The sequence below is a fragment of the Podarcis filfolensis genome (assembly GCF_964270895.1).
Source record: "Podarcis filfolensis genome assembly, chromosome: 17".
Lineage (NCBI taxonomy): Eukaryota > Metazoa > Chordata > Lepidosauria > Squamata > Lacertidae > Podarcis > Podarcis filfolensis.
This window is the reverse complement of record NC_139621.1, coordinates 37,525,176-37,587,503: the sequence shown is the minus strand read 5'-3', so window position 1 is coordinate 37,587,503 and position 62,328 is coordinate 37,525,176. Positions and strand designations below refer to the sequence as shown.

The 62,328-nt window shown below is 48.2% G+C and overlaps 1 protein-coding gene across 5 annotated transcripts; it reads left to right on the top strand.

The window, feature by feature from the left end:
• Nucleotides 1-33,901: 33,901 nt before the first annotated feature.
• Nucleotides 33,902-61,634, top strand: ZNF384 (zinc finger protein 384). Of its 5 annotated transcripts, none has more exons than XM_083593331.1 (10): nt 33,904-34,281; nt 37,927-37,997; nt 38,087-38,327; nt 39,771-40,101; nt 43,612-43,734; nt 52,368-52,592; nt 53,155-53,337; nt 54,174-54,252; nt 57,265-57,423; nt 57,618-61,634. In XM_083593331.1, exons 1-10 carry the CDS (start codon nt 33,984-33,986, stop codon nt 58,011-58,013), a joined length of 2,106 nt encoding a protein of 701 aa, XP_083449457.1. In that variant the 5' UTR covers nt 33,904-33,983; the 3' UTR covers nt 58,014-61,634. The 5 variants fall into 5 exon arrangements, with proteins under 5 accessions (XP_083449459.1, XP_083449457.1, XP_083449461.1 ...); XM_083593334.1 differs by lacking the exon at nt 33,904-34,281 and adding an exon at nt 36,146-37,439; XM_083593333.1 differs by lacking the exon at nt 53,155-53,337 and having other exon boundaries at nt 33,902-34,281.
• The last annotated feature ends 694 nt before the right edge of the window (nt 61,635-62,328 follow it).

The window sequence follows — 62,328 nt, the reverse complement described above, 5'->3', positions numbered from 1 at the left end:
TCACCATGGCCTCCAGGTCAGTACCCGACCAAACATCTTGTAATGACTTATTCAATGACTTATAAAATGTATATACCGCTTATTCAACAGAAGACCTCTAAGCAGTTTACAAAGTTACAAAAAATATAAATATATAAATTTAAAAATACAGATGGAAACAAACAACAAGTTAACGTGTTCGTGTGTATGCGTATCAGCAATTTCAAAATAATTATACATGCAGTCAGTTCTGTTTTGTTAACATGAGAAAACAATTTCAAGGGAATTTGATGCATGAATAATTATTTTTGTGAAATGCTGTGGAGGGTTCCTTTCCCTCCAGGTTATTTAATTCAAATCATTTCCTTAATAAAATGTTCAATGCACCGATCGAACACCAGCCTGGCTTCATCATAGCATTTTGCCGTTTGAATGAATCTTTGGACAAATGCAAAGTTATTCCAGCTGAACAAGTTGGTTGTTTTTAATAGGGTGGGCACAATGGGAACGCCAGCAATAAAGACCAATTGACCTGTTGGTTTATTGTTGTTGGCTTATGCACTTGCGGAAACAGAGCACAAATCCACATCGCTATCACCCTCATAGCTAAATTTATGGCATGAGATGTGTGCTTCCAGAAGAAGTGTTTATTATACAATCAGTAAGCCCTGTTAACTCATGTTCCACAGAGGGTGAGGCCCACAAAATATATTCATCAGCATCTGCCAAAGAGCGAGCCAGCAGTAAATCACACTCTTCAAAGTTGGTCTTAACTCTTTATTAGCAAAAACATGATCTCCACAAACTTGGTTGAGTGTCAGGCTGAATGAGCGCAGCAGCTCATTCCCGGTGGTCCCACTCCATGAAAATCAGTTGCTGAGTGTGCTGGTCCCGGGGGGTTACCATCCGAGGTCAAGGGTGTGGTATGGAGGCCGTCCGTCAAGGCTGAAGCGGGGTCCAAGGCAAGGAGTTGGCTGGGGTCAGGAACTCTGGCAAAAGAGCAGGACAGGGTGCCGGCAGGAACAGGTTACCAACAATGTTACTCCCACAACCTGGGACTGGGCTGGCTGGCTTTTATCTGCCCCAAGGCATAGGGCGGCCCTGGTCCACAGGTGACTCGCCTCTCCTGGCCTGGAGGCGAGCACTCCTCCTGCGAGAACTTAGTTCCCTCCACCTCTCTGCCCTGAGCCTCTGCAGCTCAGGAGAGGCTGGAGGGTTACTGGACCCAGAGGCAACCTCACCTTCCCCTGACGGGGCTGAGAGTGGAGCACCTGCAGGCAATGGGTCCTCGATCACCTCCGGAGCCAGAGCGGATTCAGCTGGTGTCTACTCCTGAGGATCTGGCACAGGTGAGGGCCCTTCAGGTTCAAGCCTCTGCCCCAGCTCAGCCGGTCCTGGAGGCGGGGAATCCTGTGCAGGCTGGGATTCCTCAGGTTCAGCCTCTGAATCCGATTCCCAGGCCATCACACCGAGACTGAAAGTCCCCACAGCCGTCTAAGTCCCCTCCTCTCCATGGTTTTTTCCCAAGCAATCAGAGGCTGTGCCTTCATGTAGCCAACCTCTCCTCCATTGTTTTCATGCCTCTTCTGGTTCTGGGAGAAGAGGGAAGGAGAGCTTGTTGCAGCTGGAGGGGGAGACACCTATGAATCTCTGCCAGCCTGACTCATCTCGGGTGTCAGGGAACTGCCATCGGCTCAGGGGGGAGAGGGGAAAAGCCGGATGGATTACAGAGAGCCCCCAAAGATCGTGGGAAGCAGCACTTCCTCAGCGGAGGAAGGTAGCCACGCCTCTAGTGGAGAGGAGATGCAGGGCTCAGAGGAGGCGAGGCGGTGCCAGGACACCTTGCCTGAGCAAAGCGGGGAGGAGAGAGGTCCCCCATTACCCACGCCTTCCTTGCACAGTAGGCTTCCGTGCAGAGAGGGAAGGTGCAGACTGGGCATCAAGAAACTACTCTGCTGGGGAAGGTTTAAGGACCTCCCACTCTCAGATTCTGCCAGTGAATGAGTGAGCCACGGAATAGAGGCGCTCTGCATTCCAAAGGTTTTTATCACAGATAAGAAAGCTTTGTTTTAAAGCATATTGAAGCATATTGCCTGTTTGCTCTCAAGCAACCAACTTATACCTCTAACATCTGCCTCTTGACCTCTCTCCTCTCCTGCTTCAGCTTCTGCCTCTGATTCTGCACTTCCTCCTGCCACAGACTCTCCCAGCTCACTAAGCCCTGTTACCTCTTCAGCTTCCGACACCTCCTTCTCCCAGTCTTCTCTCTCTGACCACGCATCCTCATCCCACCACCATTCCCTAGCCTCTGAGCCTTCTTCCCTTGGTGGTTCCTCAGCTGGTACCTCTTACCATTCCTCCGCATCCAACCAGTTCCTGACATCATCTTTACACATCTATCTTGCCTCTCCTCCCAAAGGACATCAGGACAGCAATGCAGAAACCTCATGTTCCACTGACCTGCGTGATGCAGGTGCCTTGCACTTTTGCAGTTTTGGACTTTGGGGGGAAGCGTGGATTTAGAAGCATAATTTCTCTGCAGGTCTGGAAGTAAAATTGGAATTGGAGGAGATGAAGGTGGACAGCATGCTATAGGTGCCCTTTCTTCCACTTGTCACCTGTCTGCATTTCCAGTCGCAGAGCCATTTCCTCCTGAAGAGCACAATATTATGATTTTTTGTAAAGAAAAAGAAAGGGGAGGAGGTTGGGGCTGCTTAGTGGTCTGAATTGACCTATGGTGGAATAATGCGACTCATTTTCCTTTAATGGAGCATGCACACTGATTCAGAACTGTTAAGTGCACACACCAGTGCTCAAATGGTGGTGAGAAGTCCCTGCTTCAAAATGTCTGGAAATCTTGAGGGCTTGGAAGAAAGTAGAGCCTACTGGTCCTGTTTGCTGTGTGGATGCAAAACTTAGGAAGCTGTGCACACCCTGAAGTGCTAAACCCCTTGCAGCAGGGACTGCGAGTGCCAATTCTGCTTTTACCTTACAGCTAAAGACCAATTATTTGGTAGTGCTAGGAACACTCTAGCAGGAAGCACCCATGTTCCAACATGCAGAACACTTCAGTTTGCCATATGGTAACAAGAACAATTAATCTGATGAAAATATAGATGGAGAAACGCTGCCAAATTTATACTTCCCAGCTCATTCCATCATACGACGTTTTGCATGGGCTCTTGCTACAAGGATACATCTCAACAGAATACCTTGTTCCTATTTTATGCTGAGGATCTTATCACCTACCGAAAGAGCCTTCAAAGCATTTGCTGATTTGAACGTCTTCAGTGCACTTTTGTCAGGTGATCCCACACACAATCTTAGTGTTCATTAAGCAGCCATTGATTATCTTTTCAAACAGTGCCTGTTCAAAGACAGCGCAATTTGGAACGTTAGAACGCCGTTTGTTACTATTTGAGGCATTTCTTCTTCTGTCGGTGAACTGTGTCTGTGTGCCAGCAAGTGCGTCGCCACGTGCAACAATTACATCTTCCCATTTTGCAAGATTGCACGTGGCTCTTTCTCACCATAGCTGTGAGAAATAGCTGGAGAAACCATATATAGTGGTACCTCGGGTTACATATGCTTCAGGTTGCATACGTTTCAGGTTACACACTCTGCTAACCCAGAAATAGTGCTTCAGGTTAAGAACTTTGCTTCAGGATAAGAACAGAAATCGGGCTCCAGCAGCACGGCGGCAGCGGGAGGCCCCATTAGCTAAAGTGGTGCTTCAGGTTAAGAACAGTTTCAGGTTAAGAACGGACCTCTGGAACGAATTAAGTACTTAACCTGAGGTACCACTGTACATAGGATACCTAAAGCACAGTGTGATGTGTTTCTTGATCGCTCCGCTGCAGAGAACCTGGAAGTGCCAAACACATTGAGAGCGAAGCATGGAGTTCTTTTACTATCTGAGGTAAAGATGGGGAAGCATTTTGATTCAGTTTGCATTTTAATGCAGACGAACCAAATTTGTGCGTCTCTGAATTTTGCAATGCAGAACTCCAACCCAAAAACCGTGCATAAAAAACTGTGGATATTTGGGGAAGTGTGCACAGAAATGCATATGTTTGTTAAATAGTATGCAAAACTGCATTGCATCAGGGAGGAGTGCTTAAGAATTGAAGACGGACGGATGGAGGAGGAGGAGGAGTTGGAGTAGATCAGATCCTGACGGCCACAGGGGAAGTCACTGGCGGAGCGTGAAAGGCAACAAAAAGCAAACTTTTTGAGTTTCTGGTCCATGGTCTCTCCCAGCTTCAGAGCCACTGCTATATCTCCTTACCAAGGGCGCAAGGGAGCCTAGGTATGCCTGTGGTTAGATCTAACCTTTTCTCTCCATGTGGGCAGTGCCAGGTGAGATAACATGTTCTCACGCAGTAGCCATGTCTCTCGTCGTCTCTGCCCTTGACCACACTCTCCATGCAGTAAGAGAAGCTCTGAGAAGGAAGCTTGCTGAAGATGTATAGGCTGTCCCCATGAGTTGCAGCCCTGGGTTCAGCAGACTCCTCCCCCCACCCTGTGCGTGCCTCCAAACATTCCCCCAAAGTATGGGCAGGGTGTGGGACAAAGCTGGCTGGGCAGGTAACAGTGAAACAGGACTACCGGGTGCAATTCTGCCCCCCACCCCCAGTCCCTCCACAAAGTGCAACTTGCGTGGAGAGAAACAGCTGAACAGGGTCTTCAAAAGGAAAGTGAAATGTCATTGAGACCAGTGTTGGTAGGGCTCAACTCCTTTCGAACAGCCCATGAAGAAAGCAGGAGGACCAGTGGCAAGAGATTGCAGGAATAATAACAATAATAATTAATAATAATTTATTATTTGTACCCCGCCCATCTGGCTGGGTTTCCCCAGCCACTCTGGGCGGCTTCCACAGAGACCAAAAATACACTAAAATGTCACACATTAAAAACTTCCCTGAACAGGGCTGCCTTCAGATGTCTTCTGAATGTCAGGTAGTTGTTTATCACTTTGACATCTGATGGGAGGATGTTCCACAGGGCGGGTGCCACTACTGAGAAGGCCCTCTGCCTGGTTCCCTGTAGCTTTGCTTCTTGCAATGAGGGAACCACCAGAAGGCCCTCAGCGCTGGACCTCAGCGTCCGGGCAGAACGATGGGGGTGGAGACGCTCCTTCAGGTATACTGGGCCGAGGCTGTTTAGGGCTTTAAAGGTCAACACCAACACTTTGAATTGTGCTCGGAAATGTACTGGGAGCCAATGTAGGTCTTTCAAGACTGGTGTTATGTGGTCTCGGCGGCCACCCCCAGTCACCAGACTAGCTGCCGCATTCTGGATTAGTTGTAGTTTCCGGGTCACCTTCAAAGGTAGCCCCACGTAGAGCGCATTGCAGTAGTCCAAGCGAGAGATAACAGGAAGACGTTCTGTGCACCCGGCAAAGGTGGAAGGGACAGAGCAGAAGAAGGAGGTTAAGGATTACGAGTCGTGGTTAGAAGCCAAGCCCTACTTGCCAGTTTTCAAAACAAATCTGTAGGATGCAATAAGCATGGACACCAATGATGCCGTGGTACGAATGACATCATTCCAGTGTTAAGTTTGAGCATCCAGTCCTTTGGGTATTTGTACCATTAGCGCTGCGCTGCTGAATATCCTGGGAAGAGGCTGATGAGGGCCTTGTGTTCTCTGCCGGCAATTTCCAACGGCGAGAAATTGCACGGTCCTTATAAGGCCTCGGCATGCGCTGGGGAACAAGCGCGGTGTTAAAGATGCTAAGCACAGCTGCATGTAAATGAAACACAATAAAACACAGTGAATATGGACGTGGTGAATAATTCAGACAACAAGCTAGCTATAGAAATCAATCTCATTATAAATTGCATCGGAGGGGGAATGGAAACACCGTCGTGCTTAAAGGATATGAAGGCGGTAAAGTTAAACACTCGAGTGTTAGAAACGGCAACAATTGAAGCGGCTTTTTCAACTTTCCTCCTGCCCTCTTTGGCACTTAGGAGGCACTTTAATTATTTTACCACGTTCCCTTTCTCCAAAGAACCTTCTCTCATTTAGAGCTCGAGATGAAGAGAGCTGAATGAATGGTTGGCTCCTCGATATTCTTTCTTCCGCTCGTCATTGTATACCTGGCCTCAGGCCTTATTTATCACACACCATGCAATGCCTGCGCTGAATACAAAATTATCCTTTGCCTCTTTTCTTAAACAAAATTTGTTTCCAAGTGCCAAGCCCTGTAGTGTCTGGGCATTTCACAGCATCTCCTTAGATCGTGGCATCTGGAGAAGAAGGGAGACCCTCATCTTACCAGAATGCTTTTGCTATGAGTCGAGTCCCATCGGTTTGCCACCAGCAGACACTGCAGGGAGAGTTTTGGTCATGTTCCTGGTGTCTCTCTGTGGGAATCTCTGAACCAGGAGCCTCTGAAGATTCATGAAACCACTGCCAGTACATTGTAGGAACTGGCAAGTTCCCCTGAATGTGGTTGTTGGGATTTTGACAAGACAAGCCTCTTCAATGTATATTGTGGTACAGTGGTACCTCTACTTATGGACGCAATCCGTTCAGGGGTGCCGTTCGCACTCCAAAAAGTCCATAAGTAGAGCGCCGCTTCTGCACATGCACGTGATGCAATAGAGTGCTCCTGCACATGCGCGAAGCACGCAGAACGCTTCTGCGTGTGCACACGTGGCAAAACCCAGAAGTATACACTTCCAGGTTTGCCTCGTTCGCAACCCAAAAATCCACAACATGAACCTAATGCAACTACAGTGGTACCTTGGGTTAACTACTTAATTCGTTCCAGAGGTCCATTCTTAACCTGAAACTGTTCTTAACCTGAAGCACCACTTTAGCTAATGGGGCCTCCTGCTGCCGCCGTGCCGCCGGAGCACAATTTCTGTTCTTGTCCTGAAGCAAAGTTCTTAACCTGAAGCACTATTTCTGGGTTAGCAGAGTCTGTAACCTGAAGCGTATGTAACCTGAAGTGTATATAACCCGAGGTACCACTGTAGAGGTATGACTGTATTTAGGTCCTTCAGGCAGGCAGAGTGTCCATATTAACTGTTTGGATTTGTTCTTATATGCAGGGCCGGCACTACTATTGGACAGAGTGAGGTGGCCGCCTCAGGTGGCAGCTCTTGGAGAGCAGTGGCAAGATGTTGGGCAGTTTGTCCTACAAGCCCTTCCCTCACCCCCTGAATTAGTCTGCTGCCCCTCAAGTACATACCCTCCAAGTGTCCTGATTTTCCAGTGACAGTCCTGGAATTATTGAAGCCATCCTGGCTTCTGATTTGATCCCAGAATGCCCCCGTTTTGCCCACCAGTGCTGAGTTCGGGGAGGAGGATCTGCTGGTGCTTGTCCCGGGTGATGGCGGTGGCAGCGGCAGCTGCAAGGGAACATCGCATTGCCTGCCCATGGCTGCTGCTGCTAGACTCCTCCCTTGGGCAGCTTGTGGCAAATGGTGGAGAGCTGGCAAGGAGGAAGAGGAGAAGCTGTGGCTGTTGAGGCCCAGCCCCGCATGATGTGCCAGCTCTGAGGGGCAGGCAGAGGGCAGGAAGAGATAGTGAGTGGAGTGGAGCACAAGGAGTACTGTATTGGTTTTAAAACTGCTTTGTGCATCCACGTCTAATTTTGCCCCTTTCTAAAGTTTATTTATTGGTGTGCGTGTTTCTTTTTGTAACTCTACAACTAAATAAATTGGAATTGGAATTAAGGGGTTTTCTCAAGACGGTGGAGGGCGATTGTGCCATTGGTGAGGTGGGACTCGCCCTTCTCCTGATAGGAAATGCTCTATGGAGGGGAGGGAGACAAAAAAAATGGAGCGGGTTGAGGAGGGTCAGTTGGAAGGGAGTGAGATATGTCCCTATTTTCATCTGAGGAATGTTGCAGGGTATGCAAGTAGAGCAGAAGATGCCAGTGCCGGAAGAAGAGGCAGCTGCCAAACTGGCTGGCATTTGTGCACAGAGCGGGAAGCGCCATCTTGTCTGCCTCAGGCAGCAAAATATCTTGAGCCGGTCCTGTTTATATGCATCTGTCCTTGGCAAATGTAATGCCAGTGGGCAGACTGGCAGTAGAAACCAGGCCAGGCTGGATCTTACAAATCAGTCCAAAGAGACACTGGTATAGTCAAATCGAGTCCATAGCTACTGCTGAAAAACTATATTAGAGGGCCAATTTAGAAAAGACTCATTTTCAACTACATGGCGAAAAACATATTATATATTTATGATGACAGCAGTGTTCCAATGCCTCCTGTGAAATATGCCACAATTTGGAATTTTTCATAACTTCTCAGCTTTGAGAGAATATCATAAGGCCTCCAGGACAATATCTGGATACACTATCTATAAACAAGACACATCTTTTAAAAAATTGTTGCTGACCCTCAAGACCAATAATGGTAATTGTTTTTTTTCTAGCAGTTGTGAATGAAACGATCCAAATTTGTGTTTGTGTGCGTGTGCGTGTGTTAATTTTCATTCAACTGTATTATTATTTTCTTTATTTATTTACTCTTGTATGTCACTGAAGTACATATTGTTAATTAAATAAATAATTTTAAAAACATTTAAAAGAGAGAAAGAAAGACACACTGTTAGAGCCTTTCCAAGTGTAACTGATGCACAGTCCATTTTTGCCATTTGGGGTCTATACCGTGGGTGTTGTCTTTGTCCATGGAGTTTTATTGGCAGGGATACTGGAGTGGCTTGCCAGTTCCTGCTCCAGGTGGATCACGTTTGGTCAAAACTCTCCACTATGACCTGTCCATCTTGGGTGCCCGCACAGCATAGTTCATAGCTTCTCTGAGTTGTTCAAGCCCCTTCGCCAGATCCTGAAGCTGAGACTCCAATACTTTGGCCACCTCATGAGAAGAGAGGACTCCCTGGAAAAGACCCTGATGTTGGGAAAGATGGAGGGCACAAGGAGAAGGGGACGACAGAGGACGACATGGTGGGACAGTGTTCTCGAAGCTACCAGCATGAGTTTGACCCAACTGCGGGAGGCAGTGGAAGACAGGAGTGCCTGGCGTGCTCTGGTCCAGGGGGTCACGAAGAGTCGGACACGACTAAACGACTAAACAACAACAACCCCAGGTGTATTGTTTCTTAATGGCCCTAGCTTGACCAGGTCGTTTTCCATAGGGTAGCCCAGGAATTCCTCTGCAGCTGGTATTCCTCCCTTCACACCCCAAATACTCAAAATCCCACTCTTTATTAATTTCTAGGGTTTAGGGAGGAGACCCTCCCTTCTAAATCTAGAACAGTATTATGGGCTATACCAGAGCATGCTTTGGTATATTCAGTCCCTTTAAAAAAAAATCTGACCGTGCTGCATCTTTTGAACAGAAGGAACTGAGAACTAGGAGTCAACATCAACGTCATTGAAACCTCCAGGGGTACCAGTACACAGATCATGAGACTCCTGATTCAGATGTTGGCCTGTCCTAAGCTTGACAGTGATGGAGCCCAGAAGGCCTATTCTTCCGTCATTTCTTTCTGTTGCTTCCCTCCCTCCCTCCGGCTCTGAGGAGGCTCTGATGTGGCCCAAATAACTAGAGGGGAGAGATCAGGTCAGAAGCCCTGCTGTGGAAGGAACCGGAGCAGCCTGCCTGAGTCATCCTTTCTGTAGCAGCGGAAATCTCTGCTCAGCATCCTGCTCGGATCCTGCCCCCAACTTCTGCAGAGTCCTGATGCTGGAAAAGAAATGTCACCTCCAAGGTTGATCTATCAAGCACGGGAATAAATTACATTACATGAAGAGTGGGGGAAAGTGATGAGTACTCATGAATATTCAGGAGGCAATTCAAACAAGCCCAATTAATAAGGAAATTAATTACCGAAGTGATTGGGGCTGCCAGTTCCTTTTATTTAAATGCACCAACAATTGCCTCTGCATGATCCATCTCACTCGTGGGGTGGGTGGGGGGTTGCTGCAGGAGAAACGAAGCCCCATAATCACATTTCTGTTTGAGTTGTCAGAGGTAGGGCAGCGGTGGCGCCTGGCAAGGTGAGGTCTCTTGCAGCAAATTTGGGGGTACCATTAAAGGGAAGCAAAAATATTTGTGTGTGTGTGTGTGTGTGTGTGTGTGTTTGTTGTTGTTTTTTTTGACACCACAGTGGCCACCATTTGAAATTACTGCTTCAGGCATGAAGATGTTTTGGTCCATGTCTGGGTTGTGACCCGATCTGTACTATGTGAGGCTGCGCTCCCCTGCATCAGACTTGCTCCATCAAAGGTCTTATACAGGGAATGGAAGTGTGGGTGGGTGGGAGTGTAGAACCATGTATCCTTCAGAGCACCTCTTTTTGTCAACTCTCTGGAGCAGATGAAGAAGAAGAGTTTGGATTTGATATCCCGCTTTATCACTACCCGAAGGAGCCTCAAAGCGGCTCACATTCTCCTTTCCCTTCCTCCCCCACCACAAACACTCTGTGAGGTGAGTGGGGCTGAGAGACTTCAGAGAAGTGTGACTGGCCCAAGGTCACCCAGCAGCTGCATGCGGAGGAGCGGAGACTCGAACCCGGTTCCCCAGATTATGAGACTACCATTCTTAACCACTACACCACACTGGCTCTCAGGGACCTTTGTCCCTGCAAACATAAACAATGACTAGGGATGATGGGAGTTGTGGCTCTGTAACATCTGTGGACCAGAGGTTCCCCACACCTGCCCTGGAGCCTTTAAAAGAAATATTACAAGAAATAAGATGCCAATTGGAACAAGAGAGAGAAAACACAAAACGGACAAACAGTAGATATGCAAACCTGGGAGGTGGGGGCATGAACATCCTTTATCCCATGCCTTGGTAAGCTTGAGCCGGCCGACAGAAATTAGGGTGGAGGAGTGCTCAGTGTTCCGGTGTCCTTTTTATAGCTTAAAAAAAAAAAACTCCCCTGCTTTCGAAAACTGTGGGAGTGTTTAGGATTGTAAAGGTAAAGGGACCCCTGACCGTTAGGTCCAGTCACGGACGACTCTGGGGTTGCGGCGCTCATATCGCTCTATAGGCCGAGGGAGCTGGCGTACAGCTTCCGGGTCATGTGGCCAGCATGACTAAGCCGCTTCTGGCGAACCAGAGCAGCGCACGGAAATGCCGTTTACCTTCCTGCCAGAGCGGTACCTATTTATCTACTTGCAATTTGATGCGCTTTCAAACTGCTAGGTTGGCAGGAGAAGGAACCGAGCAACTGGAGCTCACCCTGTCGCGGGGATTCGAACCGCTGACCTTCTGATCAGCAAGTCCTACCTAGGCTCTGTGGTTTAGACCACAGCGCCACCCGTGTCCCCTGTTTAGGATAGTAGGAAAGGATATATTGAATAAGCATTATCCTTCTTCCACTCACACTAGTAAGTGATGTAGCAGAGCAGATTCCCCTCAATATAGCTGGATGAATGGTGGGAGGAGTCTCAATCTGCACCGGATCCTTTGCCTGTGGCATCATCTGAACCAAGTCTGGGGCCTGATCCTGAAGAGTCCTAGTCTGCACAGGTTCCCTACAACAAACACCAGCTGGGCCGAGTCCGGGGCCTGAGCCTGCCCTGGCTCCAGATGCGGGGATTACCTTGTTGCCTTCAGCTGGGCCATCACTTACAGCTGCTCCACTACCGGTTTGGTCAGGGGAGGCTGAGGCAGCTCCTGGGTCTAGTAACCCACCGACGTCTCCTGAGCTGCTGAGTACTCGCAGGAGGAGTGCTCGCCTTTGGGCGAGACAGGGAGGTGAGTCACTGAGGGATCAGGACTGGCCGTTACCCCAACAAAGATAAAAGGCTGTTGGACCCCGCCCCAGGTTGCGGGAGCAACATTGCTGTATGCTAGATCCTGCACATGTCCTTGCCTTGGCCCTGTCGGATTGTCTCCCAGTGGAACCTTCGGATTCTGGACCGGACCTGGACTGCGTTTCACAGGTTACCCCCGGGCCCAGCACACTGCCGTCCAGGTGATTGGAGGCTTCTGCCACTGTGGGCATTCCCATCCAGCTAGCTTACCTTGTGGACTGCGAGTGGCGTCTAGGCCTATCCTGGAGCGCATGGCATAAGTATGGCACTCTCATCGCCATTGCTCCTTGACCGGGACCTCCTTTGCGTGGGTAGTATGGGGTCATCCTTGGTGCACAACATTTCATGGAGGCACTTCCAAGGATGCTGTGGAAGTGGGAGCTGACGTTGCTACATTGGGTTTGTTTCCTCAGTTATTGTTTTGCTTTCTCCTTTGATGCTGAGAGTGCGCAGGATTGTAAATGCATGGTGCCAGCGTTAGCTCTGGCATAGCGACTGCTGGCTCAGCCAAACATAGATAGATAGATAGATAGATAGATTCTTTATTGTCATTACACACGTGCAACATTGCACAAGTGCAACGAAATTGGATGCCATCCCTTAAAAACAACAAAAGCAAAACAACAACAACAACCCACAAACCACATTCCAGCCACACCCACACCCCCACCCATCAATCTCCCAAGTCACACTATCGAGTTACAGCATTCAAAAGGGCCACAGCTCTCGGGTAGAAACTGTTTTTCAGTCTATTTGTCCTTGACTTGATGTTTCTATATCTCCTGCCAGACGGCAGTAGTGCAAACAGACTGTATCCCGGGTGAGATGAATCCTGCAGGATGTTGTTTGCTTTCCTAAGACAACGGGAACCGTACAATTCTTCCAAGGATGGGAGAGGTTGACCAATAATCCTTTGTGCTGTGGTTATGACCTTCTGGAGCACCTTCCTCTCCCTAGCTGTACAACTGGAGAACCAAGCACAAATACAGTATGTAAGAATGCTCTCTATGGAGCCTCGGTAGAAGGACACCAGCAGTCTCTCACTCAGATTGTTCTTCTTTAAAAGTCTGAGGAAATAAATTCTCTGCTGGGCCTTCTTCACCAGAGCAGTGGTATTTGCGCTCCAAGTCATGCCCTGATCGATAGTTACTCCCAAAAACCTGAATTCCGCCACCCTCTCCACCCGTTCCCCATTGATATACAAGGGCTGAATGTCCGCCTTTTTTTTCCTGTAATCCACCACTAATTCCTTGGTCTTAGCCGTATTAAGAGCCAGATTGTTCTCTCCACACCAAACACAGAGCCGCTCCACCTCGTCCCGATAGGCGGACTCATCCCCTCCTGAAATGAGCCCTACCACCGTAGTGTCATCAGCAAACTTGATGATTTTGTTGCTGGAATAGATGGCTGTACAGTCATACGTATAGAGAGCATAGAGCAGGGGACTCAACACACAACCCTGTGGTGAGCCGGTGTTAAGGCTAAGGGCTGTGGACATATGTGACCCTACTCTAACCCTCTGAGAACGTTCTGACAAAAAATCCAAAACCCAGAGACAGGTGGAGTTGGAGAGTCCAATCGCCTCTAGCTTGGACACCAGTCTATGGGGGAGAATAGTGTTAAAAGCTGAGCTAAAATCCACAAACAGCAGCCTCACATAACTCCCCGGCTGCTCCAGATGGGACAGAGCAGCATGGAGAGTGGTGGTGATAGCGTCCTCTGTGGATCTATTTGCCCTGTATGCAAACTGGTAGTTGTCAAAAGTTGATGGAAGACAGGAAATAATATGACGGCGCACCAAACATAGGACCAGCCTGTCTCTTATAGATAAGGAATGCTGTGTTGAAGGCAAGGAAGTGGGGGGAAAGCTGCAGTTTGATTCTTATTATCATACAGAAAAAATATGGATAGCTTGAAGTTTTTGTTCTCTAGAAGATACAGGGCTGTTAAGCAGGGTGAGGAGACTGCCTTGGGAGACGTATTTTGGGGTGTCATTAAAAGGCAGTAAATGGTCGACCATTTACTTTATTGCATTTTTACCACCCTTGGAGGTGTCTCCTGCATCTTCTCACTCAAGAACAAGAATGTCAAGGAGTGCCTGTGATTTCATGTTTGGAACATTAATCTTTTTCCTATTTTAGTGGGGAAAGAAAGCAAAACCAAAAACCACTTCCCTCTTAGAAGAAGGCTTTTATCCACATGAAGCTTTCCATGAAGTATGGTCTTTCCTTCAGAAATGTAGAATTGTAGAGTTGGAAGGGAGCCAATGGTCATCTAGTCCACCCCGTGCAATGCAGGAATCTCGGCTAAAGCATCCGTGACAGACGGCCATCCAACCTCTGCTTAAAAACTTCCATGGAAGGAGAGTCCACAACCTCCCGAGGGAGTCTTTTCCACTGCTGATGTTCTTCCTGATGTTTAGTCAGAATCACTTTTCATGTTACTTGAAGCCATTGGTTTGAGTCCTTCGCTCCAGACCAGGAAAAATAAGCTTGCTCCATCTTCCATGTGACAGCCCTTAAGATATTTGAAGATGGCTATTATATCCTCCTCTCAGTCTTCTCTTTTCCAGGTTAAATATATCCAGTTCCTTCAACCATTCCTCATATGGCTTGGTTTAGAGACCCTTGATCATATTGGTTGCCCTCCTCTGCACATGTTCCAGCTTGTGTACATCCTTCTTAAATTGTGGTGCCCACAATTTGTGGTGTCATATACTATTTACCTAATGATCACTTTTCCTTATTTAAAACTGATAACCTTCAGAACGTATATACATGCCATGGGAAATCATTCTAAAACAAAAAGGCAGTTCATTTGCGAAATATTTGTCCAATGGGTAATTATAGTCACCCAGTGAAAATCATTTAAAAATAAGAATATGAGTTCATCCACAGTCTTCTCTGAAATCCAGCCTCCGTAGTTCCTAGCACTAATTAGGTTTAATTGGTGCTAGGAAATATGCAGAAAATGTCTAGTGTTGCTTTACAATGGTTCAATGAGAACAACCTTAATCTTAAAACTAACATGTACTCTTGTTATATTATTCCTCCCAAAGCCTTGAATTGTTTGTTTCTTTTTTCAGACTTTTCACTGGAGACAAAACTCAGATTGCTAATTTAACATGCATTCATGCATGTCAAGGCCGACATAGAAGTGACTGGAGGCAGGTAGTTTTTAAGGCCATGCCTAGGCTACCATCTTAAAACTGGTTTAAACTTTGTGAAATATTCTGTTGAGGGAATTAAGGATCTTTAGCACAGCGTACTCAGCACACTTGCCAAACTACGCTTTCCAGGTTTACTTAAAGGTTAGGCACAGCAGCTGAATTGATATAAAACCAAAACATTTATAGCATAAGAGAGCTAAAATTGGTTGAAGAAAGGCGTCATTTCCTATGTTGTACCACTATATTCCCCCAACTTTGTGATCTCCAAATGTTCGGGACTGCAACACCCATCTTCTCCGATCTGTAGGTTTTTCGAAATAATTTTAAAAGAGCTCCAAAACCACTATGGGGACAAAAGAAGGTGGATTTGTAATGGCACAGGCACAAGCCAATCGGCGCTGTGCATAGCCAACTGATTGGTTCTGCAGAAAAATACAGGCGTTTCTCCCGCTCCTCCCAGGAGGGAGGGATTCAAGAGACTCCCATAAGGGGTCTGAGGGTATGTTTTAGGGCCTCCACTCTAGCTTGGGGGGGGAGCAGGGTCTGTGCCACATACCCCAGTTACCAACTGGTCCTGTGCCATTGTGAGGCAACTGCTACGTGGTCGACTTCAACAGGCGCACTGGGGGGGATGTCAGCCAGAAGGTGCGCTGTCCAATAAACAGATCCTTGCCCTGAGCAATGCAAACCTCTGACATACAGTAGCCAATAAAGTTGTGGCTCATGTTACACCCATACACTGACTTTTTGTGCTATTTCCTTGCATCCCCACAGTGAGAGATTTAACTGCATGTGGCACAAAAAGAGAAACCTGTGTTATAGGAAAAACTGCTCCCTTGCCCTTATTTTTTTAATGTATTTTTATTAAAGATTTTCTTGATTTACAGAAGTATGTGTAATGTCTCTCTCTCGTATTTTTTCCATGTAACATTTTTACAAATCAGTTTCATTTGTTGAGATATTAGGAAGAAGAGGGGGAGGGGGGAGATGCTTCTATTTTACTTAATATATGTGGGGTTTGGTGTCAGCGTTGCTTGTGCAGGTTCTCTGCTGTTCCCTTGTGCTCCTTTGGTGGTGAGAGAGGTTGGGGTTGGCCTTGGGTGTGGTTGTTTGTTTGTGGTTGGCTGTGGTGAACTTTGTTTTCATGTGTGAGTGGGGTGTGTGTGTGTTTTGGATCAGGTTAGCCATATTGATTCGTATGCTGTTGGTGGATTCTTATCGTTGTCTTGTTAGGCTGTGTATGTGATATAGGGGAGCCTTATTGGGGTGAAGGTGTCTTCTTCTATTTGTCCCCGTGTCAGTTTCAGTTTATTGGTTAGTTTTTCTTGTAAGGCTGTTTCCCATACTATTTGGTACCATTGGTCCATGCTTACTCCTGACAGGTCTCTCCAGTGTCTGGTTATGGTGTTTCTGGCTGCTGAAAGTAGGTGGGTTATGAGTTCTTTGTGGTGTAAATGGGCATTATTGTCTTGGAAGATATTTAGTAGGGCCAATTCTTGGGTGATTTCTAATACTTGCTTAGTTATTTTACATATTTCTCGTATGGCTGTTGTCCAGAATAGTTAGATTTTGGGGCACTCGCTCCTTTACCCTTATGGGGTATTCCAGAGCCCGTATAGAGTCCTTAAGGAGAAAAATAACAGAGGCCAACCAGAGTATATTGAGAAGCAAGGCCTGATCTTGATTAAAGGAAAAGTAGATAAATAGGTACCACTCCAGCGGGAAGGTAAACGGTGTTTCCGTGCGCTGCTCTGGTTTGCCAGAAGCGGCTTAGTCATGCTGGCCAAATGACCCAGAAGCTGTACACCGGCTCCCTCGGCCAATGAAGCGAGATGAGCGCCACAACCCCAGAATCGTTTGCGACTGGACCTAATGGCCAGGGGTCCCTTTACCTTTTAAACTGTTGCAACAGGGTACCCACTCACCACACGCAGTAGGGAGGAGAACCCCCAACAATGGTGCTGTGCTGGTCCAGGGGGGAGGTTACCGTGGGGCGAGGTCCAGGACCTGAGTTGAGGGTCAGCAGACAGTCCTCCACGGGCGAAGCGGGGTCCACAGCGAGAAGCCGGGCAAGGACAGGAACTCTGGGGGAACAGGACTGGATGCTGGCCAAAACAGCTCTTCGACGACATTGCTCCCGCAACCTGGGACCGGGCTGACTGGCCTTTATCTTCTCTGAGGCCAGGGGCGGTCCCGGCCCCCAGGAGACCCGCCTCTCCTGGCCTTAAGGCGAGCACTCCTCCTGGGAGAAACCAGTTCCCTTCGCCTCTCTGCCCTGAGCCTCTGCAGTTCAGGAGAGGCTGAAGGGTTACTGGACCCAGGGGGAGACTCACCTGTAGGCACTGAGTCCTCAACCACCTCCGGAGCCAGAGTGGATTCACCTGGTGCCTGCTCCTGAGGATCCGGCACAGGTGCAGGCGCTTCAGAATCAAGGCCCTGCCCCAGTTCAGCTGGCCATGGAGGCGGGGACTCCTGTGCAGGCTGGGATTCCTCCGGTTCAGCCTCTGAATCGGATTCCCAGGCCATCACAGGTGCGCAAGCCCCTATATAGACTTTTGAAATTGCCTACCCTGTAGCCCAAGACCACCACCCCAAAACATCATTCATACATCACAGAAAGAGGCGGTCTCCAGCAGAAATTTGAGTGTTGCTTCTCTCCTATCTGCCAGGATACCTGATAATGCTTAACTTGATTGCATTTTCTGAGTAGCCTGGCCATTCCTTTGAGATGGTAAATACTGAGTTCCTGAATCTCTTACACATATTGATAGTTCCGCTCAGCTTAACAGATACTTGCCAGACTGTATTTGAAAAGGGAGGTGTAAGTCCCTACAGTCAAAGGACAATTGGAAAGCTTTTCTCATTTCCTTCCTCCTTGCAGAGAAATATTTGAGGTCAATTTGGGAGAGTCAAAATGGCTTCAGGATTGTTCTCCTGTACGATTTCAAACACGTGGTTTATATACTTATGTGTTTGCCTTGTACATTTATGAACATTTGTTTTATATTTGAGACCTTAGAATTCTTATAACATCGGTGAGGAACATGGCAGCCATTGTGGACTTTTCTGATATGAAGAGGTTTGTAGCACTGCTAGTGTGAGAGAGAAAGGGGGTGTCAGGGAATCAGGAGCAGGAGCACTGGGGAGAGAGGATTGGGAGAGCGAAGGGGAAGAATCCGAGGGCAGCGTAGGGGAGTATGACAGTGGCCCGAGAGATTCCATGAGCTTCTCCAGCGAATCAGAAGATTCCCAGAAGGGGGCGCCGATGGTCAGGGCAAGGGGGGTCCCAGGGGGGACGCACCAGAAACAAGGAGCCAGAGGGGAACCCCAAAGCAGCAGTGGAGGATCAGGACCAGTTTCTCCACCAGAGCGTAGTGGGGGGGAGGAGTCACATGTGTCAGGAGCAGTGTCTCCTCCAGAGAGGGAGTCAGGGCTGACCACGCCTCCAACGGAGGGGAGGTCAGTTGCAGCTAGCCCCCCCGATGGGGGAAGCAGTGACAGCAGCAGTGGAACGGTCAGGAGGAAAGTTGCTGGCTGGGCGCGCGCGCCAAGTTCAAATGTGCAGGCGCGCGGAACAGCAGGAGACCCGGATGGGGAACCAGCTCCTAAAGCCCGCCGGAGGGAGGGAGAAGGCTCAGGGGAATCAGCGGGAGAAGAGGCTAGAAAGGGCGGAACCCCGGCGGGCAGGCGGACCCAGAGGAGGAAGGAGCAGCGGAGAAGGTGGAGCAAGGCTAGACTCTTAAATTGGTGTCAAGGGGGAGGAGACTCAGACGGAGCATCAGTGGTCTGACACTTTAGACGTGGGGCTGCGCGCTGCGGCTCTGGAAGTGAAACTGAACTTCAATAAAGGCTTTTATACTTAACAACGAAGCAGCGTTGGTCCTTTGTGAGCTGGGACCTAGGGTAGCCCTGACAGTATGCTCCGTCCCTCATAAAAACCTCGCAGCGTGAGTTGGTGCAGCGAGGGGCAAGACTTGGTGTTTTGCGAGCTCACGAAGATAGGCAAAGATGACTACAGAGAGCCAGGTGAAAGAACTGCAAGAAGCAGTCACGACGCTTTACGCGGAAGTAGCAGCATCCAGGAAAAGAGAAGAAGAAGCAGTAGCGCTCTGCCGGGATCTGCAAGCCAGGTGGGACCGTTGGGGGAAAGAGGGGCTGCCAGGACCCAAACCGGAGGGAGTTGGCCTCGGGAAGAGGGGGGGCAGCCTGGTGGCGCACTTTGATGGGAACCTGCAGCAATACCCTAACTTCAGAGCTGACGTGGTTTACGCGCTCAATTTGCTTCGGAAAGACTTTAGAGATGAGGAAGAGAAGGTGGGCTTCATAATCACTCATTTGCATGGGGAAGCAAAAGCGTGGCTGCGGAATTTGTGGCGCGAAAAAGACCCTGCCCTCAAAGATTCCGATGCATTTATCAAAGCTATGGACGCTTGCTTTAAATCTACGGTAGATGTAGATATTGCTCGGAGGGAAATGCATGGACTACAGCAAGGGAAAGCGACGGTGAGGCAGTATCACTCGCGCTTTTTTGCCTTACTGAACGTGCTGGGCTGGGAGAAGGACTCCATTGCTGTCAGAGACCTGTTCTGGGAGGGGCTAAGTGGAGAGGTGAAAGATGAACTGGCAAGAGGAGAAAGACCCCAAAATACCCAAGAAGTTGCCCAAAGAGCGTTGGCAATTGGTGTGCGCCTGGAAGGACGTAAGGGAAGCACCCCAGCCAGGACAACCCCTTTCTTTCCCAGAGAGGCGGGGCGGGCGCTGTCCATGCCTCCTTTGGGAAGGGGAGAAGAGCCGATGGAGATTGGTGGTGCAAGGGCTCAGACTGCCAGCAGAGCCCAAACACCGGGAGCAGTCAAGGGGAAGGCTCCTAGAGGGACCAGGAAGTGTTACATCTGCGACAGTGCACAGCACATGGCCAAAGAGTGTCCCCAGAGGCTCCAGAAGCACACTGCAGCCTCAGCAACAGTAAAGGGAACAGGTGAGCAGCTGAAACAGCTGCAGGGGGAAGAAGAAGCCTGGTTGGAAACAGAGCCACTGGGGCCCAACCAGGCAAGTCAGTGAAGCAGTCCCCAGAGATTTTACAGCCCACAGACCCCCTCCCACCCAAACCAGTGGTGCAACTCACCGCATCGCTCCAGTTGCCCAATGGGCACACCATGCAAGTACCAATAACCATTGACTCTGGGAGCAACGCAGACTTTATTGGAGTGGACTTTATCAAGCAACATCGCATAGCACTCATGCCAGCCACGATGCCCCTAAACGTCGTCACGGTCGATGGCAGGAAGCTACTGGGAGGAGAGGTGGTACAGCAAACACCACCGATGGTGATGCAAATTGGAAACCACCGCGAAGTCATCAGCTTCAACGTCACCCACCTGTCGGACACGCCCATAGTGTTGGGTATGAGTTGGCTGGATAGGCACAGCCCGGCATTGGCATGGTACCAGCGGCAGTTGACCTTCTGTTCCTCCTACTGCGCAGAACACTGCATCCAGACCCGCCAGGAGGAGGAGGGGCAAGAGGATGAACCGCAGCTACACCTAGGCATGGTGCAAGCGGTACCCAACAAGTACAAGGAGTTTTTGGAGGTCTTCTGCGAGAGGGAAGCGGATAAGCTGCCTCCCCACAGGCCTTACGACTGCAAGATTGACCTCCTGCCGGGAGCGACGCTGCCGACTGGGAAACTGTATTCCATGTCTGAAGATGAACTGCAAGAACTCAGGGAGTTCATAGATCACAACTTGAAGCGGGGGTTCATCCAAGAATCTAAAGCAGTGGGGGGCAGTCCCGTGTTTTTCGTGAAGAAGAAGGACACGCCCCAACGGAGACTCATAGTTGATTTTAGGACCATAAATTCCAAAACAAAGCCCGCAGCATTCCCCATGCCCAAGATCGACGACCTGCTCGCGACGGTGAGGAAGGGACGGATCTTCACCAAGTTGGATCTACGAGGGGCGTACAACCTTATACGCATGCGGGAGGGCGATGAGTGGAAGACAGCCATGTTTACACCTTTAGGCACCTATGAATATCGCGTAATGCCTTTTGGTCTGCAAAATGGCTCCCATACCTTCCAAGCTTTCATGCATCACGTGTTAGCGGGACTCCTCTACAAGAAGTGCGTCTGCTTCCTGGACGATATCCTGATCTTCTCGGAATCGCAGGAGGCTCACGAGAGGGACGTCAAGGAGGTCCTGCAGAGGCTACGGGAGCACAGACTTTACGCCAAATTAGAGAAGTGCCAGTTCGACATGACGGAGGTGGATTTTCTGGGCTACAAGCTGTCCGACAAGGGACTCGCCATGGACAGCGCCAAGGTCCGCGCGGTGTTGGACTGGAAGAGCCCGCGCAATCGGAAGGAGGTCCAGAGGTTCGTCGGCTTCGCCAACTTTTATCGCAAGTTCATCAAAGGGTTCGCGAAGGAGACGGCGGCCATCACGGACACCCTCAGCTCCAAGAAGAAGAAGTTCACCTGGACGGACCAGGCGGAGCAGTCCTTTCGGAGACTCAAGCGTCTCTTCGCGTCCGAAGAACAGCTGCTACATGTAAACCCCAGCAGACCAATGAGGGTTGAGACGGACGCCTCAGACAGAGCAGTGGGGGCCGTCCTGTTGCAGCAAGATCCGCAAGGGGAATGGAGGCCGTGCGCATTCTACTCCAGGAAACTCAGCAAGGCGGAACAGAACTACACCATCTGGGACAGGGAGTTGCTGGCCATTCATGCAGCTTTCAGGGCGTGGCGGCACTTCCTCGTTGGAGCCAGACACACAGTGCAAGTCCGCACGGACCATAAGAACCTGGAGTACTGGCGCACGGCGCGGTTCCTGAACCAGAGACACATCCGCTGGGCGGAGTTCTTTGCGGATTTCGATTTCCGGATAGAATACATCCCGGGAGACAACAACGTCATGGCGGATGCACTATCCAGGAAGCCGCAGTATCTCGAGGAAGCGGCGCCGGTGGCGGCCAAGCACATTTTCGCACCGAAAGCGTGGGCGTGCGCTTCAGCTGCCGTGGACCTGGACGCGGTGCGTCGAGCGCTGCAGACGGATTCGTTCGCACAATCCAAGATGGAGGAGGTGCGAAGAGGCACAGCGAAGGACGACGAGTTCCAGATACGAGACGGACTGCTCATCCGCAAAGGGGCTCTCTACGTGCCCGGAGACGACCTCCGCGCGAAAGTCTTGCAGCAGCTACACGACGCGCCCAGCGCTGGGCACTTCGGCAAGGACAAAACGGCGGAATTAGTAACCAGAGACTTTTGGTGGCCCAAGGTGAGGGGAGAAGTCGCGGATTACGTCTCCAGGTGTGACACCTGCCAAAGGGCCAAGCCAGTACACAGGAAGCCGGCGGGTCTACTAGAACCCCTACAGACGCCGCTCGAACCGTGGGAGAGAGTGGCCCTGGACTTTGTCACAGATCTGCCCAGCTCGCGAGGCAAAACAGCGGTGCTCGTGGTCGTAGACATGTTCACCAAGATGGCACACTTTATTCCGTGCGCGAAGGTGGCCACAGCGGAACAGACCGCCAAGCTGTTCATAGACCACGTGTTCAAAGCTCACGGCTTGCCGCGGTCCATCCTGTCCGACCGGGGTCGCCAATTCGTCTCGAGCTTCTGGCAGAAGCTGCTGGGCATCCTGAACGTCAAGATCAACTTAGCGTCGGCACGACACCCGCAGACCAACGGACAAGCGGAGAGGGTCAACGCCATCATGCAGCAGTACCTGCGATGCTACGCCAATCAACAACCCTCGACCTGGGTGGACTACCTACCGCTGGCCGAGTTTGCCTACAACAACACGAAGCACGGGTCTACGGGAGTGACACCGTTCTTCGCCAATAATGGGCGGCATCCCAGAACTTTCCCGGGGTTAGAGACGACGGGGGAGGGGGAGCCAAGGGGAGCAGAGCACTTAGCAGCAGAGTTACAGGAGGTCCACGAGCAACTCCGAAGGCAATTGGAACTGGCGAAACACGCCTACAAGATGCAGGCAGACAAGCACAGGAGGGTCGGGGAGGACATCCAGGTGGGGGACTGGGTCTGGTTAGCAGCCCAGGCAGTGCCGGCCAGGACGCTAGCTAAGAGGAAGCTCAAGCACAAGCAGCTGGGACCTTACCAGGTCGCGGCGCAAATCAATCCAGTGGCCTTCCGGTTGACACTCCCGGAGGGCTCCAGAATGCACCCAGTCTTTCATAGGTCAGTGCTCACACCCTACAGGGAACCCCACAGGTTTCAGGCGACAGGGAACGCGCCGGACACACTTAGTGAATCTCCGAAGAGGGAGGGGTCACGGAGGGCGACGCCACTCAACGAGGTCACGGAGATTTTGGACTCGAGGTGGGGGGAAGAGGGGGTGGAATACCTCCTCGCCAGGGAAGGTACCCCAGCCAGTGCCAACAGGTGGGTACCGTGCTATGCCGTGGAGGAGCACTATCTTAAAGACGAGTTCCATGCACTCTTCCCACACAGACCTATGCCGGCAGAGTATTTCGACGACTGGCTCTTCACGCCCACACTGTCAGCCAGTACGTTCCAGGGTTTTTCATCAGCTGAAGAGACGACGCCAGACACTAGCTCCTCGGAGGGGTCTCTCTCGGGGTTTGCCACAGACCGCTCCTATTGGTGGGACACTCAACCGGAGGTGGGGTGGCGCAGGGAGCTGCTGCGGGGACCTTTGCAAGCTGTCTCACCAGAGGTACCCGGGGGAGGGGAGGACATGGACGTGTTGGGGGAGGATCCTGGATTCGAGCACATCAGCAGAGAGATGGAAGCAGAGGAAATCGACGTCGACGAGCCCGTTGCGGTTGGGCCGGATCCAGTGGACCGGCTACACACCAGGGGGGAAGAATGGTATCCCGCACTCACACCCACTGGACTGGAGCACCCGGAACCCACACCCGAAGAGGGGGAGGGGGGAAGGGGGGGCTTCGAGGGGGGGATGGATGTCAGGGAATCAGGAGCAGGAGCACTGGGGAGAGAGGATTGGGAGAGCGAAGGGGAAGAATCCGAGGGCAGCGTAGGGGAGTATGACAGTGGCCCGAGAGATTCCATGAGCTTCTCCAGCGAATCAGAAGATTCCCAGAAGGGGGCGCCGATGGTCAGGGCAAGGGGGGTCCCAGGGGGGACGCACCAGAAACAAGGAGCCAGAGGGGAACCCCAAAGCAGCAGTGGAGGATCAGGACCAGTTTCCCCACCAGAGCGTAGTGGGGGGGAGGAGTCACATGTGTCAGGAGCAGTGTCTCCTCCAGAGAGGGAGTCAGGGCTGACCACGCCTCCAACGGAGGGGAGGTCAGTTGCAGCTAGCCCCCCCGATGGGGGAAGCAGTGACAGCAGCAGTGGAACGGTCAGGAGGAAAGTTGCTGGCTGGGCGCGCGCGCCAAGTTCAAATGTGCAGGCGCGCGGAACAGCAGGAGACCCGGATGGGGAACCAGCTCCTAAAGCCCGCCGGAGGGAGGGAGAAGGCTCAGGGGAATCAGTGGGAGAAGAGGCTAGAAAGGGCGGAACCCCGGCGGGCAGGCGGACCCAGAGGAGGAAGGAGCAGCGGAGAAGGTGGAGCAAGGCTAGACTCTTAAATTGGTGTCAAGGGGGAGGAGACTCAGACGGAGCATCAGTGGTCTGACACTTTAGACGTGGGGCTGCGCGCTGCGGCTCTGGAAGTGAAACTGAACTTCAATAAAGGCTTTTATACTTAACAACGAAGCAGCGTTGGTCCTTTGTGAGCTGGGACCTAGGGTAGCCCTGACAGGGGGTGTCAGGGGAGGAGGAGACACGAGTGAAGTCCACCACCTGCAGAAGCTGAGAGTTTTGAGGTTCTAAGAAGGACAGCAAGAAAATTGGTGCCAGTCCGACATCTTGCAAGTCCTAATCAAAGGGCAAACCATCACCACAGATTGAGGCAGGCTTATTCTCTTCCCTGTGAGAACTGTGGTTCTAGAGCAGAGGAGCTAGGAAACTGGAACTGGCGCAGAAACTCTTCAGCAGCCTCCCCAAGCAACAACCCCTAGGTTTCTTTTGGGTGTAGCTGTGATGGTGCGATAAAGTGTGATAGGAATTTTGAGGTCTTAGATATATGGCAATGTTCATAACTGCACGTACATAGATCAGCACAGGAAGACCGACCTGAAGCCATTTTGATTCCTAAACTGAGCAAATGTTTTCTCTGCATGGTCAAAGTGGAAAAGCCTCCCCACTGTCTTTTCCTTCACAAATCCTGTCTTAAGGGCACATTTAAGATATGAATAGGGTGTGAGCCTGTGACCTGGCCCAGGAACTAAGTATTTATCATTACAAAAGACTGGCCAGGCTACCCAGGAAATCCAATCAAGTAACCTGCCAGACAGGAGATAAACAAGGACAGGAGAAAAACAACATTCAAATTTCTGTTTTAGACCGCCTTTTCTGTGATGTAGGTGTGATGTATCTGAGGGGTGGTCTTAGGTTACACCCCTTCTGTGATGTGTGTATGATGTTTCTGGGGGTGGTCTTGATCTACAGGGTGGCAATTTCTAAAGTCTTTATAAGGCCTTGCGTGCCATTGTTCTGGGTTCCTCCTCCCTCCTTTGTGTGGTGAGTGAGGACCCTGTTGCAACAGATCAATAAAGATCAAGCTTACTAGCTGCTTTGCTTCTCAATATTCTCTGGTTGGCCTCTGTTATTCTCTCCTACCAATAGGGAACCTATGTAAGGACTCTATATGGGCTCTTGCATACCCCATAAGGGAAAAGGGCAATTTTTGTTTACAACAAAAGCCAACACAAATCTGTAGTGTAGATATGCCCCCAAGTGGACTTTTTCAGAAAAGTGATGTGGAGACGAGGCAGCATCTTTGCTTACAGATCTTTCTGGCGAGGGGTGGGGGAGATGACAGCACACAGTTTGGTAGCGTATAGTGCATTCTTTCACGAGAAAGACAGTCACTGGGATTAAATATTAACACTAGCTGGCCCAATGATGTAGGAAATGAGCAATAGAAGGTAGAGCTTGCCCTATGTAGATGCTACTGTTAATGTTTAGCTCGGGCTTCGGGCAGAACAATGCAAAACGCAGCATGCTCTCAAAATGGAGAGGTGCCAGCCACTGCTACACCGGTAGGACATCCGCCTTATCCAGTGCATCATTAGCCCTAGAGGGGAGGACAAGACCACACAACCAAAAAATAGTTATGAGTTTGGGAAGCAGGTTGTACGCTGAAGACCCCCCTAACCCCCGGATCTCGCAAGTGTTAAAATATAAGCCAGGTTCGCTTCTTGGTAAGGCGATCACCCAGGTGATGAGCCATTAAGGGGAACAAAGGAAAGGGGCTCTGGGCGAGATGGCAAATGGGTGGGGGGTCCTCCCCCAACTTGTAGTCAGTTAAGAGCGAGAGTTGAATTTGTTTGGAGTGACGTTAGCTAGAAGAAAAGCAGCAAGCTGGGAACAGAGAGAGAGAGAGAGAGTCATGACTGAGTTCTGTTTGAATGCAAGGCTGCGGCTATGGTCACCGCCACATGCCTCCAGGGAGTGTCATTCTATACGGATGATATCACTGCCCCAGGCAGCCCAGAGCATACCTGGCAATGACAGAAACAGATCACCCCCATGCTTGCATCAAGCACGCAATTTGTGGGGTGTCAGCATGACATGTCAGAATGCCCTAAGGCAGGCTGACATCATGTGTGCATTCTGTGGGGCATGTATGCATGGCGTGCTGATGTCATATGTCCACGGCCCCCTCAATCACGAGAGCATGAATGGAGTGAGGCTTCCACTGAATAATTGCCCCTCAGCCAGGATCACTCAGATCTAGTAAAAAGAGAAAGGTACCCCTGACCATTAGGTCCAGTCGGGGACGACTCTGGGGTTGCGGCGCTCATCTTGCTCTATAGGCCGAGGGAGCTGGCGTTTGTCCGCAGACAGCTTCCAGGTCATGTGGCCAGCTTGACTAAGCCGCTTCTGGCAAAGCCAGAGCAGTGCACGGAAACGCCGTTTACCTTCCCGCCAGAGCGGTACCTATTTATCTACTTGCACTTGGACGTGCTTTCGAACTGCTAGGTGGGCAGGAGCAGGGACTGAATAACGGGAGCTCACCCCGTCGCAGGGATTTGAACCACTGACCTTCTGATTGGCAAGCCCTAGGCTCAGTGGTTTAGATGACAGCACTACCCACGTCCTAAATAAAACTCTCTTTTTTTGCCTCAAAACTTTTTTTTACAAAAGAGTTAGAAACCTCTGCAATATCTTTTGTGACAGGTTCAAGATGATGTGCTTCAGTTATGTAATATGTAGCCTAGCTACAAAGGGATTGATAAATATCCACACTTTCCCCTCTTCTTGGTTAAACACTGCAGGCAGTCAATGTCATTACTTATTTGTCTGCAAATCTGAAAACAAAATACAAAACATTAATCATCTGGCTGCTTTTGAGCAGAGGTTTTGCAGTAATAGTCTGGTAATAAATTAAACTGCAGATATATATATATATATATATATATATATATATATATATATATATAGCTAGACATATTAATAGTCAATATATAAAGGGGCTACATGCTAACTTTCTGTAGTTAAAATATATCAGCTCTTTGCTTTTAATCTAAAATTTATGCATTTTCTTCCTCTTCCTTTATCATCTCTTTTGCATTTATTATGGTGAAAGGCAACAGCTTTAAAATATTGATTATGACAGCTAAGGAAATAAGCCCATGGGAAGGTTCCTTCTAATATCCATCATTTTCTGGCTTATGCTTCAAAAGAAAGCTATTTCCTTTGCAGTTCCCCATTTGTTGATATGATCAAAATTCATTCATCTTCATCATCTTCATCTTTTTCTTCTTCGCTTGTGACCTGGGGTTTGCCTCACTTGTCACAAGATAAACTTGCATTTTATTAAAAAGCATTTGCTTCTACCACTTCCCCCTTTTGATGTTGGTGAATTCATACATAGAGACTGATTATAAAACAAAAGCAAGCAAAAAGCTGCTCTGTTCTGTTTATAACATTGTTTTATATAATTGTTATTCTGTAATTTATTAGCTATAGATATATAATTTATATAATTGTTTTATATAAATCAGGTCATCATTTTCATTTCACTTTTAATTTGTATACTGCCTTTCTATATTGCAATAAGCAAGGCGGTTCAAAAGCTGAAGAAACAACAAAATAGCAAAGATCACACATGTAAGAACCTGATCCAATACAAAAAAGTCACAATAACTTTAAAATAGACAATGTATCAAATCAAGCAATATTCAATAATCCATTAGAATATAATAGTAAACAGCAAAATCAAAGATCAGCAAATAGTAATTAAACATTTATTCATGTGACCCTTTTCTTTTGCACATTAAAATTTGTTCCCGCCAGCCTGCCACGATCCCTGTAGCTCCTTCAAATGATAAGTGACAAGTGCAAGCAATTGTTGGGAAGAAATTGTCATGAGCCGTTATGCTGTCCAGACCTCCTCAAAGAACATCTTACTGTTCATTGCATAGGCTGTGTTTGCAAAAGACACTTGCTCTCTTCCTGGTCAGGTGAATTCAGCTCAATGCCTCTGCTGCCCCCTTGCAGGTTGTAGCCCACTAGGATTGGACGATACCTGTGTCCTGTTGCTGTTGACCAGCAGAGGGGAACTCTGGTCTTTGAGGTTCCATCTTTGTGTCATGGGTAACAGCCAGTTTTTAAGAACGGGAGAAAGACAAATGTGACCTATGGGCAGCACATTTGAAGTCATCCTCTGTGGCAAGTCATGGTGGTGCCTGAAATAGAATTTAAAATGCTATCCCCATTTCTACTGTTTACATAATTCACGCATAGGCTTCACCGAAATGCACAAGTTATGTAGCCCAAATTCGTTTCACTGAGACTTGTGCAAGAAAATTTCCCAGGGATTTGTGTTCCATGTTAAATAGTGGGATGTGAATTCTCTTTCAGGTAGCAAAATTACTTGGGACTGCTAATAACATTTGCTGTATCCCATCTTCTAGGCTGGTACAATTCGGTTCCCTACAGACATCATTTGCACTTTTATTCATATTAAAATGTACAAGCTGTGTTTTGGCTTTAAGGGGCTCTAAAGCAATGCACGACGATCATAAAATGAATACACAAATTTTAAAAGCAAGGAATGTGCTAAAACGTTCAGCAGCACAAAAAAGGCTCATTCAGCGAGCGGAGCCAAAGAGTGAAACTGTGAGTAGGTGTGTAAATCGGAGCTTATGTCTATGGTTTATCTCTGAAGCTCATAGTATAAGTATATAGATTGATTTGACATAAATAGGACATGAGATTCTGCATCGTGAACCTTGCTTGATCTTGGTAGAAGTCTGATACCAGCCTCAACTCCAAACACATCCTGAAGGCATTCAGGCATATCCTCACACTTTGCATAAAGGTCAATGCATGTAAATAAAGTTGCCAAGTATGCTGTATTCAAACTCCCAAATGGTGAGGCAGACAACAGGCAAAAGGTAGTCAGTTAAGGTCACTAGGATGACTTTCACTCAAAACACTGAACTTGCAAGATGGGCGAAGCAGGCAAGAAATTCTGGGATAAATTCAAAAGCACAATAAAACCAGTTGTTCATCTCAAGGCCCCCTCCCCTCTACTGGCATGCCTTGACCAGAAGGGTATAAAGCAGGGGTGCCCAAACTTTTTTCAAAGAGGGCCAGATTTGATGAAGTGAACATGCGTGAGGGCCGACCAAAGTTGTTGAAGTTTTTTAAGATTGAAGTTGCTTTTTGGGGGATTTTACTGCAGGAAATAAACTGCCACAGGGGCCGGATTAAACCAACCGGCGGGCCGGATTAGGTCCCTGAAACGTACTTTGGGCATGCCTGGAAGGAATCCTAAAATTTGTAATCAGTGGTTCTCCTAGCTCCAACGATGACCTTCATTCAGAGCTCACAACACACATATGCTTAGAAACAGGTATACTCTCCTTCCCTCCACCTCCATTTCTTAAATTAGTGCTCACTTCTGTAGAATTCTGAGAACGAGTAGGGATTATTCCACTGTTTAGATCAAGGTGTGTATATATGGTAGGATTTGCTGCCATCTTAAATTGTAATTTCACTGTCTGAAACAAGCTTTCTTAGTCAATGTGTCAATATACAGCTGTTTGCTTGCCTCTAAAAATTACTGGGTCACCAGTCTGGCACTTAAGAGGTCTTTAGGATTACCAGTCCAGAATAAACTACCGGATATCAGGTGTTTTATTTAGGCAAACACATATTCACAAATGGGCGCACGTTATAACTCCAGCAAAAGATCTCAAACCTCTCATTGGGTGTGTGAATACATGTCTGTGCTGGATACGCATGTTGGTTCAGATACCTGCTGTAACAAGACTAATCAGAGGGAGCAAATCAACCCACTATTGAAGGCCTAGTGAAACAACACTGTCTTCACCATCTTCTTAAAGGTTTGCAAGAAAAGGGCTAGACAAGTCTCCCAAGTTTCAGAGTTGAGCACTTCAACTAAGAAGGTTATGTCTGGTATGCTCACTGGGGGTGGGCAAGCAAGATCATGTGGGAGTAGAATCTGTTGGGCGTAGTTTATTTTTTCATTTAGATATACTATAGTGGGTAATTTTGCATCGCGTCGTAGATGAAAACCAGCAACTGTGTAAACAATACACCTCTCCACTAGTTCTTGCCTCCAGGATTACCTCATTGCCGAAGTAGCATGTAACACCACTGTTTAACCAATGAGTGATACTGAATGTTAGTCATACTCAAAGTAGACCCACTGAAACCAAGGGGTCTACACTATGGTTAATACTGGCAATCACTCAATAAAGACTCTGGGTGTGGGGAGTCACACATCCATTTTTAATATCCATTTAGTAGCAAGCCCAACAGAATTCAATGGCAAGCACATTAATTATGGCCTATTTTCATGGGACAACACAGCACTAGGAAACATGCATGCCTCCTGTACCTGCTTAGAAGGGACAAAATGTAAGAAATAATGGACTGGAACTCACTTCCTCAGATACATGGATACAATGTAGATGGTTTACCTTACGCTGAAAAAGCAGAGAAACAACAATTAGAGGCATTTCAAATCTATTAAGCCCTATTTCAAATCATCACCTTGCAGTGATGTTGCAATGCTGTTCTGAAATGAACTGATGAGTTGTTCTTACCATGTTGTGTATTTATACTTGTTCCCTATCCCTACTGTAGAGGATGAATGGTGGAGGAAAGAACTACAAATTGTCCTGCAGCCCAGGTAAGGAGATATCCTGTTTCTAGGTAGCAAAACATATGGTGCAGCCTGGCCCTGGTTCCTAGGCAGCACATCTGGCAGGGGACTCTTCTGTATTTTTATAAAAAATTCAAAAATAGCTGTTGGAAGAGCTACAGCAGCATCTAAGGCATTTTGCATCTTTGTATTTTTAGTTCACTGTCCCCTTTCAAAACAGAATATTTGTTTAATACATATTTACTCTCATTTGTTGATTACCACCTTAGTCCCCCCCCCCATAACAATTTATTAGTTTTCCAACAGGCAGAAAAATAAGACATTAAGCACTTTTAGTGTGCATTGCTTTGCTTCAGAAATTTTCTGTTGATTCCAGAAGACCTATTTGAAGCAACTGCATTGAAGTCAGACCATTTGGCGTCTTGTGACAGATCCGTAGCCACAAATGGAGGGAAGGGTCAGAGACAAAGAATATGCAACTGGTGCTGGATCCATTGCAGAACAGTTGGACTCTAGATACAAGGGAAATGATTTACTTCACTGTATTAAGATATATTTATTCTTTATACACCGCTCTTCATCCTAAGATCACATGGCAGTTTAAAATACAAGAGCTGAAAAACACACACCTTATTAGCAGGTACAGACTTTTGTCTTTCAAATTTCAGCAGCACCCTGTGGAAGACCTGAATTCAGTGCCTCCCCCACAACTCTCATTTGTTCTGCTCAACTCAGCACCCAGTACCCTAAATCTGCTTCTGTATATTAGTAACATATTTTAAAAATAAACAAGACATAGGCACCCCAGTGTTTGCCTGCCATTCCAATGCATTTGTATTTATTAGGCAATAATAATACAGGTGGTGACCATTTTCCGCACATCTAAATGACAAGTGACTGGCAAAGCGCAAGTCCTTTTGGACCTGGAAGAGGGCGGAAGGGGCTCATACGTGCTCCACCGACACACACAGGGGCCAGGAACGGAAACCCCATGCAAAATGTTTGCCCCCCTGTAATAACAAACACCCTACAGGGCAGGACTAGAGACTGCTTCTTCCTGGCCCGTGAGGCAGAAATGCCTTTCCCACTTATATTCTGAGTAACCTCAGAGAGATCAAAGGTTAGCGTTTGCTTTAAACGCGCAGCCGAAAGACAGAGCTTGGGAAAGGGAGCCGAGATATTCCACTGGGGGCAGAGAGGGAGAAAAAGAGAGTCCCCCACCTGCATCAATCACTCCAGTGCGGCTACTATCTGGCCAAAGGCCTGGAGAAAACAGCTGAGGAGCCCCTTGGAAGGCAATGCGAGCGAGCCAGGCCTCTTTACTGATTTAACTCGGGGGCAGCTATTGTTGTTTAGTAGTTTAGTCGTGTCCGACTCTTCATGACCCCCTGGACCAGACCACGCCAGGCACTCCTGTCTTCCACTGCCTCCTGCAGTTTGGTCAAACTCATGCTGGTAGCTTCGAGAACACTGTCCAACCATCTTGTCCTCTGTCACCCCCTTCTCCTTGTGCCCTCCATCTTTCCCAACATCAGGGTCTTTTCCAGGGAGTCTTCTCTTCTCATGAGGTGGCCAAAGTCTTGGAGCCTCAGCTTCAGGATCTGTCCTTCCAGCGAGCACTCAGGGCTGATTTCCTTAAGAATGGAGAGGTTTGATCTTCTTGCAGTCCATGGGACTCTCAAGAGTCTCCTCCAGCACCATAATTCAAATGCATCCATTCTTCGGCGATCAGCCTTCTTTATGGTCCAGCTCTCACTTCCATACATCACTACTGGGAAAACCAGAGCTTTAACAGGGACAGCTATTACTATTTATTTACTTACTAAATCTGTATACAGTGGTACCTCGGGTTAAGTACTTAATTTGTTCTGGAGATCCGTTCTTAACCTGAAACTGTTCTTAACCTGAAGCACCACTTTAGCTAATGGGGCCTGCCGCTGCACGATTTCTGTTCTCATCCTGAAGCAAAGTTCTTAACCTGAGGTACTATTTCTGGGTTAGTGGAGTCTGTAACCTGAGGTACCACTGTACTCTCCTTTTCCTACTCATATTGAAATACTGCCCCTCAATGAGGCCAAACTTACGACGCACAAAACGTTTAGGGGTATGCGTCCCCCAGCGTCCCCACAGAAAAAAAATACTGGATAATTCCCAAAATACAACACCATGTATTGCAGCAGCAAATACAGTGGTACCTCGGGTTACATACCCTTCAGGTTACAGACTCCGCTAACCCAGAAATAGTACCTCGAGTTAAGAACTTTGCTTCAGGATGAGAACAGAAATCGTGCTCCGGCGGCGCGGCAGCAGCAGGAGGCCCCATTAGCTAAAGTGGTGCTTCAGGTTAAGAACAGTTTCAGGTTAAGAACGGACCTCCGGAACGACTTAAGTTCTTAACCCGAGGTACCACTGTGCTGTGCCGCCCTTTACCCGTAGGTCTCGGGGCGCTTCACCACATAAAAAACACAAGCCAAAACAACAACAACAACATGCATAACAGAAGCAAGAACGGAGCAGAACAGCGGCCTCCCCAGAGGAGGGGAAGCCAGGCCTCAAGCCCATGGCTGAGGGAAGCCTCCCCGCCAGACCCGGTCCCTACGGCTACCGCCGTCGCGCCCGCCGCCCTCCGTTTTGGAACTCCGGCTTTCGGCCGCCGTCCGCGTCACTTCCGGCGCGCGAGTGGGGGAAAACTGGAGGCGGCCCTCTGTCCAGCCGTATTCTCTCCGGGCGCCCCGGAAGTTTTAGTGTCCAGGCCCCGCCCCCTCGCCCCCGGAAGTGATTGGCGGCCCCCTTTTCCGGTGAGGAGGAGGAGGAGGAGGCTGCCGTTGCCGCCACTTGGGCCAGAGCCGGGGCGCTGCCTCCGGGGGCCGGGCCGGGCGGGAGGAGCCGGGCGATGGGCAGCGGGCGGGAAAGCATGAGCGGCTTCCCTCGGCAAGGCGCCCTCTCGGGGCTGGGTCACCCGGAAACGGAAGACAAGGGCTGCCTGCTGTCCGCCTGGCTGTCCGCGGGAGCGTCGGTGGCGGCGGCGGCGGCGGCGGGAGGAGGAGGCGGCGGCGGCGGCATCGTCGGCGGAGGCTCCGGGGCTGCCCCGCCTCAGCTCGCGGCCCGTGCGCCGCTGGACTCCGCGTCGGCCCGGCCGCTGTTCCCTGCCTCGGCCCGGGCAGGGCGGAGAGCGAGGGGCCGCGGGCGGGGTCAGTGCCAGCGAAGGGGGCTGCTGGGGTGGGTGGGTGGGTGGCTGGTGGGGGTCGGGGGTTGGCTGGCCGGGGGGCGACCGCGGCTCCCCTCCCCGCCGCCTTGGCGGTTCTCCGAGGCGGCGGGGCGGGTTGCTGAACGGCTGGGGGCTCGGGGACCGGGTTTGGAGGGCTTGAAAAGGGGGGCGGAGGGTGAGGTGGTCGGTGCCCCTGTGGAGCCTCCATGGTCAGAGGCAGCATCCTACTGAACGCCAGAAGCTGGGGACAGACAGCATAGTGTGGGGGGGGGTGCCTTCATGCCCAGCTAGTGGTGCTCTCTACAGTGGTACCTCGGGTTAAGTACTTAATTCGTTCCGGAGGTCCTGAAACTGTTCTTAACCTGAAGCAGCACTTTAGCTAATGGGGCCTCCTGCTGCCGCTGCGTCGCCGAGCACATTTTCTGTTCTCATCCTGAAGCAAAGTTCTTAACCTGAAGCACTATTTCTGGGTTAGCGGAGTCTGTAACCTGAAGCGTCTGTAACCTGAAGCGTATGTAACCCGAGGTACCACTGTATAGGCATTTGGCCCATAGCCTGATCTGATGGAGTTTTCCTTATGGGCTTAAATGGGTTCCTCCTTTCGCTTTCCCCCCAGGGCCAAGGGATGCATATGCTTCCCCACCAAATTATCCTCTTATTTCAGTGTACAGCTTTTAAGTGCATTGCACTTCTCCTGCGGGCCACACTCCGAATGCTGATAAAAAATCTTCCTCACGCCAATTCTAAAATGTGACTTCTTGGAACTGCTGTGGTTTTGTGCAGGGAGGTCATTTGGGTTACCTGGAAGCAGGTGGCAAAACAGTTCCAGAAAGGAGAGGTCTTGTAGTAGGTGGATCTTGCCCACTGGATAAGTTGCTGCTTTGTTTTTATATTTTCTTGTATGGTGGGGGTCCTAATGTTTCTATAGTTAACTCTGGATAAACATAGCTTAGCATTGCAATATAAGAGTTCTTGCTCCCCCACAATCTGAATTGTAAGCAGGGTGTTTGTATCTGCAACTTTCTATTTCTTTTTTCTTTGCTGGAGTCTGCCCTTAAAAGCATGTCATCTTGCTCTCTAGGCCTTTCAGGGGCACAGGTCCTGGTTTGCAATCTGTATTGATGTATCAGATGTTAGTAGCTAGTCCCCTGAAATATGGCACTTGAGTACGCTTATTTCTGTATAAGGTACTATCCCTTCTCTGTAGTTTGTTTAATTCTCCATACTACTTTATGGCCCAGCCTGAGTCATTAGGGCATATCATTTTAGGAGATGAAACTTAATTTTTGCAAATTTATTTAGTGAGGAGTCTTAAAAATAAGTTTTTGGGTGCAAGGAATTTAAATCTATTATTTTTGTGATTGGACAACATTTAAATTACTTTTTGAAAACTTTTTTTTATTATTTTATCTTCTGAAAATGTCAGGTAATATAACTGCAAGTGCTTGACTATCATTTTTAATGATTTTTATACAATTTTGCACACATACTACTTCCCAAGCAAAACTAAAATACATTAATTTAACCAAAATATATTTTTGAGTTCCCAGTCCTTGCAGCTTTTTAGCACCCCTCAGTTTTTGAATTTGAATGTTGAAAAATTAAACACGCCCTCCTGAGGCATGCCCAATAAGTTTGGTTTGCTTTGAACCAGTGGCGTAGCGTGGGTTGTCAGCACCCGGGGCAAGGCAAGTAATTTGCGCCCCCTAACCCGTGGATTTGCGCCCCCTAACCCGTGGATTTGCGCCCCCTAACCCGTGGATTTGCCCTAACCCCAGATGTTGCGCCCGGTGCGGCCGGCCCCCCCTGCACCCCCCACACTACGCCACTGCTTTGAACACTCAGTGATATCAAGAATAATGTTTCTTAATAGCTTTATTGCTCCATACTTAATCCTTAGTGGTAATCTTTGATGGAAACCCTTGGGAACTCTGTAATTATAAGTTGGAGATGAATGAAATTTGAATATGTGACAGTATGTTAGTAATTAATGTGGTCTTTCTGCAGATTGTTCTTAAATTATCTGTTTTGTCAGTAAATACAAACTTTGGTTGGAAAGTTTGTTTGTTTTGCTTTAAAGTTGCACTGGTAACCCTTGATGGGTGACTGGAGGCGAGAAAAAGGTTTATTTGGCTTATCTTTGACAACAGAAATAACTTTCCCATATAATCCCATTCTAAGGTTACCGCCAAGGAAGTGTGCATAGGATTGCAACCATTGTTCATTAGAGGTCATTGGGAGGCCCGTGTTGCATGTTTTGTATTAGAAAATGTGTATGCATTATCATATTAAGTAAACTTTCCATTGTGGAAGTTGTGCTGTGGTGTAAAACTCACATTTTCTCCATGTTTATTTTGGAAAATTCTGTAAAACTGTCTTTTCTTAGCTGTTGTGCCTACTTAAATTAAGGCTCAACTTACATGATTTCTTGGCAACACTCTACCGGTATGCATTTCAGATGTATAATCATGAATGATTGTGGGTGGCTCTGGACATGGCTTAAAAAAAATAAAAATAAAGCAACATTTTCCTGGCAGGTCTGTCATACAATGTAAAGGGTGTATGATGAGGTAGAACACCCAGGACATACATAAGGATGTCAGTTGTGTTTTATAAAAATTCACCATTGCATGTTCTGTTTGGGATATTCTTTTAATACTCTAGCTCTTGCAGTGAGGCTTTTTCAAAGGCCTCCAGACTGAAGGAAAAATTAAGATTGGATGGCACTAATCAAGCATATCCTATTTTAGAGAGTTGTGTACTAGCAGCATGGGAGTGACTACAAATAGGGAGTCCCGACCCAGGACTTTGGCGTTCTGTTGACACATCTGGGAGAGGGGAAAGGTTTTTTTATGTCCTGTTGATCTCAGAGGATTCAGAGCTAAGAGACGTATCCTTTGACTGAGCAAAGTCAGCAGAACATTTGGGCCATGTGGCCCCACCTCATTGCATCCCAATGGGCTGAAGCGAATGAGACCTCTTTCGAACTTCCAGTATTCAGCAATCATTAATAGACTTCAGAATGATGAAACGCAGGCTTCTTTATCTGCTGCCTGTGTCCTCAGTTGTTAGGGATTGTTCTGCAGTTCTGTCACCCAAAGTTCTGCACCAAGGAAGGTGTTCGTTTTGTTTAAGATTTTGGTAAGATTGCAACAATGCGCATTTGTTGAACATCTCCCTTTCTGTATTTTCTTTGTCATCTGGGCAAAGTTTCAGGAGAAAAGCGAGAGAAACATGAAGGTCCCTTCTCTCTCCCCCCCCCCCAGCACCTGCCATGTTGGTCTGAGTAGCACAAAATTCTCATCTTTCTATGAAGCCCATGGATGGGATTCAACTAACAACTCCTATTAGCTTAAGAGAGCTTCACCCTCCATCCTCGTCCTCCAAAATTTTCTCAGGCGGATGTTGGGAGAACCCCCAAAGCAGTGCACTGGAAGGAAGGGTGAAAATTTTGGATAATTTGGAACATCAGAGCATATTAGCAGCCCCCAAATTGCTTAGCCAGGTCATGGAGTGTCAGGAGTAGCGTTGGGGCTGTCTTGAAATAAGAAAGTCACTGTGTCTCAGTAGTAACATAGAAAGGTTCCCCGGTTTAACATCAACCCTTCTCTGTTTTTATCTCCCCCAGCTAGAATGGAAGAATCTCACTTCAACTCCTCCCCATATTTTTGGCCAGCAGTGCCCACAGTCTCAGGACAGGTAAGGAGTAACCAAGCAGCAACATGCTTCATGCAGTGTTTACCCCGTAGCTATTCTAAACTCTTCCCCTTTCCTCCTTCCCGCTGTAGATTGACAACAGCATGTTCATTAACAAGATGAAGGAGCAGCTCTTGCCCTCAGAGAAGGGCTGCGGTCTGGCTCCTGCCCACTATCCCACCCTACTGACTGTACCCACCTCCGTGGCCCTTCCCACCAACATTTCTATGGATTCTGACACCAAGCCAGAGCAGCTTACTCCACACAGTCAGGCTTCTGTGACGCAGAACATCACTGTGGTGCCTGTGCAGTCTGCTGGGCTCATGACAACAGGTGAGAGGATTGGGAGGGTGCAGTAGCAGTGGAGGGGTGCAGCTCAAAGAAACGGTGTTTGGGCCATTCTTGGTCAAAGAGCAAGGCTAATCCTTGTCTCAGGTGGTAAAAAAAGAAGAGCATGCTGTCCGAAGGCACAGTATGGCCTGAATGCTTCTGTCCCATAAAATACCTAACTATCTACTTGTTGCCTAGATGAATGTCTCGGTTTCAGTCCTGTACAGTCGTACCTCTGAAGTCGAATGGAATCTATTACAGAAGTCCTTTCAACTTCCTAAACATTCAAAAACCAAGGCGCGGCTTCCGATTGGCTGCAAGAAGCTCCTGCAGCCAATTGGAAGCCGCAGAAGCCAAACTGGATGTTCAGGTTCCAAAGAAGGTTCTCAAACCGGAACACTCACTTCCGGGTTTGTGGCATTTGGAAGCCAAAACATTCGACTCACAAGGCATTCGGGATCCAAGGTACAACTGTATTGTTTGTGTCTTTATTACACCTTTCCTCTGAGAAATACAAATTATCATACACAAAGAGGTCTACCAAAGTTGTATTCACCAGCTCCCATGCATCTTGTCTACTTGGCTGGGGATGGAGGGGGGAGTTTGCATCTCAGTTCTGAAGGTCAGCCCAACTGTTCTCAGGCAGCAATGTCAAGTTCTCCTTATACAGTTTTACTGCCCAGAAGCAGGAAAATCCTGGAAAAGGAGGTCCTAGTTAGGCCATGGGTTGCCCAGGCTCTTTGGGTTCTTTTGGCATGCAGCTGTCAACAGTCCACAGCCTTCCTCAGCTTTGGAGCTGGGCAGGGTTGGGAGGTCACCAGCAAACGATCTCCACCCACCATTGCAGCTTCACAATTGAGAGTAGGGCTGGGCAGTAATCTAGTTTTCAACATTGTGCTATATCACCAGCTAAACATCGCAAGATACTGATATATCAGTGTCTGAAATAAGAATGGAGCAATGTAGAGGCATTGGCTGGCTGCACGGTTTCCCCCACATTGTGCTTTTTGCATCATACACACACACACACACACACACACACACACACACACACACACACTGATTCACAATATATTGCCAGGTCCAAAATAATGAAATCAGTATCATGATATGGACTTGAAACCAGTTTTGGACGAGGTTTGGGGTAATATATCAATAGATCACTCAGCCCTAATCAAGATAAATGCTGGCCACTTGTCATGCTTGCCAGAACAGAGTCCCACAGTCATTGTGGTGGTGAGATTTGTTGAAACCCAATATTCAGTGTTCTTCCTCTCCCCAGCCCCCTTTATCCTCGCAGCAACCCAAGTCCTAGTCCGACTCCTAATTACTGCAGCATATGGAATGCCTTATGTGGCAAAACCGTTAAACGTGCAAGTCTTCCTTTCCTTGGACATCTTGAAAGATGGAGTTGGAATCTGACCCTTCCCTTTTTCCTCATTGCAGGTCCTGGCCTGGTGATCACTTCTCCCTCCGGGTCTCTGGTGACCACAGCCTCTTCCGTGCAAACCTTTCCCATCTCTGCACCAATGATTGTCTCAGCGCTTCCCCCTGGCTCCCAGGCAACTCTCCAAGTCGTACCTGACCTTTCCAAGAAGGGGGCCACAGCTCTTTCAGAGGGTGGGGCAGCTGGTGGTGCTGGAGGTATAACCCCCAAAGCTCCTCGTGGTCGGAAAAAGAAGCGGCTACAGGAATCTGGCCTGCCAGAGATGAGTGACCCTTTTGTGTTATCAAATGAGGATGATGAAGACCAGCACAAAGATGGCAAGACATACAGGTGTGGTTATGGGACTCAAAGTTGCATATGGGCAGCTAGTGTGCGTTTGAATTTTAGACTTCATTGGTTCGGGTTTAATCATGATCTTGGCAGAAGGGAAATAAAAGAGTTGCGGTAGTGTTAGATGAGGGACACCAGAGAAATGCTTACCTGTATGGTCTTGAGGAACACATGTTTGGCTCGTGAGCCAAAAGTCATAGCATGGCTCAAGGGCCACTCTGGAATTAGCAATAAGATGAGCAACCAATCCTGGAATAATTGAATAAATGGTTAATTACAGAAATAAAAGATGAGTTACAGAAGCAGCATTCAGAGAGGACCAGCAACTATTTGAGTCGATCTCTAGAGGATCAGGACATAAAGAATGAGACGAAGCGATGTGTTGGTGCCATGGTAATTGTGGAAAGGGGACAGCGATAGATGCCAGAAATACATTGCATCCCTTATAAGGCTTTTATAGGGGATGCCATGGGGTGGTGGTTGTTTTTTGCATCTGTCACTAAAAGGTAGATATGCTTCAGGAGAAAAAGACAGAAGAATTGGAAAGGGAAAAGAACCTAAGGCACAGGTGCTGCCTATTCCAAGATGGTGGGAGATGCTAAGAATCAGGAGGTTATCCTCTGGTCTAAGGCTTCTTGGGCTTTCCTTTGCTGCAAGTTTGTGATAGGAGAACTGGGGTGAAACAAAGCTTTTGTAGATCACTTTAACATCCCCTTAACTGGAGAAAGAACATGAGGCTATGCATTCCATTAGAAACCAAAACACAACAAAAGTTATAAAACAGAGATGTAGGAGGAAAAACTGGAGGGGGAAGTGGAGAAAGAGAATTGGGGGCTGGGGAGGCAAAGCTACCAATTTCTGGACTGACCTCAATCGGATGAGCTAAAACAGGACTTTAAACCCCACTTTACTTCTCATAGATTTTGTACTTCAATGAGGGGTTTGCCCAGATCAGTGGGGGCGGAGGGTACCTAGAGAGCTAGTAATATCTTAAGTTCTTCTGCCACAGATGCTGAGTGCAAAGGTTTGTGTAGTGCAAAATGAGTTTTGTCTATACATCATGAGTAGAGGTTCCTAGCTTTGATAGATGCTAATGCATGCTAACGTGTTGACTGGTGGCTGTAGTGTCTGAGATAGGGAGTTTTCCTTTGCCAGAACTCTAAGCAGGATTGTTAGTGATTGCACCCTAGGTTGGTTGATTGTGTTAGGGACCAGACCAGGAGGAAAGTATCTGCAGATTTTGGAGTTCTCGTACCTCTTTGCATAACTGGTAAAAGAGTCTCTTGGAAGTGAATGTGCTAAAGAAGGAAATCATGTGGCTGCTTCCATATTGTCTTGGGTGCCTTAGCCTAAGCTTAACATCTCAGCCTAAATGGAGATTGGAAGTCAAATGTGGCCATGGAAAAAGATTGGGAAGTTGATTTCCTTGATAACAATGGTTGTGTCCTTCTAATGCTTGATTGGTCTGTTTGTTGCCAGTGAAGGTGCCCAGACAGAAACAAGTTGCCCTCAGTTCCCAGGATTATATTCCATTGTTAAATTTTAGCAAGTATTGGACTCTCTAGAGGCGAGTGCAAATTGCCTGGGGCTATAATTTTATGCTGAGAGCATCTTCAATTCCACCTGCTGGAGGTCTTGTGTAAATATGAGATACTGAATAGTCATACTTTCTTTGTCCTAGGGTGGATTCTGAATATTTGATACTTGTAGTTTCAGTATATTGGCATAGCTGAACTATTGCTCTGACTGTTCTGTAATTCTGAGGAATTTGTCTCTCAAATAGCAATTCCAGTTGTCTCTTGTGCTGAGCTCTTGTAACATGTGGTGTGGCTGAACAGGTTGTGCTTGTGTGGGGGTGTTTGCTGTCTGTACTACAGGGTTCTCTTCCATTTAAGTAAGACGGTCTTGCATACGATATTTATTTTTACTAAGTAGCATGAAATAGTTTGCTGGAATCCAGCTCATTTTGTCTTGAACTTGTGCTGGGGTGTGTTCTTAGTTCTGTTTTACCGTGCCCTGTTAGTTTTGCAACTGAATTCAAAGCAGGATTTGTGCTGCTGGCACTCTATCCTTTTACTTCCATTGTTGACTTCTGTAGCTGGTGAGGGCTCCTGTCCTAGTTTGCTTATTAGCGTCTCTCAAGTGTTTCCAAATGATAATGGCTTGGCTTGTCCTCTGTGGCCATAATGCAGCAAAACTGTATGACTACATTGGGGCAAGGCAGCAACTTGTAGTTTCTTAATGTGCTTATAGTAGTTTATTAGGACTGTTGAAGAAGCAAATTGCTTTTCAGAATAAAATGGATTGTTTCTTCAGTATTTGTCATTTCTACAAAAGAAACTTCTTACTCCTTGCTCCAGTGCAGTACGAAATATGGAGCCTCTGACATGGATTAGGTGTGATTGCACAGCACATTCTCATTGACAACGTTCCGGCTACTCAAGGAGCAAAGGCATTAGAATGTTTTCAGCCCAACTTTGGCTAAAAGGGGGGAATGTTGCCAATTCTGCTGGGTTAAAAACTTGAAAGCCCTTGAGGGACAGGCTGAAGAATGGTGAAAGGGGTCGAGGGAGAGGAAGCCCAGAAGCAAAGTGGCTGATGGAAGAGTGCAGAGTTGGTGATGGATTGAGAAATCAGAGGCTGAGGGAAGAGCAGGTAAGGAAGGAATGGCCTAGTGAGCAAAGAAATCTTGGAGTTGTGGGAAGAAAGGGCTACTGAAAAAGAAAGATATCTCAGCATCAAGGGGGAGTATGTGGCATAGGGAAGCAAGGCGGGAGTGGTTAGAGCAGCGTTTCCCAAACTTGGGTCTCCAGCTGGTTTTGGACTACAATTCCCACCATCCTTTACCACTGGTCTTGCTAGCTAGGGATGATGGGAGTTGTAGTCCAAAAACAGCTGGAGACCCAAGTTTGGGGAAAACTTGTGTTAGAGCAAACAGAACAAAGAAGCAAGTGGGCTAGAAAGTTGCAACTTAAGGAAGCAATTATTATTGGTTGGGTATAATAAAATGGGGCATCAGGGAAGAACCAAGGACAAAGTAAGATGTAGGGGATAAGGAAGCAGATGCGCAATTGAGCTTTCAGAGCCTGGGGCAATGGGATTGCTAGACCCTGATAGGCCTGCCTGCACCTTTTAAGAATCGCATAGGAGGTGAGTTCTGTCATTTGTGACTTACTATCACTGCAGCATTTCACATGGCCCTACTAAGGGGACAAGGACAGACTAGAAGTAGTGGTGGCAGATGGAGCTGCTGTCCTGTAGAAGGGAAGCTTAAAAGGGTTGACATTGCTGTAACAGGATAACTGCTGCCTACGCAGGTTCGTTGGATCTTTTCTCTTAATCTGTACCAGTTGGACCCAATCTCTGGCAGCAAGTACTTCAGCCCAATTTATAAGCTAATATTCTGTGGTGGGTGTGAGAGCTCCACCACAAAGTGTAACTGATTTTTCTCCCAACTATATCCCCCTCCACTAAACTTTGATTATGAAAATCTTCCTCTCTGTTGACCAGGATCCCTGGGGAGCCTAGAACTTCATGGTTTGCAGGATGTGCTGGCTGCGTTAATACTTGGTATAGTTGTCAGAGCTTGGACTTCCCAGCTTCTGGTTTCGTTCATGGAAAAGATCACTTCAAGTTAGTACTGATATTCAAAACTGTGGTTGTTTCTGAGTGTTTATTCAAGCAAAAATAGGCGCTGATGTTTTGGGATTGTCAGATCTTGAGAAGGTGCTGCAGAATACAATTATAGTAGCAATAGCCTTTGGGTGGGGGGAAAACTTTCAGTTACCTACAGCAGCTTAGGCAGCAAAATGCGATGCCCAGTGTTCTTTGTGTGCCTAAAGGGCAACAGCGTGAAGCTATTTAATTCAGTAAACAGTAGAACTTTTAACAAGATCTCATGTTCAGAAGTGTTTCCACCCAGGCTGATAGTGCATTCATAGAAGGGTCCCTTGAAAATATTCCAGTAGACCTAGCCTCTTACTGGCCACTTCCTCTTTGATCCCATTCAAGGGGGCTTTGGATGTTGGGACATCTTGCCCACTTGACCATGACACAGAGCCTTGGCTTTAGTCTCTGGTGTATCAGTGACCAGTTCTGAGACCTCGTCATTGCTGGGCAGGCGTGTGCAGTTGAGGTTGCAATGGCCTAGGCAAAGTCCCAACTGGACCTGATAACGTTTGTGGCCCTTTGAGGTCTGAGGATTGGGAGAAGACAAAATGCTTGGGATTAAGTCACTGTGTAGCTGAAGAATACTTTGCAACCAGGGAACCCTTTCATTTACAGATCCAGCAGCTCATCACATGGTAAAACAGCAAGAGTTCTAGTTGTAGAAGCTCCAGATACCTTCTAGTTGTAGAAGCTCCAGATACCCACTGTGCCATGTAACTACCACCCATCGCATCCTCTAGGCTAGGTTTGTTTTTTCTCATTTATACAGTCCTTACGATGAGGCAGGGCGGAATAGTTTTGTTGCCAGACATACACAGCTATTTTCCCAGAGCCCTCTCGTCACTGCCTCCTAATAATAATAATAATAATAATAATAATAATAATAATAATAATAATTTATTATTTGTACCCCGCCCATCTGGCTGGGTTTCCCCAGCCACTCTGGGCGGCTTCCATAGAAACCAAAAATACAGTAAAATATCACAGATTAAAAACTTCCCTGAACAGGGCTGCCTTAAGATGTCTTCTGAATGTCAGGTAGTTATTTATCGCTTTGACATCTGATGGGAGGACGTTCCACAGGGCGGGCGCCACTACCGAGAAGGCCCTCTGCCTGGTTCCCTGTAGCTTTGCTTCTCGCAATGAGGGAACCGCCAGAAGGCCCTCGGCGCTGGACCTCAGCGTCCGGGCAGAACGATGGGGGTGGAGACGCTCCTTCAGATATACTGGGCCGAGGCCGTTTAGGGCTTTAAAGGTCAACACCAGCACTTTGAATTGTGCTCGGAAACGTACTGGGAGCCAATGTAGGTCTTTCAAGACCGGTGTTATGTGGTCTCGGCGGCCGCCCCCAGTCACCAGTCTAGCTGCCGCATTCTGGATTAGTTGTAGTTTCCGAGTCACCTTCAAAGGTAGCCCCACGTAGAGTGCATTGCAGTAGTCCAAGCGGGAGATAACCAGAGCATGCACCACTCTGGCGAGACAGTCTGCGGGCAGGTAGGGTCTCAGCCTGCGTACCTGGTGGAGTTGGGACATGGTTACGTTATATTCAACCATTCCCAACTTTGGGCCAAAGCTGTGGGTATCAAGTGTAGGCAGATGCTCCCCTCTGTTGGAAATGAGTCCAGTTTGTGTGTGTGTCAAAGTCCGTCCCGTTGAAACACTTTTACGAAAGATGGTTCTGAGCATCCACAGTTAAAATGGGAGCAGACTGCTGCTGCAGCTAAGGCTTATAATGAATGTTAAGTCGTGAATCAGGTTGTTGTAGCAGCATACAGAGCAAGGGGTTGAGCAGGCAGAGGCTCAAAATGGCGCCAAGAAATCATTCTCTATCCAGTAATCATTTCTGTAAAACACTGCAAAGCTAGGCAAGAACTATATTTGATAAAGATTGATTTCTTGGCACCGCTGTGAGGCTGTGTCTTTTGCAGTTTTGGTACAGCCTTTTTTATTATCCTTTTTCACCGTAGAGCATCATGGGGCCATATGGTATTGCATTGCTGTTGGGTCTTTCCCAGTTCTTGTGCATCTCCAGCTTGAGGGCTGCCTTCACATAGTGAAGTGTGGATGCCTGTCTGAGAGGAGAAGGTGCATGGATGATGGTGGTGCTGAAGTGAACAAAAGAGCTCTTTTGGATCAGACCAAAGTCCTGTCTAGTCCAGCGTCTTGTGGGAAGTCTAGCAGTGAGGCATCGGTGCTATATCCCTCTCATGCTGCCTGCGTGTACATTTTGTATAGATTCGCACAAACGCATTACTAGGGCTGCCATTACCGGGATTTAAAAGGCGGAATTGACTTCAGGGTTGGGGGGGTTCTCCGAAAGGCGGCACTTTGTCCTGGATCTTAGGCAAGTCAATCGAAAAATCACTACCTTAGCCTTACAATATTGGCAATTTTATTTTTGATTCCTTTCCTAATGATCCCTGACATGGAATGTCATTTTCAACACTGTTGTACCCTCAGTTGTCTTTTTCATTGATTTATCCAACCCAATCCTAAATCGCTTTCCTAGTCAATCACCCCACCTGCTAACATTGACTGAACATTTCTCATTTCTCTCAACCTCTTTATTTTTATTACCCTGAACAATTTAGTGTTCTCAGCAAATTTGACTATATCACTGCTTGCCGCTAGCTTCAGATGAACGAGCTTAAAACCACAGGTCCTTTGGGGACCCCACTGTTGTGAGAACAGTCTACTTATTCTACCCTCTGCTTCCTGTTCTTTATCCTATGGCTGCTAAGTTTCCTCCGGAGCCTTTGGTGAGGAATTTCTAACAGGGCATAATCCAGTGTGAGTTACTCCGTTGATTTGACATTGACTCCCTGCCCCTCTTCACATGGCCGTGTCCCCAAGCTGTTTGAGAGTTCACCAGCTGGAAGGAAGGAATAGTGTTAAGGGCACCTAATACTCCTTTCATTGGAGCCTCAGGGCCCACTTCCAGTCATCAGTGCATGCTTGCGTGTGATATCTGTGGGTTCCAATGCTACTAACTGCAGGAGATTTAGGCTTCCGTTACCATTTTGATAGGGACGCGGGTGGCGCTGTGGGTTAAACCACAGAGCCTAGCACTTGCCGCTCAGAAGGTCGGTGGTTCGAATCCCCGTGACAGGGTGAGCTCCCGTTGCTCGGTCTCTGCTCCGGCCAACCTAGCAGTTCAAAAGCACATCAAAGTGCAAGTAGATAAATAGGTACTGCTCTGGCGGGAAGGTAAACGGTGTTTCCGTGCGCTGCTCTGGTTCGCCAGAAGCAACTTAGTCATGCTGGCCACATGACCCGGAAGCTGTACGCCGGCTCCCTTGGCCAATAAAATGAGATGAGCACCACAACCCCAGAGTCGGCCACGACTGGACCTAACGGTCAGGGGTCCCTTGACCTTTTTACCATTTTGATACTTCTTTTATAGTGCACTCACCCAACTCTTCTCAGCATTTGTTGAAGGGGTGTTGTGTGTTTGGGCTGTCTGAGCCTTTCCCCACTCCACCCAGTATGGTTCCCCAAGTTACGGCACTTGTCCTTGAACCCTGTTGCAGCTCGATTCCCGGTGCTAGTGGGCATGTGCCTGGCAGCGTTCAAAATTCACCAGGCGCATTTTGCACCTAGCTATCAGCCACTTGCGACCAAGTGAGGATGCCAGGAGGGCGTCTGACGTCTCCACCATCTGGAGGTGCATGCCTGGGGATCCTTGGATCTTGCCTGTTTTCGCACACTGGCAACACATCCTTTGCGATTCTATTAGCGGTATTTTATCTGCACAGTCGGAACAAATTTCAGGAACCAAAACATATTGAAAAAGGTGACTTTTGCCGTCTGGCCCCCAAATGGCAACTAGACATTCCGTTTTGGCGACTGTAACCCTGGTTTAAGGAGCCATTGGGCGCTGAGTTTCTAATACTGGTGCCTGGATATTTGACACCACTGGTTTGAAGGTGGTACTGCCAGACAACCAAATGGTTTTAGCTTTGTTTGCCAGATCAGCTTGTTTAGGCATGCATGTGAATGAGAGAATATATTCAGAGTACAACCCCCCGCTTCTGCATTACAGGGGGGAAACAAACAAGAAACCCGCAGCACTTGGGAATTGATCGTGTGGTGTAATGTTTGATTTTGGCAACTATTTGCATTCTGTGGTTGGCTTGGAAAGATGGATTCAGTCAAGAGCAATGAAGAGCTCAGTGCTTAAAAAGAGTTGCCGATTCTCAAGTATGCGCTGAGCATTGAGTTTGATGTAGGGCTGGTTTGGCATGAGTTTTGAGTCAGTAAATCCCCAGGTCGGATTTCAGTAAGCTCAATTTTCTAGCCTCTTCTCTGAAATACGGAGGACATAGAACCATTGTAAGGATGATCTATGCGGCTGCTTTGAGCATTAGATTTTGAAAAGGATGCCACCTTTTCGCAGTGCAGCACTAATGTTCCTTCTCCGGCTTGTATGGGTTAATAACTTCTATGACAGCTGTGGGCGTATATGCTTTCTCTCAGTCCCAGCATAGAGATCCATAAATCCTGAAACTGGTCCTAGCTGAGTACTGCTTATTCTGGCATTGACTCGCCAAGGTCTCAAGCTGTGTTCTTCCTCAGCCTTGCTGCGGGGTTGAACCATATGCATGTAAGGCATGTATTCCCTCACTGAGCTAGGGAGGGACTCTCCCAGACGGAGGTGTTCCTGTGAGCTTTTCAGCCCAAGTGAAGTACCGTATTTTTCGTCCTATAGGACGCACCGGTCCATAGGACGCACCTAGTTTTTTGGGGGGTGGAATAAAGGGGGGGAATTATTCCTCCCCCCCCCCGCGCTCTGGGCAGCAGGCTGCTATCCGCAGCCTAGGGAGCCCTGCAGGAACTCCCACGGGCTCCCCAGGTTTGCTGATAGCTTCCTGAAGCCTGGAAAGCAAGAGGGGTCGGTGCGCACGGACCCCTCTCGCTCTCCAAGCTTCAGCGAAAGCCTGCATTCGCCCCATAGGACGCACACAGATTTCCCCTTCATTTTTGGAGGGGAAAAAGTGCGTCCTATAGGGCGAAAAATACGGTATATCCAGGCTTACATTTTTTAATATTGTTCATATGCTTCTAGAGGGGAGAACCAGTTAAGTGTAGGTACATTTTCCTGAAAGTCAGAGAGCTGGAGAAACGTCTCCGTGGTCCCTGGGTGAGCTGCAAAGGAGTGTGTGTTGGTTTTGACTTCATGCTCATGGCTTGGCTTGCCTTACTCCTTACTCTCAAAAGCACTTCCCTGTGGCTGACCCAGGTCATTCCTGCATGTTGAATTGTTTGCAGGCGGCTTTGCAGAAGATTTGGGTGAGTTCGCAAGCAGAGGTCCCTGCGCTGAGAAATAGGGAAGCACAACATGTAGAAATATCTACGTTGGGGTCATTGTTCCCTGTTTAAGATCTGAAGTGCCCCACTTTGTTCTTAAAAACAAAATGTGTACGTGTAATAGCGCATTCTTTTTCATCTGCAGGGTTAGAAATGCCCTGCTTTCCTATGGTAATTTTCTATCACCGTTTTATAAGTGGAAAACTTTGCCATGATATTCCCTCTACTGATCTTCATTCTTCTAGCAGTGTGTGGTCGGGATCTCGCACAGTGATCCTGCCTGCTTTAAGAGGCTGAGATGATTATGGCAACCTTTTAGAATGCGGTTTTGAGAACCTCACAGAGCTTTCTGAATACTGAAGAAGGAAAATTGGGGAGTTTTTAAGACCAGCTTTTTATGTAACGGCTAACAAAAATTGGGAAGGAAAGTTGAGACTGAAAACCCTCTTCTTTCTCTCAAAGCAGCTACTTCTGTCCTTCCCTCGTTCTCCTCAGAGGAATGCTCATGCAAACTTTCCTAGAGGCCAGCTCCATTTCAGCTGGGTTGCTGAAGACTGTTATGCTGGGGAAAATGAGTTAACAGCTTAGCTATGACAAGAATTTTCTATCTATAGGAAATCCAGTTGTGAGATCTTTACTCTCAAACCTGCAGAGAGTGGCATTTCATGTGAGGCTCCCATTTTTAAAAGGTTTTGCATAATCAAAACCATCTGTTGAATTTTACTAGACACCAGACATTTTTGTATTTTGTTTTTTTAAAAAAGAAGTTAATCCTCGAAATTCAAACCAAAGCCTTGTTTGCTTGGCTGCTATTTTGGGAGGGGGTGGGAGGTTGGAGCTATAGCCAGTCTGGGAAAGCCCTGCTTTAATTGCATGGAAAAGGGAGTGTGCCAGTTCATACGTGAACTATTTAAAAATCTTTACGAAAAGGCAAGCAATAGATACTGTTGGCAGAGCGAAATACAGAAAGCGTTGCTTCATTAATGCCATGTGCTCATGGCCATGCAGTACCATTCTGCTTTCACAAATGGTCTGAAAAAGTACCAAGTAAAGACATGTAATCTATTATTGTCATTTATTATTATTTATTAAATTTGTATACTGCCCTATACCCACAAGTCTCAGGGCAATTCACAGGATAAAATCACAATATAAAATCGCAAAATACATAAGAAAAACAAAAGCAACCCTACCCCCCCCCAACACATTTTAAAAGGGCATTGGATGGTAATCAGCCCAAGGCCTGGTTAAAAAGGAACGTTTTTGCCTGGTGCCTAAAGGGTTAGGGCCAGCGAACTTCCCTGGGGAGAGCATTTCGCAAACAGGGAGCCACTGCAGAGAAGGCCCATTCTCCTGTTGCCACCCTCTGGACCTCTCGTGGAGGAGGCATGCATCGAAGGACCTCAGAAGATGATCTCAGGGTTCAGCAGGTTCATATGGAAACCTGTATATGAACTCTGAATTCTGTGTTCTTATAAAATTGTCTCTGCCGTATAAGAAGACAGTTAGGGATTTAAAATGGGAGTTGTTGTTTCGGTTTGTTAACTGTGTCCTTTTATCGTGTATTTCATAAAATAAAATTTTAATGCATAAAAACATATTTTAATATATTTATTGAAATAAAATGTTTAATTAAATAAATAAAATGTAGACTGAGACAATGGAAGGGCGGCCTGTATATCATGGAGCAACAGTTCCCTTCCCACCAGTCAAAGCAGAATGAGAAGGAACGTCTGAGTTATGGTCACATGACTTTCCTGAACATGTGATCTTCCTTGTGAATAATGTGCTCCTACCTATAAAGCATATTTGAGCCCTTGCATGGTGAAGGTGGGGCTATGAAAATCCGGAAATCCTTAGCTTGAATCTTGTCTCTGCCTTCCCTCAACTCATTAGGTAGCCATAGTCCAGGCATAGGCAGACTTTGGCCCTCCAGATGTTTTGGCCTAGAACTCCCATGATCCCTAGCTAACAGGACCAGTGGTCAGAGATGATGGGAATTGTAGTCCCAAACATCTGGAGGGCCGAAGTCTGCCTATGCCTGCCCTAGTCGCTCCCATCGGCAATATGGGGCTGATACTGACCAACTTTACCCTGCCTTATCTTACAAAAAACCTGCAATGTGTGAAGTTCTTTTAGAATATGTGCGTTATCTAAATGTTAGGTTGTTATTGATGATGATGGCATTTAAAAAAGATATGTTCTGCTGTTAATGAAATGTAAGTAAGCAACATTTACCATCCAGTAGTAGGGGATATCCCAGGTACTAAGACGATTTGCAGAGGTTTCCCAATCAATCAGCTGTAGAAAAGGAGCAATTTGTGTGCCATCCTTTTCATAAGTGAACTGCAGCCCCTCTAGTCCTGGGATTGTGGCTATTTCCTCCTGAAAAGAGGGGGTGTCTTATAATTTTTAATGCTTACCTAGGCTTGGGAATAGGTTAGAGATTAGCTCTTTGGTTTCGGAAAGACAAGTGACTGTTCTAACACTATATGCGTGGATTCAGATTGCATTGTTGAGTAAAATCAGCACTCGGTTCTACAGAGCAGAAAGCAATTGCTTGTATCATGGCATCTCAGTTTGCATCCATTGTGGGTATCTGTGTCGTGGTTTCTTTAGCTCCACATCCTAGGGCACTGGGGAGGGGAGGGGGGAGCCGGGAGCCCAGGGCCAAATGCAGCCTTCATGTCCTCTGCCCACCGCTTGGACCTCTGCCCAGGCCATGCCCAGTCTCTGACACTTCTCAGTGACCTTGCTCTGAGCTAATGTCAAAGCATTTGACTTTTCTGAGTAGTTTGCACAGAGTTTAATGTGCAGAGTTGATTACCCGGTGTAGATTCACCCCTGTCGTTGCATGTGCGAAATGAGGTCCGCTCATGCAATAGGACTTCCTGCCTCTCTTCCCCGTGTGCCCCCTAAATCTGCTCTGGAAGGCTGGGGATGGGGCCTCCCAGAACAAGTTTGTGGGGGGCACACTTGGGGAGGAGAGAGTGGAAAAGTCTCGTTGTGTGAGCAGACCTTTCTCATGTAGTGCTATGTTGAATTCCACCCATTGGATGCTCCCTTGCCCACCCAGAACGTCCCCCATGATGGAATATTCCCACCCCTTCCCTAGTTGAAGTGTAGCTTATTCTAGATCCGCTTCACCAAAACTGAATTAGGAAAAAACAGAATTTGGGGGTGGAGGAGGTAGCCCTTGGGGGTAGCAGCAACCTTCTAGCAAGCAGTGGATAGGTATCCTCACGCACGGGTGTGTGATCCTGTCTCTTTCGCCCTCGTCCTGGTCTCAGGTGCCGGATGTGTTCCCTGACCTTCTACTCCAAGTCGGAGATGCAGATCCACTCCAAAACCCACACCGAGGCAAAGCCGCACAAGTGCCCTCACTGCTCCAAGAGCTTCGCCAACAGCTCCTACCTGGCCCAGCACATACGCATCCACTCGGGCGCCAAGCCCTACACCTGCAGCTACTGCCAGAAGGCCTTCCGCCAGCTCTCGCACCTACAGCAGCACACACGGTAAGGGCCGCGAGGGCGGGGGAGCCTTCCGCGCTGCATGTGCTGGCGGCATCTTCGCATGAGGCAGGTGCCCATTTGGGGGAGACTGCTCAGGGCAGCGTTGACATTGACTGCCAGTGGTTCCCCCGTTAGTGCATTGAGCAAAAGGTACTTCGTGTGTGCTCTCTAGCTCTCTTCTAACTGGGGCGAGTGGAGGGGGGCTGTTTAGCCGTCAAAGACAGGCATTCCTCTGTGATCCGCGGGAGACTGAAAGCTGTAGGTCAGGACTGGCAGCTTCCCCAAACGGCACTTCCTGAGCAGCCGCCCCTACCCCCCAAGCCCACCCCAGCCCCGGGGCTCCCCAAGCGCCCATTTCTGCCAGCCCGGTTCTCCTCTCTCTGACCTCCTGGTGCAGCTAGCGCTCTTGGCCTTTCGTTCTTTCTTTGCTGGGGGCAAGAGCGCTCCTTGGTTTCCCCTCCCCTGTCGCCAGGCAGCATGGCGCCGTCCCTCATGTTGTCCTTGCTAGCCAGCCGGCGGTCATATCCCAACTGCTGCCCCTGCTCCTCCTCCTCCTCTTCGGCAGGATCCACTCCAAGCTCCACACGGCGATTGTCAAGCCGCACAAGTGCCCTCACTGCTCCAAGAGCTTCGCCAACACGTCCTACCTGGCCCAGCACCTCCGCATCCACTCGGGGGTCAAACCCTACACGTGCCGTTACTGCCAGAAGGCGTTCCGCCAGCTCTCCCACCTACAGCAGCACACACGGTAAGGGCCAAGGAGGCTGGGGGCCCAGCCTGGCCCCCCGTGCCGTCAGCATGCACCTTTTTGGAGCACGCACGCCAAGCATGCAGAGTGGGGGGACGCGGGGCGGGGGGAGGCGGGCCGGCCCCGTCAATCGCAAGGGAGCGGCCCCCCAGAGAGGATGGAGTGAGGGCTGCAGAAAAGACAACTGACCATGCCAGGGCAGGGGCGGGCAGGGGTCTGCCCTGGGGAAGTCTCCCCCCCCCCCACTTTTCCCCCAGGGGGTCACAGAGAGAGAGAGCGGGGGGCAGACATGGGTCATTAGGGGTCCCAACCTATGGGAAGGGGGGGGGATGACAGGAATGGGAGTAAGGGTGTGGGGAAGCTTCCATTGGATAGAAAGGGGAGCCACTTCCTTTAGCAATTTTGGGCTGGCATTGGGGTTGGTTCTTTTGGAAGGCCGATGAATGGATCTGTGGGCCTGTCCTTGGGCGCTGTGGAGGGCAGAAGGAAATTCCCCTCAGGCCTCTGCCTGAGCAGAGACCTCGCTCTCCAGTCCCTTGCCTTGGCACGGCCGCGGGTGACTGTGAGACCGGTGAGCTTGCCTTTTGCCCAGGAGCTGCTTGTCCCTCTTCTTTTGTTCTTGCACGATCTTGCATGCTTCCCTATGCCCTTAGCTAGCTCAAGTCGAAGGAGGAAGGGTTTGCGACACGGGGTTCACACAAGAGAAGTGAACGAATAAGCCTGGTGGAGGGGAGTTCACCTCTTGCTTAGCTCAACTGTAGGGCTTGCTGGGAGCAGGGTTCTGTTTCAGTGTTTCTCTGCTCATCTTCCCTTTGCGCTTTTCCTTTCTGCGGCAGGATTCATACTGGAGACCGGCCCTACAAATGTGCTCACCCTGGGTGCGAAAAGGCTTTCACGCAGCTCTCCAACCTGCAGGTAAGGTGGTGAAATTGCTTCTTTCTCCCTTTTGAAGTATGGCACTATATGGTCCTTCGTCTCTCCAAACCTGAGCAGAAAGGAGTTGTGACTGGAGAGTGTTAGAAAAGAAGGCATCTCTATATCTGTTCATTCCTCGAGTGCAGGATCTGTGGGTGTGACTAGGGTTGTGTTGAGAGCCTAGAATGAGCAGAAAGTTGTTTACTGGGTGGGGCGTTCATCAGAATTTAAAAGAATTGTGAAAATATTGAAATCCCTGGAGTTATTTTTGGAGGGTGGGCTGGGGATAAGACAGCTCCCATTGATCTCAGTGGGCCCTAAGTTCAAACCAGTTTAGTTTGCTTTTATGGGTAGCTCAGTTGCTTAGAGTGTGGTGCTGATAATGCCAAGGTTGCTGGTTCAGTCCCCACATGGGATAGATGCACTGCAGGGGATTGGACTAGAGGTTCCTTGGGGTCCCTTCTGACCACTACAATTCTATGATTCTCTGATCCCAATATTAGTAGTTTTAGTACCAATATTGCATAAAATTAATGAAGTGTTCACTAGACATTGTGCAATAAATGAAACAGACCAGTCTTATCCTACTACAGGCTTGCAATTCTGAATCAAAATAAGCAGCCTGAAGAAATGTGTGTGAGAGAGAGAGAGGGGGAGAGAGAGCTGGAAGTCTGAGTATCTGTTAAAGGACAAGGCAAGGATGTTCACATGTGGCTTTTTTCAATTACTGTGGTGCAGTCTGATTTGGTTGCTTAAATAATCGTGGGAAGATCAGTGGTTGTTGCCTGTCACAGTAGGTAGATAGCTAGATCTATAAAAATTAAGATGTTCCTATCAGTATGAATGGTGACAAATCTGAATGCTGAATTCAGAACAGCTGCCATTGCTTCCTGTGAACCGTGTGTGTGTGTGTGTGTGTGTGTGTGTGTGTGTGGAATATGCTTGTTAACTTTACTACATATGAATTTTAATGGCTTGGGGGGACGGGGGAAGCATGCATTGCAGAATACAAATTCTAAAAATTAAAGGCTTTGCGTGAGGATTTTGGAAAGGATAGCTTAGGGTGTGCTTGCGTCCTTTTTATGCTGAACAAACCTGAAATGTGGTATGAGTTTGGAGCAGAGAAACAAAGAAGGATGGGATAAGGGAGAAGGAACATTGGGAGGGATGGGGAAAGAGATGGGTAGATGGAGAACCTCGTGAAGTGCCCAGGTTTGAACTCTGGACACAGTAATTTAAGCAAGGTTTAATTAACCTGTCTTCATAGGGGAAGGGCCTGGAGCCCAGGAAACAAAATTGGATGCTAAATCCCAACACACTGGCCATTTTCTTGGTCACTGCATATTTAACCTGATAAGTTAAATATTTCTCAAAGTCGTTTTCAGAATATTTTAAACGAGGGCTGGTGGTTCAGTTAGCAGCCTCTTAATGAAATACCATATATAACTAATCCCAGCTTTGCCAATGCTAGCGTCAAGAAGAAAAGGAGACGGCTCTCCTCTCTTTGCCGTCTGGTGCGTTTAGGTCCCCCTTGCAATGACCCACACCTTTTGTGGAACAGATTCTACACCGCTTGCCCATGATGGCAGCAGGGAGAAGAGGAGGAAGGACAAGTCAACTCGCACAACTTTAAATATTGCTCAAAGTCTGCTAAGCGACAGCTGATCTCTCCTAAGTGGAAGTGTGGGGCAAAGTAAGAAGATGAGGATCAGCAAGACTCTGAAGCCACTATTACTTACCTTGGCCTCTGAGAAATGGAATAGAGACGGTAGGGAAAGGGTGAATGGGTCTTTTAACATGGCACCACAATAAGAAGCTAGGTTTTATCAATACAGCTTCTGCCGTGTGTGCATATGTGGATAGAGAGAGCCAGTGTGGCGTAGTGGTTAGAGTTGCAGACTAGGACCATGAAGACCTGGGTTCAAGTCCCTGCTCAGCCTGCCAAAGAGATCACTTATGATCTTTGTCCAGTCACTTATTCTCACTTCTTCTGTCTCACAGCCCTGAGCTTCAAGGGCTTGATAAATGAAAGTAATGGTGGGTGGGTTGGGGGTACCATGTTTGCAGCCTTGACCTCGGAGGAGGGTGGAATATAAATGAAGCAAAGAGCATGCTTATGTCTTAAGTGTAAATGAAACCTGCATTGGTTTCATATCACTTTGGGTTCCTTAAGTGCAAAGGCAATTAACCGAGAGGCCAGTTCGCATATGTATGGCTGTCCAAAGCAAGCATAAGTCTCTGGCTGTAGAGTATGTTGCAGGTTCAGTATGTCAGGTCAAGAGCAAGCTTGAAGTCTCAGATGCTTAGAGATTTGAAGGACCTCTATGGAATCAAGACTTGGAGCACTTGTTCTTGAGCTTGGAATTCTGGGGTGACTACCAGCTAACTTGGCCTTTCTCAACCTTGGGCCCTCAGATGTTGTTGGACTACAATACCCATCATTCCTTGCTGCTAGGACCAGGGGTTAGGGATGATGGGAGTTGTAGTCCTACATCCTATATGAAGAATCATGTTCCTCCCTACAGAGAAGGAACTTATCACGGTAAGCACCAACGTTTGCATCTGGGGACATGGGCGTAGCCGAGGGGGGGCAGAGGGGCAGCTGCCCCCCTCCAGTCAAGTGAAATAATGACAACACTTAGCTAACTGACCAGTCATGTTGGTTCTGCCCCCCCAGTCCTCCCCCCCCAAAGAAATCTTGGCTACGCTGATGTCTGGGGACCCTTAAATAATCCAATAGCAGAATGGGTAGGGGGTCCATGTTCTGCAGTTACCCCTGCGGCATCATCTCTGAACCTGCTCAAGAAGATTCCCCTGAGCCTCCAGACCAGATTTTGGGGTTGCACAGGGAGAGAGGGGGTGATCAAAAATGGCCTCCTCTTCTTGTTCCACTTACAGATTCCTTCCAGACTGTTATTATTGAGCTCCACCGTCGTTTCTGACTCATCAGTAGTGGGGCTGAAGTCTAACTTTAATCCACTCCCCTTCTCTCTCTCCTCTCACGCTCTGCAGTCCCACAGACGGCAGCACAACAAAGACAAACCATTCAAGTGCCACAACTGCCACCGTGCGTACACGGACGGCACCTCTCTCGAGGTCCACCTGGCCACCCACACGGTCAAGCATGCCAAGATCTACAACTGCTCCATGTGCAATCGGGCTTACACCTCAGTAAGTACCATCCTGTGTTGGCTGGGGGGTGGGTGGGTGGGTGTGGAAACCAGGTGGCAACTGATAGGTCTTGGCAGTTCTTTGGAAAGAGATTCCCCATGGCTTCTCTGTTAGTATGAAGGAGATAGTTGTCCCGTCTGTCTGTCTGTCTGTCTGTCTGTGTCTGGTTTTTATTTTCCATCTTTCTATTACAGGAGACATACCTGATGAAGCATATGCGGAAACACAATATCCCTGATGCCCAGCAACAGGTGGCTGTGGTCCAAGCCCAGGTGCAGGCCCAGGTCCAAGCCCAGGTCCAAGCCCAAGTTCAAGCCCAGGTGCAGGCCCAAGTTCAAGCCCAGGTCCAGGCTCAGGCTCAAGCTCAAGCTCAAGCTCAAGCTCAGGCATCGCAACAGCAACAGCAACAGCAGCACTTCCAGTCACAAGGTGGCGGGGCAGCCGGGGGCCCGTCTGGAGACAACCCTCCCAACCCGCCGCCCCAGTGTTCCTTTGACCTTTCCCCTTACAAGACTTCAGAACATCACAAAGACATCTGTCTCACGGTTAGCACCAGCGCCATCCAGGTGGAACATCTTTCCAGCTCCTAGAGACCTTGCTAGAGGGGAACGGGGAAAAAACTCCTTGCTCGTAATCTGTGCCTGAGGGCATTTCTGGTGTGGCGGCCTCCTCTCGTGCAGCAGCCTCTAGCCTCTTCTTCTACAGCTTCCCTTTGGGTGGGCGGGGGGAACGGGAAACAGGGGCTGTGTCCCCGTAGCGGCTGCCCCTTGGCTCAACCATTCGTGCTTCGAGGCGCAACCACGGCACGTCCTAGACGGGGGGGGGGGGGAGAGCCCGCTACTTGTGAGAGGGGGTCCTCGGCTTCAGGAAGCATCTTTGGTTTGTCCAGGGAAGGCCCCCGTTTCTGTCACTTTACGAGACGAAAGGAGAACGCCCTTTGGTTGCCTAAGTGAGGTGAAGCTGTTTGAAGGAAGGGGCTGCAGCAGCGGTTGGCCGATGGCAGATGAACGAGGGCAAGGGAGCCTCTGGAAGCTTTCCCTTGGGTGGGGAGCGGAGAGCGCTTGCTCTTTTCGTCTCCCCTCCTTACAAAGGGGAGGAAGAATGGCTGCTCCAGTTCTAGGTACCAAATGTGCCCACCTTGCAGACGTGTAGGCAAAAAGGGGGTGTTGCAGAGGGTTTGACCTCTACCGGCCGAATCACGCGCCGTAGGTGGCTGGCGTTGAGGTTGCAAGCCTTGCTTTCCAACCAGATGCAGAAGTAATGGGGGGGGGGAGTCTCAGCCCCCGTTGCAACAATAAGCCTGCTGCAGATAATAAGATGAAAGTCTGAACCAAAACAAAATAAGCAGCTGGTGGTGACAGTGCCAAAATGAAGCCCGGTCCCTTCCCTCCGCGAGGAGGGGAGGTTGGGGGCTGGCGAGGCCATCCTTCTGACTTCTCCCCCCCCCCCAGGATCACGGGCCGCACCCCCAAAAGGGAGACCTTTCTGAGGGGCCATGGGGAAAAGGAACTGCTGAGCTGCTCCTTGCTGCAACATCATCCAAATGCTTCCTTTGCTCTCTCGATCACCAAGAAAAAACTGGAAGGAGGTGGCTGTGGTGGCAGCAGCACACAGACAGCAAAGCAGCGACTGAATCTTGCAGAGGGTGGACAGTGGAGAAGAGGGGAGACGATGGAAACAGCCGCTCACACAGAGAGAGAGAGACCAATGAAAAAAGGGGGGGAACCCCAAGCATAGACTCAAACTCCCATTGAATTTAAATATATCTATATATATATAAATATATATATACAGATAGATAGATATATCTATTCACACCCCAGCCCCATTTGGCCTGCTCTGTCCTTGCTGTAACTGTTTCTATCTGTGTTTATAAAACGCATTATCCTTGCGCACTTTTATTTTTCAATCCTTGATTTATGCCCTTTCTTGCTCTCACCATCTTCCAAGTTACTTCCCCCGTTTTCTCTTCTTCTGCTCTCGCCATCTTCCAAGTTATTCCCCCCGTTTTCTCTTCTGCCCCTGCCCCAATCTCTCTCTAATCTCGTGGTTTCCTATGCCATCATTTCAATTTTCCTAGTTATCACTTGAATCACAGAAGAAGGGAAGGAAGTGGGGGGGGGCAGGAGCTGATTGGAATTTGAGAAACAACAAGGAAAAGATCCCCTACGGGCATGTGAATACCGCAAGGGGGAGATTGGGGAGGGGGGGTTGTAAGGACTGTGCTTTTTTTATATAAAAATAATAATACTGGTGCATAAAATAGGAATTGGTTCAGATGCTTTTCTATGTGAATGAAGGTCCTGGGAACCGTTGGCAGTAGCTGCATGCCCAAGGCCAAGAGTATGGGGATTGCATGTTCTCCTCTCATCCATGAGAGATCCGGCCAAGCAGGAACATTGCAAGCCACCTTCTATGCAAACTGCTCTTGCTTCCCTGAGCGCAGAAAGCAGCTTCTGCTTGAACACAAATCCATAAGTGACCTGATAATTCTTGGGATGGACCAGGACTGAAAAATAACCTTCCCCTCCCCACCCACCTCCAACGGGCCCCACGAAGCCCCACTGAAACTAAAAGGTGCATTGACATTTCAAAACTGAGGTTGGGCTCCAGGGACTGTGATGAATTTGAAAGTGTGTGTGTGTTGTTTCTCTCATCAGACGTGGTTGCGAATATCCTAACAAAAGTGTCATGCGCGTACGCTGTGTGTGTGTGTGTGCGTGTGAATCCTACACTTCCTTCTCATTGGAGTGTGAATTACCTGGGCCTGATAATATATGTCTTGGTTGATCATGGTTGCTAACATTGTTGGAGCTGCAGGAATGGTGTGTCCTCTTTTATTTCTGTGTACCAGCTTCCACATGCCAGCCATAGCCCTGAGTTAGTAACTAAAGTTGTTGTATGTGAATACCCACGCAGTGTTTCAGCATAAGAGTAATTCCAATTCCTCCCAGAAGCATTGGGGCAGATCAACACTTTCGTGAGCCACAAATGAGGCATTGTTGGCATTTCCACAACACAGCAGAGTAAGGCTGTGTACAGACCATAACTGAAGCATATGAGAACACTGTCCGAGCCAGTGGCACCTATATTCATGTCTCCCTGCTCCCCAATTATGCTCAAAAGGTTTGTAATTGGCAAAACTTGTTTGACCACAGAGGGGCAGCGTATGAATGTGTGTACCATGGGCAAGAGTGGAACACTCTTGTGTGCTGATTTCAGGTCTTTGAGTAAAATATCTGTGCACTGCTTTCAGCACTTAAGGAGTCAGATAATGTGCCTTGAAGATGGAGACGAATTCATTTTGTACATGAGAACGCAAACTCTTTCATGCTCCGACTTCTGGGGCTTGTTTAAACTGACCTTTCAACTCATTCACCAGGTTGAAGCAGCTATTTCAGTCTCCACTCCTCCGTGAGGAAGTGACTATGGGGTGTACGTTGAGAATCCTGTTTTCCAAGCGTAGAAACAGCCAGTGTCCTTAATCTGATGTGGGCCACTGAGATAAAGAATTGGACAGAGCTGAGAGCCGCACATGGTTCCAGATATTGAAGCCTGGGGGGGGGCGGGGGGAGTTGCAAGAATTTAACCTACCTGTTGGTCCTGGAAATTTAACAGGACGTGAGTTGGGGTAAGAGCACCACAGTCCATTTGGCAATCATAAAGCACCTTGCGTATGTGGGCATCTTCCCAGACTGGCACCCCTTCTCTGCACTCCCCTACCTTGGCTGTAGTCGGCATCCCCACCTCCTGAGCTGCACCAGAGAGGGGAGAGATCTGGGGAAAATGGGTAGTGGGAGCCAAGAACACAGCGCTGCTTATGGTGAATAGAAAAGCCCTTCTCCGCAGACACAGTGTCAAAAGTAGCCAATGAAAACACATCGAGTCCAGAAATGCCAAATGTTCCCAATGATGGGCAGTGTTCATGCTTTTTCCGTCTTCGGTAAAGAAAGAGTACCAGTGGAATTCAGGTCACTGAATATTAAGGCAACCATTTCCTGTTTTTGCTCGTACCTCGTTAAATCGCAGCATCAGTTCAGTGTAATTTTTCACTTCTCTCAAAAGACCTTTCGAGTTGCGTTTCCCAGAGGGAGAGGGGTATTTTAAATTTCAAACTTTTAATATTGCATTAGATCTTTTTGTATTTAATTTCATTACTTTTTTTTTAAAGAATAAACTCCGAAAGCCCTCTTAACCTTCATGAGACCAAATTTGTGTGTGGTTGAATTTTTAGCGATTGACCTGGTTGGAAGGGGTGCTGTAATCAAACCATCCTCTAAACTGAACGTGTTTAAAAAAAAAAAAAAAGCTTCAGAAATTGTGTTGTTCGTGCCCCTCTTTGTTCCTAAACATTAGAATGTTCACACATATTCCCAAACACTTCATTTGTCTTCATACTGCTTTCATTATTATTTTGCATACTGCTTTTAGGTGCCCATAAATGCCAAAGAAGCTAGATGAGATGGCTGTACCATTTGTTGTCACTGTCAGCATGTGTATATATGTGTTTATTTGCATCCCACTCATTTTCAACATAAATTTATGTTCCCCTGGGAGCTTTAAACAAAAGGCAGGAAGGAAACCGGTAAGTACAATAAAACTAGCATACTGTTATAATAATCCAGCCAAATGGACAGTGAAACAAAAACTGCCTAAATTAAAAATGGTAGCATTAGAAGTTGTCAAAAGTCTGCGAAGATAGAAATGTGCTTGCTTGTGCCTAAATCAGGATTTGCCAGCCTAGCTCCCATGAAAGCTTCCAGCAGTGCCCCAGACTCTGATCTTTATTTCTTTTTTTAAGTAATTCTCTTGCCCTCCTAGCAAGAAAATTGTGGGGCAAAATGTGCAGGTATCTTCTAAGCCAGGGTTTCCCAGACTTGAGTCTCCAGCTGTTTTTTTTTTGGA

Excerpts from the sequence above, each read along its gene's own strand:
- ZNF384 (XM_083593331.1), top strand. The coding sequence starts at position 33,984 with ATGGGCAGCGGGCGGGAAAGCATGAGCGGCTTCCCTCGGCAAGGCGCC. Across the intron at positions 54,253-57,264 it reads CGCAGCTCTCCAACCTGCAG|TCCCACAGACGGCAGCACAA; the intron begins GTAAGGTGGTGA and ends CACGCTCTGCAG. Across the intron at positions 57,424-57,617 it reads GCAATCGGGCTTACACCTCA|GAGACATACCTGATGAAGCA; the intron begins GTAAGTACCATC and ends TTTCTATTACAG.